The sequence below is a fragment of the Hyaena hyaena genome, unplaced genomic scaffold, assembly GCF_003009895.1.
Source record: "Hyaena hyaena isolate Hyena2069 unplaced genomic scaffold, ASM300989v1 scaffold_312, whole genome shotgun sequence".
NCBI classification, from domain to species: Eukaryota; Metazoa; Chordata; class Mammalia; order Carnivora; family Hyaenidae; genus Hyaena; species Hyaena hyaena.
In genome coordinates, this window is record NW_024080943.1 from 202,845 (window position 1) to 274,933 (window position 72,089).

Consider the following 72,089-nt stretch of genomic DNA (forward strand, 5'->3'; position numbering starts at 1 on the left):
ATTACCTAGTGCTAAATCTGGTCTACTCCATATGACACCCAAGCAATTCCCCGATTTAAATACTTGCTTCAGGAGTTTCTTATCAAGACAGAAAGAAGGAAAACCCATTTTCAGGATGAAAAGGGAACGTGAACAGTTTCAGCTTCCATTTTTCTCTAGTTCTGCCCTGGTTCACAGATTAATTTCAGGCACCAGGATCTGTGGCCAGATAGCAGAGAATAGTACAGAAGTGACTTCCCTGACTCACAGAAGCCAGCAAGAATCACTCTCTCCACAATCGTCCATTTTACAATGTGTCTAATTATAACTGAATAAATTACTTCTGCCATTCTGCAGAAATACTTAAAATAAATAGCTCTCATTCCTTGAATTAAAATCATAGTCTTTTGTTCACTGTTTTCTGTTTCATAAAGCAACAGAGCCTGTTGATTAAAGATCATTTATAGGACTTCATTTTCCATCTATTTTATGATATCACTTTAAAATACCCCCAAATATTCAGCTGCAAGGAGGGATAAGAACTACTGGAAATTGGCTCTTTGAGACTTTTTGATGAGAAATGAAGTTGTGGATGTAACTCTCAACGAATGAACATATATTAGAAAAGCCTATTTTAATAACTGCTTGGTTCCTCTCCCTGAATTTTTTTTCTCTACCCAACTTCCTATATTTTTCTTGAGATTACAACATAATCCCCACTGACACACTAAATATTACCTCTCTATAGTGAATGGATGACACTGAGACAATAAATCACTTTGAGCTAACACAATATGCCAAGCAGCCCCAGCTAAGCCAAATATTTGACGAAAGACATACAAACTGAAATTTAGCAAGGCAGGAACACTCTGGGAATTATGTCCTGAATATCAACCTTCTCTAGTACCTCTACAATGAAAAAATTAGATGTACGAGGAGGCCACATGTGAATGCATAAGACGATTTTGTGACCAGAGCAGCCACAGTTAGCCAATCCTGGGAGACACCTTGAAAGAGATTCTGGGTAGGCCACCCTCCAAACTTGGTGGATGTCATGTCAAAATAAAGACTCTTCAGTTCTGGACCAAAAACAAACAAACAAGACCCGTTGTTTTCCTGCACGATGCAGAAATAAGCATGACGCAGGGCGCCTGGGTGGCTCAGTCAGTTAAGCATCCAACTTCGGCTCAAGTCATGATCTCACAGTTCGTGGGTTCAAGCCCCACATCAGGCTCTTTGCTGACAGCTCAGAGCCTGGAGCCTGCTTCAGATTCTGTGTCCCCCTCTCTCTCTGCCCCGTCCCTGTTTATGCTCTGTCTCTCTCTATCCCAAAAATAAATACAACATTAAAAATAAATAAGCATGACGTCAATGAAAAGGAGTGGCCAGTGGCCAATTTGGCATGACACTAATAAAGCTGACATATCAGGGGCCCTCACTTGCACACGTCCCTTTCAAGACTCTGTACCTGATTTTGAATTTAATGTGTCATATTCTTTTCTTAAAGCACTCCCCTAAATTGTGTATACCTTCACAAAACCTCCTGGACCCGCCCCTGTTGACCCTGCTTCACAAGTGATTCTAAGCAGGCCTTCAGAGACGCCCTCTGCTGGCAGTAGGAATAGATTGCGTTCACAGGTCATCTGAAGTCCCCAAACAGGAAAGAGAACAACCTTGGCCAGTGACCAAGAGCCTCACAGAGCCACCCAGCAGAACCTCTCTGATGCCAATCTCACTGTCCTTTGTCTTCCACCAGAAACAGCAGTAATAATTCATCCCAGTTTTACTTGAGCTAAGCACACTCAGCCCCAGGTCATCTCTCTGGAAGCCTCTCCTTCAGGACCCACTGAAAGGGCACCAGCTCTGAGAAACCTTTTCTGGTGCCCTTCCCCCCAGATCAAGCTGCCTACATCCTCCCCTGTGCTCACCAGCTAGGGGTTCAGTAACTGCCCCGGGCCCCAATTCTGCCTCCTCCACTTATCAGAAAGCCTCCATGCCTCAGTTTCCCCACCAGTGAAATGAGAGACAACATCTACACCCCTCATCGAGCAGACACGAAGACCATCCTTGTTACAAAAGAAATAAGTGCCAGCCACCATCGTCACTGTCATTCGACGCATCTCTCAGTCAGAAATCCCTCAGCAGTTCACTCTCCCCCGAGAGACCGAGGACTTCTCAACAGCAGAGACGGGAGCTCGCGCACAGAGCTCGGCGCTACATAAATGTTTGTTGAACACGCAAAGGAATTAAGTGATATTTATATTCTGACCAACGGAGGTAGGATTCAATAATGCCTCCCACAGGCTCTTGTTTGCTAACATTTTAAGTCTATATAGGAGAATTTGATGAAAAGTAGAAGGCAGGAGGAACAGGAAGCAAAGCAACTCCGATGTTACTCTGCCTGCTTATAAGTCCTCCTCCACCGTACACCTGCAGATCCCACAGCTGCTAGCTGTCTACACAACACTCCTCTAAGACAGGCACCCTCCCTCTACCTCTGTCAGTGGACAGACCTCCCAGGGGCCTTGAGATGATGAATGGAGGCGCTGGTCAAAGCCAAAGGCAGACCCCACAACTTAGCACCCTCATTGTTGGCAATAAGCACACACACCATCTGGCCCATCTAGATCCTTCCCATGGGATTAGATAACGTGAGTAACTCTGGAGCCCTAGACAATTTAAACTTGCAAAAGATCTCCACCTGTGGTCGTTGCTGAGCAGGTGTGATAAAAAATCCGTGGGTGCCTCCTAAACACAGATTGCTGGCATCACACCCCAGGCTGGGAGGTGTGGTCTGCCTCCGTATTCGAACTCGTCTCCAGTCCCACCCTCACAGCTGACCCTCACTCTCAACTCTAGGGAACTCACAGTTTGAGAACGTGCCTCATTTGTTCCCACCCCGCTGCCCCCACACATTCGTCACCCCCGCCCGGAGCACATTCTCACCAACCCTCCAGCCCAACTCTGGGACAAGAGATATCCAATGCAATAATTTCTACTTCTTCCAAACCCCTCACCACCCCTGTGAGGCCTTCTGGGAACCTCTTCAGAGGCCTCTAGTTCGTCACGTGGCCTTTAGCACTTTCCTTCCCACGTCACATTTGTGCATGTGTCACCTAGCAGACCAGATCATATCTCCATGGAACAGGAACTAGATATTTCATCTCCACAACCCCAGCATCCAGCAGAGCAACTGATGCACACAGCAGGTGCTCTTTAGTTGTCTGGTGAATGAATGGGTCACTGAACAATGTCCCCTGAGACTTAAATTATGTTCTACATAACCCCTGAATTTCTTAAAAGAACATGCATTTCTGACCAGTGGATCATTGCTCATTATCCCCAAAACCAGTCTTTTGGGTTTGAGTGTGTGTGTGTGTGTTTTGTTTTGTTTTGTTTTTGCAGTAGAAATATAGAATATGCAGGTTGTTTTTTTCAGGAAAAAAATTACCCATAGTGGAACCACTCTGGAGGCTCAGGTGCAGTGGTGGTACTGTCTGCTACCATTTTTATAAGCAAAAAAATAATAAGACAGCAGAAATAAAGCGGGACGGGATGATGCATCTCACTTTCACCTTTGAGACTGCAAATCCTCAGTACCTTCTGCTCAAGAAAGCCTGAGGGAGAGGGTGCCTGGGTGGCTCAGTCAGTTGAGCATCGGACTTCAGCTCACATCATGATCTCACAGTTCATTGGGTTCAAGCCCCGCATTGGGTTCTGTGCTGTTTGGAGCCTGGAGCCTGCTTCAGATTCTGTGTCTCCCTCTCTCTCTGCCCCTCCCCTGCTTGCGTGCTCTCTCTCTCTCAAAAATAAAATAAACATTAAAAAATTTTTAAAAAGAAAAAATAAAGTGCCTGAGGTAGGTCAGGGATGTTTTTTAAAATGTCTGTGTGATATTCTTACTTCTGGAAGACAAATTAACGCTGCAGAGTAACTGGGAGAGAGGGAAAAGAAATCTTGATTCATGTTCACTTGCAATGCAGTTTGCTTTAATTGTTTTCCCATGTAATTACATATATTACTGATGTAATTACAAATAATACACATATTTGATTTGTGCAATTATAGAATAGTATATAATTTTTAAATGTGGTATGTTTCTTTCTCCCCAAGATCCCTTTGTAAAGGAAACAATTTATCATTTCTAAAAATAAACCCCTGTGCATTACAGTTTAATAAAGTAAAAATTAGTAAATATTTGCCTTTCTTTTTGCATTTCAGCAAAATAAACCTCGTCGTGAAAATTCAAATTTATAAAGGCTCATTCTATGCCCTGAAAAACTGCTTCCGCTAGGCTAATTCTACCCATTGGAGAAAAGCCAGCCAAACATTATCATAAAGAAAAGTACTTAGAGAACACCTGCTACATACAAGGGCATGGTTCAAGGAGGTATTAGTGATGGCCTAAGGGAGAAGGAAATAACCTCTCCCAGAAACGGAGAAGCACCCCTATACTGGAGTAGAAGAGAGAGACAAGAAAGCTGGGCTCCATCCCACACCACCTGTACATCCCTGAGCAAGTGACTGAAACTCACACAGCTTCCATACAGTGGAGGAAACACCACCTCACTCACCATGAGCATTAAGTGAAATAATGTATGTGAAAGGCCCAGTATGTGCCTCAAGTGGTAGGTAGTTCTTGCTATGACAGCATAAATCATAACCCTCACTTACTGCTTTGTATTTTGATTTGCAAAATCACAACTCCTGTGACGTGCTGCACAGCACCTGGGTCTCTTGGCCTCACATTCTTGGAAGTCAAATGACAACAACCCAGACTCCTTCCAAGGAGGCGAATTGTGAAGCATTCAGAGGAGGAATGTGAACGCCCCGGAGATAGATATGCAGGGAGGAGGAGATGTGGAGAGGAACACGCAATCCCCAGTTGTAAAGACCAGCAGGGAATTCTAATCCTACTAGTGACCCACATTTAGGTTCTATTGGATCCACACAATAGAATATCTTTTTTTTTTTAAGTGGCCAATGTTTAATATCAGGAGATTTCCAAAAATCTTGGGGATTTGGATATTCTCTTGAAAATGAAAAGCACGGGCAAGACTGAGCCCAAGATGCTTCACAGCAACAGCTGGCTAGAGCCAAAGAGTGTTACTGTGTCCAGGTGGTCACACTCTAGAAGCTGTCCTCCACTATGTTCATTATTTTCATAAACTAAGGCACCCCCAGACACAAAAATTTGGAAACTCAAATAGATCTCCGGACACCACAGAAATGTCCAGCGAAGGACTGTAGTCTACATGCCCAAGCAATGTTCTGCCATCTCTGCCGGAGATCCCTATTTGTGGAGTCAGCATTGCCCTCTTCCCAGAAGCCATAATCACAGCTGTTGTCATGACATCTGCTCTCCAAGGATCTTCCAACACCTGAAACTCACTCAGCCCCAGGGAAGGAAGAACACTAGAAGAAAATTATTACAGAATATGTACAATGGAATGTTCAGTCTTCCAAGAGACAAAGGCTGGTGTGGTCTGCCTCCATGTTTAATCTCACGTGTGAGAAGGGGATGGACAGACCATAGTTGGTTTGAGGTGCTCCAAAGATTCTCCACCTAGATATTCAAGAATATGTCTCAGGGAGCCTGGGTGGCTCAGTCAGTTAAACATCAGACTTTGGCTCAGGTCATGATCTCACTGTTCAGGCCCCCTGTTGGGCTCTGTACTGACAGTTCAGAGCCTGGAGCCTGCTTCGGATTCTGTGTCTCCCTCTTTCTCTGACCCTCCCCCACTCACACTCTGTCTCTCTCTCTCTCTCTCTCAAAAATAAATAAACATAATTTTAAAGAGAGAAGAAAAAAAGAATATGTCTCTAGCCTTGGTGCCTCAATAGAGTAAAAGACGGTACAGCTTCACGGCACAGGGACAGAAAGCTTCTAGCAAGGAAAGTTAATTAAGAACTGCAAGAAAGCACACTGCTGATGAGAAAACTGAGTCTCAGAGAGTTTCAGTAACTCTGAAATCTGAGAACTAAATCCAGGAACTCAAGGCTCCAGATCTGCATAAACAGGCCACCCGCACATACTCATGCTTTGCTAATTACTTATAGATACACTCCATTCAACCCATAGATGCATCAAAACTAAGAAATCAAGAACCAGGAGACTAGTGATAGCAAGAGATGGAACTCCCCACTTACCTGAAGATATAGCAGGAGAACACCCTCAGCAAACTCACCTGACGGAGCCAGCTACATTTCGGAGTCAGCAGCACTTTGAAAGACTTGATCCTTCCTTTTACAGTGACATCTGGATGAGGCTTTAAATATTTCACTCTGGATTCAGTCCTCATCATGGAAACAATGGTTTCATCAAATAAGGGAAACAGCTCAGGAAAATCCTCTGTCTCGTGTTCAAGTTTAACCAAAGGCCCAAAGACTAACAAAATAAATTCACATTTTAAGAGTAATCAAAAAAAAATAAATAAATAAAAATAAAAAGGTTGGAAGGAAATTTGCCATAATGCTACAGTGGCTGACCCTACGGAGTAGGATCACAGAGAGACACCATTTTTACTTCTGTCCTTTTTTCTCTTTGTTTTCTTCAATGGCCTTGTCTTGCCAGTTTTAAAATATCTGTAACTACGCAAGAAAAATAAAACCTGTGAATTAATCCTACTCAAGTCTGAGAGCCAAGTTAGGCATCTGATCCTGATGTGGGACCCACAGATCTCCCAGTGTAGCTGACTTATACTTTTGTCTTTTCTGTCCTCTGCTAGACTAGGCAAGGTCCCCTCAAAGCCTGCCATCCCTACAACATCCCCCGACCTAAGCAGCAAGGTCCACAGCACATAATAGATACCTAATAAATATCTGTTAAGTGAACAAATTCATAGTGTCATATTTTCCTTCACCCACTTTCTTTGCATCTGTCAATTTAGAGGATATTACTCAGGTGAATGATACTTCCTGGAAGAGACCATACAATTAATTACCCTTGTAACCTCAAAAATCATATCTGAAGTCAAATCTGCGCAAGTGACAAGTAGGGGCCATAAAAAATGGCACTCTCTTCAGCCTCTTAATTACATACTATATATCAAACTTCTCCTAAGCTCTGAAAATGTCCTATTTAACATTCTGCACTTGACATTCAATTCCAAGCCCTGAAGTGGAGATTGTATTACTTAAATATTTCCCTGGTTTTTTAGTAACTTGTTCCCCATTTTTAGCCTTCAACCAGGTTTTATTTACTCCCTCTTTCCCTCTTACACACTGTTTTGTACTAGCCAAGAGAAGTTAAGGGAAGGTTCATCATTGTTTAAACCCAGAGACTTCAATGTCCTAAAGCTAAGGGACACTTAACCAGTGGCAAACACATGAATACTTTCAAGGTATATGGAGAAGTCAGTTGCCATCAAATATATAAAGAGGGAAGAAACACTACTGCAAAGGCATGTTGAAGACACACACAGAATCATCCCATTCCTCCCCGTGAAGCCAAGGATCTTAAGTTTGGAGACCAATGTGTATGGCATGACTGAAATGTTAGAAAGTACATGAGTGTGTTTGCACATAGATCGTCTGTATGCCCATGGGGAAAAGTCAGAAAGGATATACAACTAAAGAAAATAATAATTAGCCCTGCATGTGCTGAAGCAGAAAAGCCTATGTGCTAAGAAGATAGAAACTTTCACTGCTTATGTTACATAATTCAGATCAAGTGGTAGAATTATGGATGGATTGTATTTTTGTGTTTAAAGTCTTTTCTTCCCCCAAGTAAAAATGTACGCAAGTGTGCATGTCTATGAAGATTAGTTCTCAGCCTTCAGGTGAAAACACAATGTCAAAAACAAAAACATATAAACAAAAATGCATTGAGAAGCAACAGCAGAATCAAATGGCCTGAAATTCACCCTTGGGGCATCTAAATGAAGGCTCATTGGCCCAGATATGATCACATGCCCACTTATTCATCAATTGCTGTGCGCAAGGAAGTGCATGAGATAATTGGTTCAAGAACCCAGGCCTAAGCCAACCACTATGACCAGGGAAAGTTGGATTATCCCTGACTGGATAAAACCAGCCCACAGATCAGCACAGCGGGTGAGGTTGTTGAGAGTGAGAACCTCTCCTAAGGAAAGAGAATAAAAATCTAGGTACAATTAGGTGTGCCTGGGTGGCTCAGTCAGTTAAGCCTCTGACTCTTGATCTTGGCTCAGGTCACGATCTCATGGTTTGTGGGATCCAGCCCCACTTCGGGCTCTGTGCCGACAGCCTGCTTGGGATTCTCTCTCTCCCTCTCTCTCTCTTTGCCTCTCCCCTGCACATGCTCACTCTCTCTTCCTCAAAAAAATAAACTTTTTTTTTAATCTAGGTAAAATTAGGGGAAAAAGAGAGAATTAATGCTGGCTAGACATCAAGACAAAGGGTTCCTGCTATGTATCCATATCCTGCATTACGGATCGTAGGATGGGGCCCTAGGTTGTTCCTTTCCATCAGCATCTGCTCAGTCATTAAGTAATGTCAAATTCCTTCCTCATCAATTATCACTGTGTATGTGTATGCGAGCACGCACACAAGCACACACAATTTACAAGCCTTAATCTGAACTATTCCAGACTCTCCTTACTTATTTTTTTCAAAGAGAACACAGGGGTTTTTTTTAGGTTTTTTTTAATGTTTTATTTATTTCTGAGAGAGAGAGAGCATGAGCAGGGGTGGGTCAGAGAGAGAGGGAGATACAGAATCTGAAACAGGCTCCAGGCTCTGAGCTAGCTGTCAGCACACAGCCCGATGCGGGGCTTGAACCCACGAACCATCAGATCATGACCTGAGCTGAAACAGGACACTCAATCGACTGAGCCACCCAGGTGCCCCGACTCTTCTCACTTATAAACCTGATTCTGGGCTTGTCCTCTTCAAATCATCCTTTCATCAACCATGAGAGTAATTATTTTAAGAAGCAAATTTAATTATGTCACTCTCCTACTTGGAACCTGTCAGTAGCTTCCCAGTGTCCCTAGAACTCCTTGGTGTCGCCCCACAGTAGGGCCCTGGACCAGCTGGCTGTGCCTGCATCTCCAGCCTCTTTTCCCACCAAATCCACTTCATGCCCCCTCAGCAGCCTCACCCCCATGCTGCCTCAGAATTCTGTATCTTGGCTTAGTTCACTCACTATTCCTACTTCAAGACCCAGTTCCCCTAACCCAACCCATCCCTTTGAGGGTGCAAAGTAAGCCTTTCAGAAAGAGGTAGTTTGTGGAGAAACCTCTGGAGACGGCTCTCTCCCTCCTCTCAGGAAAAAGAATGACAGCAAGTTTCTTACAGGTGAGAAGATACCCACCTTCTCCATCCTTGGGTCTTTGGATGAAGGAGAAACCAAACTGTTAAAGCCATTAATAGTCTCCTACAGGAGAGTTATTCCCCAAAACTGTTGAACGCCCTTTAAAAATGTCAATCAATGTCTTACTCTTCAGAAATGTAGCAGCCAAGACCGTCAGCCCAAGACTCTTGCACAATGTGAAGAGGGGCAAATCACTTGGCCATGGCAGTGGATGCAGTAGGTATGGAGGATGCTGGCTACACTTGGAATACAGCAGTTGCACTTGCTGATGGATTAGACACTGGGTATAAGGGAAGGAGAGGACTCAAGTTTAAGACTCAAGACATTCAGCCTAAGAAACTGCAAGTGTGGTACTTCCATCAACTGATGTTGGGAAGGCTGAGAGTGGTTTGGAAAATCAGGGGTTCAATGCTGGCCAAAGTAGAAGACACAGAATCTGAAGCAGGCTCCCGGCTCCAAGCTGTCAGCACAGAGCCCGACGCGGGGCTTGAACTCACGAACTGTGAGATCATGACCTGAGCCGAAGTCGGATGCTTAACCGACTGAGCCACTCAGGCACCCCAATGCTGGCCAAGTTGGGTGTGAGATGCTTGTTAGACATACAACTGTAAATGTCACATAGCTGGATATCACAGTCAGGAGTTCTGGAGAGACTTCTGTACTCAAGATACAAATTTGGGAGTCGTTGTCTTGGAAGAGGCCTTTAAAACCATGTTTATCATCAAAGAACAGCTTGCTTTTAGTCCAATTCAAGACAGGATGAATTTTATGGTAATGTTTTTTCTCCCCCTCCCATCCTATCCATGCTCCTAGTAGAACTTACGACCCCAGAACATACAGCCAGACCCCAATACAGGATCCAAGCAGTCACAGCAGCAAGATGCGCCCAGGGGGATGAGCACCTCCAGAAACAATTCCATCCCTTGACAGTCCAAGTGTTACCAAGGAAAACTTGCCTAAACACAAGCAGTTAATCAGGGAGAGCACTGGACAGGGAGTCAGAAAACCTAGAAGAGAAATCCTGACTCTGTTAAAGATAGGACTCTTTAGCTGTGTGACCTTAGACAAGTCAATCAACATCTCTGAACCTGACTTCCTTCACATGTGAGACAGTAATACTACCTACTTCATAGGTTTATTAGTGCACATTGAGTGACAAAATCCATCTAAATAGTTTAGCACAGCACCTGGGATATAGGAACTACTCAGTAAATATCAGCAATCATTATTATGTTGTTACTGTTCTTAGTAGTAGTATTTGACTTAGTCTGTGCTCCCCCAGAGGCAGTTCTTGAGGCCAGGATTAGGAAACAGGAAAGTGATCCTAGGAAACACTAGTTAAGAAGAAGGAATGTGAGAAATGGATGGAAAGAAAAGAAGCCAACACATGGGGGCACCTGGGCGGCTCAGTCAGTTGATCATACAACTTTGCCTCAGGTCATGATCTCACGGTTTGTGAGTTCAACCCCCATATCGGACTTGCTGTTGTCAGCCCAGAGCCTGCTTTGATCCTCTGTCCCCTCTCTGCCCCTCCCCTGCTTGCACTCACCTCAAAAATAAACATTAAAAAAAAAAAAAAGCCAACACACAGTGTGTCATCAAGCAAGTGACCACTGTGGGGTAATTGGGACCTAACCCCGTGAGGGCGCTCTGGGATCCAGTGTAGGACACATGACTACAGTTAACCCACCTGAGGGTGAGGGACTGAGTACAAGGGACTTATACTTCAACTCCTGTAGGTCCCTCGTCCCTGGGGCAGGGCTGCTTGTGGGTTGTGGCATCAATGTCTGGCTCTGGCTGGGCGCACCATGGTGATAAGGCCCAAAGGATGCAGGGGGAACACACACTGGCATCCACGACAATATTATCACCAACATGGCTTTGCCTCCTGCCACTAATACTCCCAACTTCTCTGAGCCTCAGTTTTTCATCTATGAAAGGGGAGCTTGGGGGGAGGTAGATAATACCTGCCTCTCAGAGTTGGCTTGAGGATTTTATAAAGTAACGTTTGTAAAAGCCCCTAGCACTCAGTTTCCTCTCTCCTTCTTCTTCCCACCATCACACCCTTTGCACACACAGGGGAAAGCCCGCTTCCTTGCAGGCCACTCAGGCCCATTCAGAAGGCACTTGCGGTTTTATGGCACTGTTCTCAGACTGCAGAGCATTCTTTCCCCATAATGTGCTCTCCGACATCGATAATGATCTAAATATTCCTTTCTGGAGGGAGGAGGTGGAGGTGCTCTGAGAGCAAGAACAGCAATTCACAACCCCAAGGTATGTTTCACTTCTGCCGCCACTGCGATGGCACCCACCACATCTGCGCCGCCTATCGCCAAGGCAAATTGGTGAAGACAGAGTTGTTGGCACCCAGTTACATTCAGCACCTTCTCATGCACACCTCAGGGCTGCTGACAGAAACACAGGCGCGCTGACCCAAAGGAGCCGACCCATCCTGCCCACCCCTCCCCCGCAAAAAAAGGTCAATCTTGCAAGGGCCCCCGCAGGAAGCAGGCCTGCCCAGTGCAACCCGCCAGCCCATACAGTGAAGCCGGCCTCGGGCCCAGGAGACAAGTGCTCATGTGTGAGTAAGAAACCACCAGAATACCAACGAGCAGTGAGGGCTCCGTGCCAGGAAACCCCCACAACAGCCATTTGTTTGGTGTTCTGGGAAAACTGAATGCCAACAGAGGCCTCACGGAGGCATCCAACGGCCAGAATAAATTTGAAAGAAGTTGACCACACTTGAGGCTGACCGGGTTTGGTTACTGACACACTAATAAGTCTGATTAATTAAAAATTATTCTCTAATTAGAGTTAGCAACAGCCCCAAAGAGTGGCACCTTGTCGCACCTAATGAGGGGCTCACCAACATGGATAAGGCAATTTAGTGGATGAAAAATAAAATTAGGTGGTTTCTGTAGATGAGGGCTGCATTAAGGACCTTGAGTGTGGCATCTGATTGATTGCTCATACACCCCCTGAAATAGGCGTCAACATCCCCGTTTCACAGATCATAGAACTGAAACTCAAAGGGTTCACCGTTAATTGGATCATGATGATAAAGCCAGTCACTAGGAATGCTGAAGATAAGCCCATGCTTATCTATGCATCAATTCTGCCTCTCAAGAATAATTTTCTTAAAAAATCTATAGTGTTTTCATGTGCAGAATTTAATGAAGTACAAAATTTATTTACTATTTTTAGAAGACGTTGCTCACCTCTGGAGTAGGAGGAGAGGTAATACCCGGGAATAGGCATGAGGGGACTTTAAGACTCTGGTCCTGTTCTACTTCCCGGCCTCACTGGTGGTTTCATGGGAGCATCATCTTGTGATGACGGTTCCTCAAGGCGGACACTTGGTGACTGGTAAATTTTCTCTACATATATTATACTAATGCAGGGACCAGAAAATCATGGTCTGCAGACCAGCTGCCTATTTTGTAAATAAAATTTTATTGGAACTCAGCCATATACGTTCGTTTACCCAGTGACCCTTTGTAGAATAAGTTTGACGATCCCTGTGTATACTATACACAAAAAAACTGAGCCAGACTTGGGCACATGGTAGATCTATCTTTCCGGTGGTTTTCTAAGTCAATTGTGTAAATGAGTTTGCAGACTTTAAGAACATAAATGACAAGGAAAAGGCTTAATGTTACCGTGACATATCCATTAAAGAATTTAAAAGTTAGATTATAAAAACACATGCAATCCAATGGGAAATAAGGAAGGTAGAACAAATGAAAAATCAAGACCAAAGGGAAAGCCAGGTATTACAGAAGTCATCCACTGTGACATCTGACATAACGATGAAGGTTGGGCTGCAAATCTGATGGAGTTTCCCGGACACCCAAGCAAAAACGGCAACAAATGCAACACAAATGTACCAAATGTCAGAAAACCGAACTGGGATGTCAAATGTCCCCTGCACAGTCCAGAAAATGTCTAAACCTCTGCACGCAAATGAAAGCTGGCTCTTCCTGATTTAAAAAAAAAAAAAAAAAAAAGGCACCTTTACCCCATTTTTCATGCAAAGAGACAACTCATTTTTTGCTCTGATGGGCAAAGAAGCCCTCAGGAGCCTAATTTTCGCCAACTGCCATGTGGCATTGCCCGTTCCCATCTGGGCTGGCTGGCACCGAGCTCGATGAACAGAGCAGCGGGCCCCAGGAGGGTCCTCTGATCATGGCTCCATCACAATGACCTACTTGGGACTAGAACAACATTTTAGAGTATAACTGTGTTTTATGAGTCATAAATATTGCACAGATGTTCCTTATTTACATAGACTCAGTAGATTATTATTGCGACATTACCATGCTAATATGGTGATTCCTGCATTCAAAACTAGAGGGCAGGAAGCAGGGAGATGTAATTAAACAAGTATGGTGCACATTTTGGGGGGCTGCTAAATAAAGCAAAACAAAAATACATACTGAAACCGCTACCTCTTACTCAATTTTATTCCATACCTGCCACCTTGATGGCAAGCATTAGACTATTCACAGAATATCATTTGTCGGATCAAGAGGGCCATAAACTGAATAATAACAATAGTAACAGGTAGCACTGAATGTGTGCTTACTATGTGTTTATATATGTATTAACACATTTAAATCTCAGAACAAACCTATGAGGTGCATTTCATAGTTATGCCCTTTTAACGGATGACAAAACTGAGGCAGAAGTAGACTGAATAACTTCCCAGGGTCAGAAATATGATGGCAAAGGCAGTATCTGGCTCCAAAGCCCTTGTTCCATTAACCACGCGAAATGCAAGAACTGTATCCGCTTTCTCCAGAAGCAAAGGCTATTCTGTGCTGTCCTACCCTGAGTCACTGAAGCACACGACTGGCAATGCCCAAAGCGATCTCAGTGATCCCTGGCAAATAGAACACTGCCTCCCTGCAGACAGAGGTCTCCACGGTCCTTGACTCTGGAGGCAGCGAGGAGTCGAGCCTTCAGATCAGGTCTGAAGCTGCCTCTTCCATCTCTACTCTCTCTTCTCCCCCCCTTCTCCCTCCCCTCCCCTCCCACACACCAGCCTGGACTCTGTGTTTCCAATCACACCACAGGGCTCGGCTTTTCACAATGACCTGCTGAGCATTTGTTCAGCCAAGGCAGCTCTCCCAGGCCCTCCCCTGGCTCACAACTCCACAGCCAAGCATCACTGCCTGCCAGAAACCATCCCTGGCTCCAGCCAAGTGAGCTGTCCCCCAGGCTGCCCCTTGTAGCAGTGTCTTACGTCTACTGCCTCCGTATGGTGACTGCCAGCATGCCCATCTGTTTCCCCAAGCCAGACAGTGAGCATCTTGAGGACAGGAGTGGTCCTTCCTGCCTCTCCTGCCGGGGTAGCTCCAGTGGCTGACCCAGAGAGGGAAATCGGCAAACCCTGGTGGACCAGAAGAACTGGGAAGGGAAAGAACAGAGACCTACTCTTTGACAGCCATAAGGATGCCCTGCCCCGAAGTGCAGCCATGCCTACTAAGATCTGCCATGAAACGGCAGCCTTCACTTCTTAGCAGCCCTTGAGTCTCCAAAACAAACATCTATGGTCAACACTAAGGTGGACACACTGCTCCCTTTTCGACATTCTACCCCACAACACAAAGCACACTCACCCTTGAGTGCACCTAAGTGTTTGCATAGTCCATGCTGTGCCCGAGGTGAAGAACAGGCTGTGTGCGTCTGGTAGTGATAGTCAGTTTTACACATTATGTGGACACTTCTGTGGCTCCTGCACTGGACTGGTGCCCTCTGGGGAAAAGCTGTCCAAGGACGTCCACCCATTTCACCTGTATGTCCTTGAGTATGTACAGAAAGGACGGGGAGAGAATGAGGGATAAACATATCCATTCCTTTGCTTCTCTTTCAGAAAAGGTGCTCCTAAAAATTAGTTGCAAATGGAAACTTTGAAATTTGAATGATGCCAATCCTTATGTGCTATGAGAGGGGAATAGAGGAGGGTGTCTGTGGGGAGAGAGTTTTAAAAAATTATGAAATCTTAATTACGGTATAAATGTTTCATTTCCTCACTCCTTGAGTGTCATATAATGTACTCTTGACTATTCAGGTTTGTTTAAAATGTTAAAAAATAAATTACAAACAATAAATTTAATTTTGTGATATCTTACATTCCAATTATCTGGGTTTACTGAAAACGATGATTTGTACGAAGGAAAAAATGAGTTCGCTATTGAGATGAAGGGTGTATTTAAAGAGGAGGGAGCCAGACATTCAGCACCGGTTTCCATTTATTCATTCAGTCTGTCAACAAACACTTACAGAATACCCAGTATGTACCAGGCACTTTTCAAGTAGTGAGCAAGACAGAACTGCCCCCTCCGAGAGCCTACATTCAAGTGGGAGGAACAAAATAATAAGCAAAAAAATAAATGAATACTTTGAGTAGTTGATGCTATGAAATACATTATCAACATACTTGGGCTAATATGGACAGAAAATGAAGGAGTGATATTTGAGCAGAGGTTATAAAGAAGCAGCATACCAAGCAGAGGGAACAGCAAGAGCAAAGGCTCTGAGGTAGGCACAGGTTTTGACTCTTCAAGAAAAGAAAAGAAGGCCAATGTGGCTAGTACAGGAGTCTGCAAACCTTTTCCATGAAGGGCCAAACAGCTGTCACTTTATGAGCCTTTGCAGGGCATGCAGTTTCTGTTGCATCACCATCGTGTGAAATCGGCAAGGCTATGTCTCCAAATAACTTCTTTTATGGGCACTGAATTTTGAATTTCATGGAATCTTTTAATTACTTATCAGTCATTTTAAAAATGTATAAAACATTCTTAGTTCACAGGCCACACAAACAGGCAGCAGGCCACATCTGGCCCGTGGGATGAAGTCTGTTAACTCTAACAGAAGCCAGATTTTATAGGCAAAAAACAATAGTTGGGGTTGGGCGTTTTATTTATTCTAACTGCAAATGAACCAATCTGAAAGAGAGGAGAGACGCGGCCTGATTTATGTTCTTGAAAAACTACGTTGGCAGTTGTATGGCGATTCTGATGGTGTCATCAACTTCCTTGAAAAATGTGTCAATAGGGAGCTGAACGCTGTCCTCTTGATTAAGGAGTCTGGAGCAAACCATCTTCCTATCCAAAGCTCGGTGGATCTGTTGATTCCTATTTGAACCACGGAAGTTTTTTTTTTTCTTTAATGTTGATTCTCATAATAATAAAGATTTCCCCATTTTCCTCCATCACTAAACATGGCCTCAGAGACATCATGTTTGAGGATACATTTCCAGCAGGTCATGCATGTTCTTTCATTTTATTTCCTTTCACGACTGAAATCATCTGACCAGTAACAAATGGAAGCTAAATAGTCAATACTGTCTGTACATCTAACAGGCTCCATCTTTGCCTCAAATGTATTACTGTAAGTACTAACATTTTCCCATTTCCATTTTCCACTCATTTTTACAATGCAAGAGAAAACTGGAAAAAAATTCAATCACAGCTGTGCAGACAAAGGTGGTAGGAAAGAAAAACTGGCCTCACGGTTTGGCAGATATCAGAGTACAATGGCTTCCACTGATTTCACAAAGTCCAAATTCAACACTTGGGGCATAACAAATAAAGGCAAAAAGTACAGCTTTCCCCCCTCAGTACTAATGTATATTAAAGGAAAGGCTGTCAAGGGACTTGGACCTTTTAGACTTTGTTGTTTTTCTCTGACTGCCCTTCCCAAATCCTGACTTCCAATATCCCCTCTGGAACCTCACCTGACCTTCATGTTGGCTCGTAGACTGTACGTGGTGTCTTGACATTCAGCTTAGCCCAGCAGCCCAGCTACAGCTAACCCTATCCCCACAGAGAGGAAGTGCCGCCATGTTGGTCAGCCCCAACAAAGATTTCACTCTTGACGCCCTCTGTCCTCTTAAAAATCTAAAAGTTCTCAACTCTTGTGAGCATGAACAAGACTCAGGATTGCTTCTAAATCCTGGTTCTTCATCTGCCTACTTATCAGGGTTGAGGGTAAAAGGAATTCATGTATTTCAAGCCCTCTGAAAGATACCAGATAAGTCAATCAAGGTAAAAAAAAAAAAAAAAAAAAGTAACCAGATCAGATCCAATCAGAATTTTCCAACCACTTCTTTCAGTTTCTTAGATTTCAATCCCTCCCATGCTCACAGAAGCAAAGCCTTTTATAGCAAGGCTCTGAAGAATACAGAAAAAAAGTGGGTTTGAGATGTGGGTGTGTGGCAGACAGACTCAAAGATGGCCACCAGTGACCCTCCCCTCCTGATATTCATGTCCTTATGCAATCAATCCCTCCCCATGCGCATGGGCTGGACTAGCGGCTAGCTTCTAACCAGCAGAATATGGTAAAGAGGGCAAGATGTCATTTCTGTGATAAGGCTATATAAGCTTGTGGCATCTCTCTCACTGGTAGACTCTCTCCTTGCTGAGGAGATGAGGCAAGGCACTGTGTTGGAGAGGCCTATTGTAGCAAGGAACTAACAGTGGTCTCTGGCCAACAGCCCACAAGGAACTAAGGCCCTCAACTCTGGCAGCCTCCAAGAAACTGAATGCTCCCAATAACTATGTAAACTTAGAAACAGAGCCTTCCCCAGTCAAGCCTACAGTTGAGACCACAGCCATGGCTGACATCTGGATTGCAGTCTCATGAGAGACCCCAAACCAGAGGACCCAGCTCAGCTGCGCCCAGACTCCTGACCCACAAAAACCATGAGATAATCGACGTTTTCAGTGGTTCAAGTGTTTTTAGTAAGTGTTGTTCTAGTGGCTAACTTTGTGGTAATTTTCTACATAACAATAATTAACTAACAGGGTCTACTTCAATTCGAACTTCATCCTAATCTGGAATTCACATGCTGTCAGCTCTCCACATACCTCCAGCTGCATTATGCTAAGCTTTCACAAATTTAAAAGAGTAAATTAGACATTGATTTCTTTCAAAGAACCATTATATTAAACCAATCTTGATCCCTTTCCTCCAACAAAGGGATGTCATTTGCCAAATCTTCCTCTTTGAAGCAAGTGACAAAGAAGAAAATCAAACCCTGGCATGGCCACCTCTGGGTCTAGGAGGAAGGGATCACAGCACTTGGCCTGGCCTGTCTCATACCAGGAATGCAGTTAGATACTTCGGGGCCACAGGGCCGTCCCAAACCATCTGGATACAACTGGCAGCATGAGGAAGCCAGAGGTAGAATATCCTTTAGTTGCTATTGTCTCATTATTTGTAATCAAAATCGCTATTCTACAGCAATTTTTTCCATGCAAGTATAAATTTCTCTTGGCAAGTAAGTTATTTTTAACAAAGAGCCTTAGGCTGTAAACTTGCTGTTCAAGTCAGGTCAAGCAAAATCAAAGGAGCCAGAGGAAGGAGAGACGCACATTTCTCCAAGGAGACGTCACTGCCCTGTCCCACAACTGTCCTCAGAATGCTACTCCAGGCCCTCTTCCCTCTCCGTTTTTTAACTTTATACATGTCGTCCTTGCCACGCCTCACCTTCCACTATGCCATCATTCAAGCTGCTCCTAAGAAAACTTGTCATTATGATGACAGAGTTTCCCATTTACCTAAGGTTTGCTCTTACTGTTCCAAATACGTAAATCCAGGGTTTATTAGACCAAACACATCATGATAAATACCAAAACAGACACCTGAGCAGCTGGGTCTGCAGAGCCCGTACAAACGTCACACAAGTTTCCCTTCCCATTTACATGATACAATGGGGCCATGGTATGCACCCCAGGTTCAAATTTTGAAAAGCAAGTTTGGGGCCTTGCCCCAGCCTTTAATATCTGTGTGACCCTGGGTTGGCCCTTCAATGTATCTAAGATTCAGCCTCCTATGTACAAAAAAGTGACAGTACTTATTAAGAGCAAGGAATGAAATGGAATGACATGTTTAAACACAATGTGTAAAGCATTATGAAAATAGAATCATAGGGATTAAAGAAAACAAGTTAGCCTTTTCTTTATAACTCAAGATTACCCCTTAAAAAATCATTTATTAAATTTGGAACCCACACCTGTTTTTTCTCCTGACATCATAATTGTCACGGCTGCCACTACACTTTCAGCAAAGCAACAAGGTGGGGCCTTGGAGGCCTGCAGGGGAATGTAGTATCCCCTGCCCACATGCCCAGTAGCTCCAGCTGCTGAGTTTGCTGCTTTTTTAGTCCTCTTCCCTCTTCTCTAGCAATCAGGCCATGGCCCCTTTTATTTACCACCACTGCAAGCATGCGTCCCTGGAATAGCCAATCTCCTTCTTTCTAAACCCTCTGGAATTGAAAATCAAATACAAACTTGCTAGATTTGTACATAAAATAAGAGTTGCGGCCTCTAGAGGAGAGTCTGGGGGCTCTCCCTAGGAGAAAGGACAAGAACTTTGTGTGGGTTTAACATTTACTTGGTGGCCAGGAGGCTCTTTGGCTTCTTTTCAGGATCTTCACAACACAAGAGAAGGTGAGCCTTCTAAACAGTAAGATTCAGGAGAAGAAAGGAATTTTCAGACAACATCTGGTATATGGTTACCATGCACTGTTTCTATATCAGACTTCATTTGATGCCTACATACATCTATAGACGTGTACCTGCATGAGTAATATTCAACAGTAACAAAACCATGGACATATTTGATATGCAGAAGAAATTCTCCCCTAAGAATAATAATAGTGTTCACACTATTGATTTACTACTTTACATATACTATTTCACATGATACTCACAACGGTCTAATGGGATAGGCACAATCACCCCATATTTCCTGATAAATCTTAGGTTCAGAGAAGTTAACTAATGTGCCCAAGTATATAGTAGCTAGTACACAGGAAAACTTGGGATCCCAGGCAGTCTGACCCCATTGCCAGTCCAGTTGGGAATGAAACTATCTCCGAGGATTATTAGGGATTCGAGTCACATTATCAGCTTTTCCCAATGATAAGCAGTAAACTCTAAAATCCACCCATCAAATTGAGACTTCTAATGATTCATATATAAATTACAAATTCTCAGAAACCACTTGCCAGGTATTTTATATGCATCAGGTCAAATCATCACAACCCCCTTGTCAAGCTGGTTGAGTTATTTCCCATCTACATATGGGGAATCTAGGCTCAGAAAGGTACAATAATTTGTCCAAGGACATACAGCCAGTAAGAGGCAAGAGCCAGGATTTCAATTCAGGTCTCTCTGACTTCTATACCTAATCTCTTCCCAACATGTTGAGTGAGCCAAGATAAAATATATTTCAATGCAAAGTATTCACATGTGATGTAATCAACCTTTGCAATTCAGTAGATACCTGTGAATCTTGCAGATTTAGCTCTGAAATTGAGACAATATTGGCCTAGAAGTGAACACAACGGGGTTAAAATCCAAGTGTGGGTAGTAAGTGGCTGCACAACTTTGGATACGTCACATAGCCTCACTCACACTGCATTTCTTTGCAGTGATCCAATTTCATAAAGACTTTACAAAGATTAAAAGGGATAATATGTGACATATTGCATGTGCCATGGTCCTCGACACAGAGGGTGCTATAAGTTACTTTTTCCTTAATTCATCAATTATATTTTCCTTTAAAATCATAGAGGTACTGGTTCGATTTCAGACTGACAGATTTAAGATAAACCAGTCATTATGGTATAATAGAGAACACAGAATCTCCAAATCAAGAGTAAAAATGCTGGAAGTGATCTTAGAAATCACTTAATATCCATTCATTCACCAACACTGAGTACCAACTAGATGCAGGTATTATGCGGAGCACAGGAGATCAGTGGTGAACAAAACAAAATCTGGAGTTTAAATTCTGTAAAAAAAAGTCAGAAAACAAACACCAAAATAAACAAAAAAAAATACCTTTTAAGAGACTCAAGTACTATGAATGGAAAGAGCAAAGCTCCCTCCCATTTGGTTTATATGGAAAGTGACCTCCAACCAGAGAGAGGACTTAACTGGCCAAAGACCAAGTGAGAGATTCATGGTGCATCTTTGCTCTCTTGACCAGTGGTTCTCAAGTTTTCACATGCATCAGAATCAACTGGAGGGCTTGTTAGAACACAGATAGCTAAGCCTCAACCCCTAAGTTTATGATTCAGTAGGTCTGGGATGGGTCTTAAGATGTGGCATTTATAGGGGTGCCTGGGTGGCTCAGTCGGTTGGGCAGCCGACTTCGGCTCAGGTCATGATCTCACGGTTCGTGGGTTCAAGCCCCGTGTCGGGCTCTGTGCTGACAGCTAGCTCAGAGCCTGGAGCCTGTTTCAGATTCTGTGTCTCCCTCTCTCTCTCTCTCTCTCTCTCTGACCCTTCCCTCCTCACACTGTCTCTCTCTCTCTCAGAAATTTAAAAAAAAAAAAAAAAAAAAAGATGTGGCATTTATAAAAAATTCCCAGATGATAATGATGCTAGTCCAGGGACCACACTTTGAGAGCTATTGCCAGTAAGGAGTATAGCTATACAAGAAAGCAGCAAGGTAGAAAGGAAGGAGGTTAAATACCCTAACCCTTTTCTCTCTCCCATACAACTTCCTCCCAGTGCTCCCCATCTGCTAAACTCAATCAGAAACTAGAGGGCAAAGGAGTCAAGGTCATGCAGCCTCCTGGAACTCAGAGAAGTACAAAGGACTCCATTAATGCAATTCCCTCTCCTTCCCCCTTTCCAAATTAAAGGGTACTAATGGCCTCTTGCTTTTCTGAGTCTCTAGATGTCTTAGCACCCCTTGTGGGGTCCCTTAACTCCAACCCTACCCCATATATAGGCCCTTCGTTAAAGTCTCTTGACATATTGGGAGTTGAATTCTGTTTTCTGTCAAGATCCAGAGGGACACACACCACCAGACCCCTAGACAGCTCCTTCAGTGATGATCAGTTCAGAAACTGACAAAAGCTATTCTATATTTTCCTACACCAACATCTATAAAATGCAGGTCAAATATGAGATCATCTTTTTTGCTACATAAATATGAATTGTATATGCAACTTGCAGGAATCTGCACAGCAAATTCAATGAGATCAGTCTGAACCAAGTCTAGGGTAGGCATTAGAGTAATTAATTTCATCCTGGTTTGCCTGGCACACTCTTAGTTTTAGCACTGTAGGGCCCATATCCTGGGAAACACCTCCACCGTGGGCAAACCAGGACAACTGGTCACCCTAGTCATATACTCTTATACTCCTGTGAACTCCAGCAATATTGCTCCAGCAATAGCACCACCACCAAAAATGGCTAACATTTATTGAGCACTTTCATTGAGCTTGGCCCCATGCTAAGCTCTTTACATACATCAGCTCATTGACTTCTTAGAACCACCCTACAAGCAAGTTACTGTTATTAGCCTCATTTCACAGATGATAAAATTGAGACTCAGAGGGCTCAAATAACTTGTTCAAAGTCATACAGCTTATAAGTAGCACAGCACTGACGGGCACGCACGCAGCCCTGATATCAAGCCTGCACTTTTAACTAGTATGGTTTCCTTCATGACAGAGCAGATGGGTCCACCTATACCAGACCTGATTCCATGAGAAAGAAAACCAAAACCTACCAGAAGGTCATATTAAGGACCACGCTCAGAAAATGCAGTTACAAGAGCAGAAATGGAGAGGGGATTTACACATTCTTTATTATAAGGCACACAACAAAAAAAGTCATTGGGGAGGTATTTGGAGCTTTTGGAAAATTTCGCAGGCCTGGACTCTGAAATGACATGACCACAAATACGACTGTGGCCAAGCCCTTGCACCTCCATGACACCAATTCCCTTATCTGATATATGCAATTGTTATGTCTGCTTCATGGGGTCACAGTATCGACTTAATGAAGCTTTACAATCCTCTGAAAGGAATTCTCGTTGGAAATTTTGAAGAAAGGCTTTCCACCCAGGAATTTCAAGTAAGACCTAAATGTTTCCCCGAAGTGTGAATTCAACACAGAACCTGGCACAAAGTAAACCAGACAGAGAACAGAAAGTTGTGGCTAAATACATTGATTCCAGCCCCAAATTACTTGGGTTCAAGTCATGGCTCTACCACTCACTAGCTGTATGACCTTGCTACATAACCACTTTGTTCCTCATTTTTGATGACAATTGTTCCCATATCATAGGATTGTTATGAAGATTCTACAAGTGACAAAAGTAAAGCCTTTGAAAAATGTCTGGCTTGCTGTAAGTATTTAAGGAATACAATAATATTAGTGTTTGCTATTGGGTAGACATTTCCTCTCCTGCACTGATTCCCCTAGTGTTCAGTTTCAATCCTTCCTGCTCTGCAGACATACCCCAGTGCACCTATGATTTTCATAACTTTAGAATCTGTTTCCTTATTATTATTCCCCTATCATCCATCATATCACCAAATTACTTGTCATCTCCTTGCATTTTTCTGCTTTCCATTCCAACATGTGCCAAATGCTTCTCTCCTCTGTATACTCTTCAGGATTTAGAAATCTTCATCCCCAGGGAGTTAAAATTCCTTCTGTCTTATTCTAAATCAACCTGCTCTAATGGAGGTGCTATTTGAAATGAACAATCCTGGCAACAGATTCTGTTTATTTCATCTCCTAGACCTGGGGATCCCACACTTTTCCTTTTGAATAAACTATGGATGGTGTTAAATAATAAAACTAATTAATCAGCAAAGGGTAGATTTTTATAATATGTAACCTTTAGCAAAGATCTCAAGTGCTTTGGTGGTCAGGGGAAAAAAATCAAAATCCTAAAGTCAGACACTAGAACTCAAGCCCTTAAGAAATACAGACATCACCTGGTCATTTCACAGATGGGAAAACTACGCCCAAGGTTCACAGCACCTCTAAACACTGAAAAGATTGTGCAACATTATTCCTCTGTATCAAATGTGCCTTCTGTGGCCCCAAGCAAACCCATGGACAGAGGCTGTCCCATGGAAGAATCTCTGTTATTTCTCCATGTAAGTGCCAGGAGAGAGAAGGGGTGATAAAAGGGGAAGGATTCTGATACTTAACAAGGCCCCTCCATCAGGGCCTCAATCACTCATGCTCAAATGTTTCCCTGTATCTGGGACACAACTCTCTACTTCTTTCCCTCCAACCAGATTCCCCACAGGAATCCTAATTACAGACTTTTAAAGAAAGCATTCCATTAAAATAAGTGTTCCATATAGAAAATAATACCTAAATTTGTTTTGAAAGAGTGATTGAAGGAAGCAATACATATGTTTAAAATCTTTATCATCTGTACTTTACTGACAAATCTTAAATTCCAAGGGTATCACTTTTTTTCTAATGTTTATTTATTTTGAGAAAGAGAGCGAGTGTGAGCTGGGGAGGGACAGAGGGAGAGGGAGAGAGAGAATCCCAAGCAGTCTCCACAGTCAGTGCAGAGCCCGATGTGTGGCTCGATCCCACAAACCATGAGATCATGACCTAAGCCAAAACCAAGAGTCAGATGCTTAACCAACTGAGCCACCTGGGCCCCCCTGAGAGTATCACTTTTGAAAGAGAAAATTTAAATGCAGAAATATTACAAACAGAAGTGTAATTAACACCTATGTCCTTCTCTATCAAGAATTACCAACTAATTTTAACAAATTTTCATAGAGTGTGTTCCCCTTTCCAAATGAAATAGAAAATTAAAGTTAAATGCCCTTCATCTGCCATCCCAGCTCCTTTTTTCCCCATTTCTCTTCCACAGAGTAGAGCCTTCCATGTTGCATTTTATACTAAAATAAGCATACACAGATTCTTAATATTTGTTACATTTATGAAATCAGCTCTTTTTCTTCCAACAAAAGAGGATGTAGCCTTCTAGATGCTGAGTTTGCTTCATGAACCAGAGGAGCCTAATAATATTTGCAAATATTTTTTAATAGATACTCATATTTTTAGCACAAGATCTTCCAAGGTGCTGATCAAAAAGGACACTGGCACAGCAAAAACTGGGATGCTTCTGTGTATAAATGGGATTCTACCAGTGTTAAAGATGTCACTAGGGGGGGCGCCTGGGTGGCTTAGTCGGTTGGGCGTCCGACTTTCGTNTAAAATGTTTATTTATTTAATATGAGAGAGAGCATGCATGCACACATGGAGGAGGGGCAGAGATAGAGAGAGAGTGTGAATCCAAAGCAGGCTCCACACTATCAGTGCAAAGCCTGATGCGGAGCTTGATTTCACAAACCATGAGATCATAACCTGAGCCAAAATCAAGAACTGAGCAGCCATTGGGGCGCCTGGGTGGCTTAGTCGGCTAAGCGTCCGACTTTCGCTTAGGTCATGATCTCGCAGTTCATGGGTTCGAGCCCCGCGTCGGGCTCTGTGCTGACTGCCAGCTCAGAGCCTGGAGCCTGTTTCAGAGTCTGTGTCTCCCTCTCTCTCTGACCTTCCCCTGCTCATGCTGTCTCTCTCTCTCTCTCCTAGAAATAAATAAAAATATTAAAAAAAAAAAAAAAAGATGTCACTAGCAACTATGCACCCCATTAGGGACCTACGAAGCCAGAAAAGGTCAGGCCAAGATATACTACATCTGCTTCCCCTCTGTATAGACAACTCACTTTCATGATATCCTGTATCTTTGCCTAAATAAATCAGAACATTTGGAAGTTCAGGACCACATACAAGGTCTCTGCCAAATAATCTATAATGCATTTGGGACTGCGCCATCGGGGTCAGAAGAAGGACAGGGACGAAGATCTCCCCATCATGACCAGATTTACTCAGAGATCAGAATGTCAAAATACGAAACAAGAAGTAAAACATGTCTGAAACATAAGAATTTTTGTGGAAGAGCTCAGTCAAGTGGGATTCATCCACTGTTCCTCTGCCTCCAAACCATTTGAACCTGACATAGAAAAGATGGCTCAAGGCATTATTCCTGGAATCTTCTAGATGATCCAAAATCCTTCTGGGACTAACGATTTCCTCCCCAAAAGAAGGAAACATCTGAAGTTTGAGCCAAAACCTGTGGATCACAATTAGACATGTAAAAAGGTAACATGGCATCAGGTAGGTACCAAGGAGGTCTAGAGCTCCAGGTAGAGCAGGTAGTCAGCAATTTTCTAGGGACAAATGATAGCCGCTGAGGATTTGGAGGTGAAGGAAATGAGAAGGCAACTGAGAAATGCTTCAGTACCTGCTAAACCAATTCTCAGGTAAAACCAGTAACAATACACTTTTGCACACAGTGAACTTAAATGTATGCTAACTGTGCTATATGTGAGAAGAGGTTAAAATAAAAAAAGGTAAGAAAACTGACTTCATCAACCTTCACTTAAAAAGTGACCGATAAGGAGAGTAGTCCTAGGTTAAACTAAGGAGAGTAGTCCTAGGTTAAACTAAAACTCAGCTTTAAAATACACGTACAAGTGTCGCATCTTGGGAGCTATGACATTTGTTCAGGTTCACTGTATTCCTCCACCAAAAATGATGTCAGAGGGCCAGGGTCCAGAAATGATGTTCTACTTGGAGCACACATCCTCAGTGCAGCAGACTTAAAAGACTTACTTTAGATGGGAAATTTGCATTGATAAGCATAGCCCCCCAAAAAGTTTTTTTTTTAATTTCAGTAATAATTAATTTTATTTAACCAAATGTATCCAAAATATTGTAATTTCAACATGTACATATAAAATTAGCTACTTTACTTTTTTTTTTTTTACAAATAGTTTATTGTCAAATTAGTTTCCACATAACACCCAGTGCTCATCCCCACAAGTGTCCTCCTCCATGCCCATCCCTCCTCCCCCCCACATCCATCAGTCCTCAGTTTTTGTCAGCATTCAAGAGTCTCTCATGGTTTGCCTCTCTCCCTTCCCCCCCCCCATTTCCGCCCTTCTTCTCCCCCTTGGTCCTCCGTCAAGTTCCTCCTAATGCTCCTATACGTGCAAACACATGATATTTGTCCTTCTCTGCCTGACTTATTTCGCTCAGCATAACACCCTCAAGGTCCAACCATGTTGCTACACATGGCCAGATTTCATTGTTTCTCATTGCCATGGAGTATTCCATGGTATAGATAAACCACATCTTCTTGATCCATTCATCTGTTGATGGACACTTAGGCTCTTTCCATGTTTTAGCTATTGTGGAGAGTGCTGCTATGAACATTGGGGTACATGTGCTCCTATGCATCAGCATTTCTGTATCCCTCCCCCAAAAAGTTTTTTGAACTTGTGTTTGAAGCAATGGCTGTATGGTACCTGGGCGCGGCTAAGTGCTTGCATGTTTGAGCTGAGCATCACAGAAGTTGAAACTGCTAAGTATCCTCTTTCTCAGAGGCTGCACAGTTCCTCTGTAAAACTAATTTAAATGGCCTCAAGATAATACAACCCAAGTATGAGAAAGCTGGCCTCTGCTTTGTTCCAGACAATTCTGCTTAGAGGAAGATAACGATCCAGAACCAGCCAGGATAAGGGCAAGAGGCTGGCAATGCTCCCAGCTTCTGAACATAACTGATCAGTCATCCTACCCCACCCCGCCCTGCCCTATCCCTGGTTTGATACAAGTTAGAATCTTAGTTTCAATCTTGGTTTCTGAAGTTTCTGAGCCAAAAACCACTCCTGCCACCCCAATACACACATTTCTGATACCAAAAGGTGAAAAATACAAATCCAAAAGGCAAAGAGATGGTATATGGACAGCAGTCAGCACAGGAAGGATTCACTGAACAACAGAAGGTCCGGATCTGGAAGCAGGAGAGGGTGGACGTAGAAACGGTCATGAAATCCACGCTGGCACAGTGGAGTGGCACAAGATCCTTGACCCAGTCCTGCAAGTACAGCTGTGCAGGTCCCACATCAACACGTGCAGCAGCCCTGACCTAGACACCCAGGCAAAGTACGCCCCCACCTCCTCCACCTGGCACCCGACTTTGTACAGCCCGCGTCAGTAGGAATGAAGGTGGCAGTTAGTATCTGAGATCCTACTCAAAAATCAAGCCCGTGAAAGTGGAAGAGAAACATACATCTTCCCAAAGGAAACGGAGGACAAATTCAAGGTGCCTTGGCTTCCTCCTTCCCCAGGGCCACCTCGTGGAAACAGGTCCAAGCGGGCAGGGGATTGAGACCATCATAAATTAGTGACACTCCCGCCTAAATACAAATAATGCCTCAGCAAACACAATGGAGACCTTGGCTCCTCCACCAAGCGAAGAGGTAACATGCGAAATCAGGTAAATTCATAGAGCAGGTCCCCACCGGCAAGTCCAACATCCGGTCTGCCCATTTTGATTTTTGACAAAACCATTCTTCACTAGAAGATTCCATGGTTCCAAACCACTACTACCCTGAAAAAAAAATACTGTGACTGGAGGGGGGGGAGGGGGACACCTGGGTGGCTCAGTAGGTTGAGTGTCTGACTTCAGCTCGGGTTGTGATCTCACCATTCGTGAGTTAGCTCTACGTCGGGCTCTGTGCTGACAGCTCAGAACCTGGAAGCTACTTCAGATTCTGTGTCTCCCTCTCTCTCTGAACCTCCCCGCCTTGCTCATGTGCTCACACTCGCTCGCTCTCTCTCAAAAATAAACATTAAAAAAATTTTTTGATACTGTGACTGAATTTCTTCTCAAGTGACCATGCTATTACAACAGCAATCAAAACTTAGTACAGGTGGACATGTTTTGATCCATATAATATCTGTATATTTACATTAAATCTTTAGGTCACTGTAACTTACTAAATTCTTGATGGTTCCCTGCTCATGCGCTCTCTCTCTCTCTCGTTCTCAAAAATAAACAAAGATTAAAAAATTAAAAAAAAATAAATTCTCAATGTTAGTTTATTGTGACAATAAAAAACCCTCTGGAAATGGGTCAAAAAAGTCTAAAATAAGTACCAATTTTTTAAGTTTATTTATTTTGAAAGAGTGAGAGTGTGTGCACACAAGTGGTAAGGGGCAGAGACAGAGGGAGGGTGAGAACCCTAAGCAGGCTCCATGCTGTTACTGCAGAGCCCCACAGAGGGCTCAGTCTCATGAACCACGAGATCATGACCTGAGCCTAAATCAAGTTTTGGACACTTAACCAACTGAGCCACCCAGGCACCCCTCAAAGGCCTTTTTTTTTTTTTAATTTTTTAATGTTTATTTTGAGAGAGAGTGAGAGACCGAGCATGAGCAGGGGAGGGGCAGAGAGAGAGGGAGACACAGAATCTGAAGTAGGCTCTAGGCTCTGAGCCATCAGCACAGAGCCTGATGCAGGGCTCGAACCCACGAACTGCGAGATCATGACCTGAGCTGAAGTCGGACGCTTAACCGACTGAGCCACCCAGGCGCCCTCAAAGGCCTTTAAAGAGCAAAGGCTTGACATCAAACTGACACCAATGCCTCGAATAATAAAAAGAATGAAAAGATTTGAACATAGTTATATTTTTATTTTTTCAAAGATATAAGGTTTCCCACACCTGTCTATTTTTTGAGGTTCATGTAGTAGACAGCTCCCAAAACAGCTCCCAATGGCCCCCACTTCCTTCAAGCCCATATGAGATCCACCCCCTTACAAGAAGGAGAGACCTTGTGACTTACATCTGACACACAGAGGATGGCAAAAGTGATGGATGTCAGTTCCAAAACTGGGTTATAAAACCTGGCTTCCATCTTGCTCACACTCTCCCGTCCTCTCAATTGCTCAGTGATGGAGCCGGCCACCATGTCACGATGGGGGGAGACCCACATGGCGAGGAAGCCAGAGCAGCCCCTAGCCAATAGTTCCTAAGGGACTGAGCCCCTCACTCCATCAGCCCCTGAGGCACTGAACTCTCCCACAACCATGCTAAGTGAGGCCTGAAGCAGAGCCTTCTCCATTCCAGCTGAGCGGACTGCAGCCCCAGACAACAACCTGTTTGCAGCCTGCTGGCAGATCCAAAGAACCCAGAGAATTCCAGAGAACCCAGCTAAGCCACACCCAGATTCCTGACTCCAAGAAATGGTGGGGAAATAAAGCCACCAAGTTCAGGGATATAACTTGTTACCCAGTAATAGATAACTAACATGGTTCCCTTAGGGTGAGACCTAAACAAATGGGATTTGTTTCTTTTTTTTTTCTTTTCACAAAGTTGGTACCCAAGAAACACTGACAGGTGAGTTCATCCGGACCCAGGCACTCAGGGGCCAGTTCCAAGATGCTTAAGAAAAAAAGAAGCTGTGACATCAGCTTCTAGGCTACACTCTAAGCACACAGCATAACGACGACAGAATTATTTTTAATTAGATTAATAGGTCCTCATGCTCAAATCGACCTTTAGAAAATCAAAGAGATAAGTGATCATAAATGCATGCAGTTTAAAATATCTTTCTCCTTCTGGGGCGCCTGGGTGGCTTAGTCGGTTAAGCGTCCGACTTTCGCTTAGGTCATGACCTCGCGGTTCGTGGGTTCGAGTCCCGCGTCGGGCTCTGTGCTGACTGCCAACTCAGAGCCTGGAGCCTGTTTCAGAGTCTGTGACTCCCTCTCTCTCTGACCCTGCCCTGCTCACGCTGTCTCTCTCTCTCTCTCTCCTAGAAATAAATTTAAAAAAAAATTAAAAAAAAAAATATCTTTCTCCTTCTATCCCTAACATTACCACCAATCCCTGTTTTATTCTGTTCTCTTCCAGTGTTCAAATAAAACACCACAATGTGCATCTCAGGTTCTGATTATCTCCACAAAAAGGAACTAATAAATAAATAAAAAGGAATAAATAAATAACTGACTGCATGTTTAGGACAAAAACACTTAGAGATGAGCCTGGTCCTCACTGTCACAGAAAAATAAGGACGCTCTCAAAGACATCTAAAAGTATGGAGAAAGAACTGGTTCAAAGGGGCTCTTTGGACCAACCTGGGACCATTTGAGCAGCAGAACCAAAAGTCATAATTACAGTCAATTAGAGCAAGTCCGAACCATCCAAGGGCACTCATTCCTGATGATCAAACATTAAGCTCTCTTTCAAAAGTTCTCCCACTGACATGAATCCATTAATTCATGCTTGGTTCCAAAGAGACAAAGACATGACCCTTAAAGAATGCATACGTAACCACCCACCATGAGTTTTGGGAGGACCAAGAGAAATGGTTTTGTGATCTCATAATCAGTTTCAGAACCACTGGGATAAAAGGGGAGTAACACAAAGTCAAGGTGATCTGAGAGGAAACATGGTCTTTAGGGTCCTGGGAAGCTGAAGCTGGGAATGTGAATGACAAAGCAATGTCCTCCCCTGGAAGAGGACCAGCTAAGTAAGGCTGAGCGAACTTTGAAGTTAGTAAACATCTTTTCAAGAGCAGCATATGGGCTGCCAGTGTGCACTTCTCCTGGGGTGTTGAGGGAGGCCCCCTATAAAGGCAGGGGGTAAAAACACAGGTATGGAGAGCTCTTTTCTCATTCCTAGCGGCGGTTCACCCTGTTAGGAAGCTAAAGGTCCAAAAACATGTTGTATCTGCTCCTGATACAAGAGCATCTACTCTTCTGTTCAATTTCTACCTCCTTGGCTTAATGAGAAAGAAAAAAAATGAATGGTCTGTCCTCTCCCCCCCACCAATCCATACCCTGCCAAAATACTCCACGTACAAACTATTCACGTCTTTAATTTTAATAAAATTAGCACTCAAAAAAAAGAAAAAGCTGTTTCCATATTCACTACTCAACAGTGAACAAAGCCACCTAACTGCTCAGATCCTGTCAAAACTTCATGGTCTAAAACTTTTTCATTTTCGCCAAATTGAAGACAGGGAAGACACGTTAGCTCATTGATTTAATTCAGTCTAAAAAGGAGAAAAGAGGAGGAAAAAAACCAAAAATAATGTCTTGCAAATAACTCATACAAAAAACTATTTGTGGATTAGTAACTGGCAAGGGATAAGTGACAGCAATGCCATTTATTGGGTGTTTGTTTTGTGCCAGGCACCTAGCTTGACAATTTACAGGAGTTATCTCTGGCTCTTCGAGGCACTGGTGTGCCCAGTTTACAGATGCAGAAATAAAGTGGAACCTGCTTGGGATTCTCTCTCTCTCTCTCTCTCTCTCTTTCTGCCTCTTCCCCACCCCTCCTCAAAAAAGAAGAAAAACCAAAAAGAACCAAAAAGGAATATTCAAAAAAGGCAAATCTATAGAGACAGAAAACAGGTGAGTAGTTCCCTGGAGCTGGCGGTGGGAGCAGGGGTTTATAGCAAGTGGGCACAAGAGAATATTTTAGAGTGATGGAAAGATTTGAAAACTGGAAGGAGGTGGTGGTTTGTAACTCTATAAATCCTGGCTCCCTGCTTTTGATATGAACTGATAACAACGGCTCTGTCAGCACAGAGCCCAACACAGGACTCAGTCTCACAAACCACGAGATCATGACCTGAACCGAAATCAAGAGTCAGACACTTAACCAACTGAGCCACACAGCCAGCCCTAGATTTGCCTTTTCTGAATATTTCATGTAGTATATACTCTTTTGCGCCTGGCTACTTTTGCCTAGCATGTTTTGAGATTCATCAGTGTGGTAACATATATCAGTATTCCTATCTATTCCTTTTAATTGTTAGTAGTATTCCATTCGATGGATTCCCGGTTGATGGACATTTGGACTGTTCCCAGTTTGGGGTCTTCTATGAAGGACACTGCTGTGGACATTCATGTATGTACCTTTGTGTGGACGTATGTTTCTGTTTCTGTTGAGTATATTCCTAGAAGTGGACTTGCTGGATCCTACAGTATACATACGTGTATGTTAAACTTTCTAAAGAAACTGCCAAACTGACATCACCATTTTTTTATTCCCTCCAGAATCAACTAAAAATTTGAGATTGAATATTTGAGAAACTGGAAAGACTTCAGATCTGTGTTCCACTCATGCACCGGTGGCTGTATGTGTGTCAAACATTTTTCAGCAGCCTGACTCTGATGTGAAAAAAATTAAGTCTGTAACACTGTGGACTTGGATTCATTAGTCACCTTCAGGTTCTTAGTTACCCACCAGTCTGGCAGTGGACCTGGTAAGGCTTCTGAGCAGCTCTTCCCTGTGTAGACAACAGGGTAGGCCAAGAGAAATAACACTGACATTTTGGGATAAAACCGGCCAAATGATCCCCATTCCTCAATGGCTCCTCACCCTTTCACTAGTCTTCCTTTGTGACATGTGAATGTCCATTTTTCACAGTTGACTTCTAGAAGGTTACTTGGGATCTATGCCTGGCATACTCCCTGGGTCCCTCTGCATCATCTTTAGAATCTGCCACTCTTACCAATAATAAATAAGTGGAATTATCATCTTTATTTCCCCACCATTCAGGCAAATAAGAGCATCCAGCAAGACCACATCAAATGCAAAATCCCAGGACTCCAGCTTGTCCCCCTGGCCAACTGAACATAGCACTAGCAACCACCGCTGCATCTGGTTGTTATTAATCTAGTAGGAGGGGGACTGGGGGTGAGAAAGACCAAGCCATGGTTTTCTTCCTCTCCAAACCAACTTGAATCCATTTTATAAAATTTCATGAGACACTCTGGTTTCTAATATCTACATGGTACTGCCTCCCAGCCCCAATTCCGTAATGTGCTTGCAAATGCTATTACACTTGTCCAACATGGTTTGTTTTCAATAATCTCATAGCTTTTTTATTTATTGGAATGCCACGGACCTCTATATGTTTACTTATTCTTTGCTTCTTTATCAAGAGCACAAAACATCTCCCACCCTCCCTGCTCCAGAGCTCCATGTACTTGATTTCTAAATTAGGTAAAACAAGGAAATGGAGCAGAGGACAGAGCCCTGAGGCAAGGAAGAGTGTATGATGGAGGGGGTAGGAAGGGAGAAAAGATATTCCCAAATACTCTCCTGTTACAATGTGTAGCCATCTGGGTTTTTATCAGTTCTCACTTAGAACTAAATGTTTAAAACTAAACATTCCCTATGTGAACTCCCGAATGGCCAAATGTATCGTGTCAGCCGTTTTGTACTAAATCACTTTCTAAAAGCAGTTGCAGGGAATCAAGTCCCTCACATCCCCTCCCCCCCAAAAAAAAAAGAACTAAAAATCATCACCAAAACCCAGCCACCTAATTTTCCATTCATAACTGAGCTTAACATCAATGCCCCCTTGACCTGTGTCCACACACCAATGCCAACGCCAAGGCAAGTAATAGACAAGGCTTTCCTTTAGGCTAAAGTACTACTGTGCACCAGCCTACTACTCATTCCGCATACATCATCTTGTTTAGTCTTCACAAAATCCAATGAGGCAGCTACAGTTATCCTTACTTTACAGATGAGAACCCGGGCATCAGAGAAGTAAATGACTTTCCCAGGCTGGCATAGCTAGAAAGAGACAGAGTGGGATTCAAACCGATGACTTCACACACCAAAGCTCTTACTCATTTCTCTAAGTCAGGCTGCCTCCCTGAGTTAAACTCCCCAGGCCCCAACATAGTTGCCTTCTCTTCATCATCATCAATAAATATTTATGAAGGACCCACCACCGACACACCACTGCTCTTGTTTCCACAGCAACATGCTGTCAGAGAGTCATGGGAGTATCCCGTGCTTAAAGGAACAATGCTGTAATGTCCTGTGATCATGGCTCTGAAAGGTGACAGTTACACGACTGCAGCAGACTCCAGACTCCGTCTCCACTGGCAGCCAGGAGCCTGCAAGTGCTGTGCGAGGGATAAGCAAGAAGAAACTGAAGGGAGGAGAAAGGGACTGGGTTTTTACCCAAGAAAATAGTCTGCTTTCATCGTGAATGTGTTTGTGATTGTTGCTGAATCAGAATCCAGGCCAGGTTTGCACATTAATTGTTCTTTTATTAGGAAAGAAATCAAGCGATCCAGGAGAGAAAATAAAATTTGACTGTACTCCTAACAGTTCCCCAGAGATAACTGGCGATGATTATCGAGTTAAATGGCTACATCGCTAACAATTGCAATCTCAAGTCAGTCCCCTGTACGATCCATTTTCGCTCTCCATGTACAGATGCTGAAATCCTCTAGTAAATGGACTAATTATCCCCTTATCTGTTTTAGTTGTTTCTCTCTTGCCCCACCCAAATCATGTTTTGCCTCACTCTCAGGGAGCTGATTTCAAATGTTTTGGGGTGTGTTTTTGTTTTTGTTTTTGTTTACTACCATCCCTTACAAACATTATCCTGGCTCATGAAACACATCTTAGAGTAGGAAGAAAGAAAGTGCCTTTTGATGACAAGCTCTCGCCACTGACTTTTGGACACCATGACCAACATGTTACAGCAAAAAATATTATCCCAACCGTGTATTAGATGCAAGCTTACAAATTCAAAGTGCTTTTAAGACTGGGCACTTTCAGACTGAAAGAATTTGAAGAGCACACCACTGAGTTTTAAAATGCATTCTTTACCCAAACTTGCCAAAAGTTTTAAGTAAGATACTTTAAAGCAAATCAAGATATTGTCATATTTGTACTAGATTTGGATTCCAACAATTTCAGCATTTAGAAATAAAGAGGATAAGTCCATTTTTTTAAAAAAGACAGCATTTGCAGCATCCCCACATCTACAAATGTAGATGTTCATGAAGAAACCTGAGGGAAAAAATCGAATGTAAATGGTCTAAGGCGTTTTCATTAAACCAAAAAGGAGAGAAAAGGTATCTACAGAAAATCCCCATTTTTACAACTAAATGAGGCTTTCTCCCACACAAGCTAATCCCACTCGTTTAAGGAGCCTCTAGAACGAACGCAATCACTTGCTAAATATATGCCGTAGTACTAGATTTGCAGAAGTCACCAGGCTCAAGTAGAACCAAAAGAAACATACGGTGCCTTAACAGTAGATTTCTTCCCAAACCGTACTCTTGCGTTGCTTTTCTTTGCCGAATGTTCCAAAGAGCAAACAAAGAAAAGGTGCCGGCTCCTCACACTTCTCTAAATGTTTTAACAAAAGGCTGCTGAATAAACACATTACTCATTTAAAATTTGAAAAGAAGTTCTATTCCGGAGATGAAAGCAACTAGATTTGCATTTTAACAGTTGTGGGCGAGCGCCACCTGGCGGGGGACACCGGAGCCGGCGTGCTTTCTCGTTGGACCGCTTCCCCAGGCCGGTACGGCTTCACCGCACGCTTCCCAAGACCGGCTGGAAACCCGCGGCGGGATATTTTCGGTACTGATTTTTGCCGTGGGAACGTGAGTGCTGTTAATGCGTGGCAGGCCCGCCGGGCCCTGGAGGAAAGTGAAAATCTAAACCACGAAACACGCCCGGGTCCCCAGGACTGCCCCCAGCACCTTCCTTTTCTCCCTCCCTTAGCACACCTAATGCAGACCCAAAGCAGGAGAACCAGAGTTGCACACCATCTTTAGCACGGTGCCGTGCCTGTCCCCTCTTCTCTCACCGGCTAATCCTGCAACACACACCTCAAAGCAGCGCCCTCGTCACCGAACTTCCCAGCCACGGAAACAGGCTGCCCCTTCGCGGAAGTCCCATATGGAGTTCCCATTTTGCTGTGGCGAGAGAGACTCTAGTGCCTGTCCAATGGAGCGTCGCTCCGGCGCTTCCTAACCTCAAAGGCAACCTGTTTAAGGAGGTTACACTCCACCGCGTCTTGTGTCTTGTTTCTTTTCCTCTTTCCTTCTTCAAAATAATATACGGGCACCGCTGTTACTCAGCAATTCGAAACTAATCTTTTCCTACATCTCACTTGTTTATCTCAGCCTGTGCGTGCGATCTCAGCAACCTCCGGCTCCGTGTGGCCGCACCAAATCCAATCGGTGCTAAAAACAGACAAACTTCAAGGTGATTTTGAACTTGGAAGCATACCTGACCAGTCCCTCCCTTCTCTCCCTCCACCTACCGCCCCATCTTTAGCGACTTGGGGCTGGAAGTTGCATGCGGTGGGGGTTTGGTGATGGTTAAGACCCGGGAATGGTGGTGGTCCCCTACGCATGCCAACCTACCATTAGGGGCACACCAGGCCCCCCCCCAACATGAGAACGACCTCTGCTCACTTCCTTCCTACGGTCAAACCCAAAAATGAGTCCCCCACCCCCAAACTTTTCAGAAGCCAACAGGCTCAAAGGTCGAAGCCACTCCGGTTGAACGGCCTTAACTGCGGCGCCCATTTACTCTGGCTGAAAACCACGGGCTCGGGAGGAGGTAGTGCTGCCTCAGTCGTTAACAGCAACACCCGCACGGTGCCTTCAGCGGCTCACTTAAGCATCAGCTCAGGGGCGCGGCGTGTTTAGAGCAAGTCTGGAGCTGGCCGGCTCTCCCTGGAGAAAAGAAAAGCCACCGCCCCAGCAGCCTCGGCCTGCAGGCGACCCGTCCTCCCCACGAAAGGCGCGCGCTGCACCCCCCCTCCCGCATAAGCTGCAGGGAGCGAACGCTCCACCCCGGGCATCGACGCCGCTTCTCGTCCCGCCGCCCCAAACACTCCAGCGACAGATTCCGACAAGTGGGAGGCAGCAAGTGGAGACGTTCGCAACAACCACGAAAGTTACTCCAGCCCGGGGGCCCGCAGGAAAGTCAGGCGGGGAACTTCGCCAAACGCGGGCTGCCCGGGGGGGACGCGCGGGCCGGGGCGCGCAGGGACGCGGTCGCCCGCGCCGGCGACGGGGACCCGGCTGCGGCCCCCGGGACGCGCCCCCCGCCAACCCGCACAACTTTCTCCCCTGAGAGCCCCGCAGCGGCCGGGGAGCGAGCGGGGCCCGGCGGGCGTACTCACCTGCGGCGCTCTGTGCCCCGGCGCCGGGCAGCGGCGGCAGCTGCAGCCGCAGGAGCAGGCTGAGGACGACCGCGGCGAGGCTCGCCATCCGGGCGGCGGCGGGCGGCTCAGCCCCTTCCCGCGGGGGCCGGGGCCGGGGCCGGGACTCGGGCGGGCGCGGGGCGGCCCCGCATCGCCGGCGCGGCCGCTCGCAGGGGCTCCGCGACGCTCCCGGAGCCGGCGCCGCTGCGCTCGGAGCCGACGCGCGGCGCGAACTGAGGCGGGCGGCTGGGCGGGGGCGGGACGCGGGGGGCGGGGGGCGGCGTCCCCCGAGTCCTAACGCCGCCGCCGCCGCCGCCGCCGTCGCCGCCCGCCCGCCCGGCGCTCCGCCCGGGCCGCGCACACACCCTCGCGCGCACGCCCGCGCCCCGCACACGCCAGCCGCCGGCACCCGCCGGCTCCCCCGCGCACCCTCGCGGGGGCTGGTGGGCTCCCGGCGGCCGGCTCAGTCGCGTGCCCACGCGCAGCGCCCCCCGCGCGCCCCCCCGCGCCCCCAGGCGCGCCAGGGTCCTCGCCTCCTCGCCCCGCGCTGCGCGGCGCAGCCAAGCATCGTCTGCCCGGTTGGGGCGCAGGTACCGGGGGCGGTGGGGGGAGGCGGGAGAGAGCGAGCAGCAGCCGTGTGAACTCGGAGTGGGAGAACAGGTGAGTGGGGGGCGGGTGGCAGAGGAGGCAGGGAGGGAGCAGCCATCTCAACTCCGGATGGGGAGGGGGGTGCAGGTGAATGAGGGAGGGGTCATCTGCCCTAAGCTGGGGCGGGCATCTGCTGGCGAGGGGCTCCGGCACGCCCTGAGGGGAGAATTTCCTCTTAAGAGTCGACACCCTCACCCCACACACACACACGCACACGCTCCTCTGGGCGCAGCCCACGTCCTCAGCCGCCCAGGCACCCTTCTTATTCACCCACATCTCTCCCTGTCCCCACCCCCACGCGGGAAGGGGCGAAGACGGGGGCCGGAGGCATCCCTCTCTCGCCCACTGCCTTCCCCGCTTCCAGTTCTCGGGAGACAGAACCGTGTGGCTTTTTCCTTTTTCTTCCTGGTCTGAACAAAGACCTGGTTGGAAATGAAAGCCTAAAACCATAGATCAGAGTCCTAGCTGTCCCTTGCAGCTCACAGGCTGGCACCCTCTGCTCTCCTGGAAGCCAGGATTCATGGAGCAGACCTGGAACCACTCGGGTCCCGGCGGGGGGGGACGGGGACTGGACTGTAAAAGCTGGGGACAGGGACACCTAAGCAGTGCCCCAAGAATTCACTTTGTAACCCTGGCCCAAGCCTCCTTTCCGTCTCAGCACAGCCTTCCCCTCACCCCCTCCTTGCTGGGATTCTAAGGATTGGACTGGACAGATTGGGGCAGATATATAAAAGTCCTGCATGGCTAGGGGTTCCGAAAATGGGACACCTCAGGGTCTGGATTGAGTTGCTGTGGCAGAGAACACGGGGCCTCAGTCTCTCACACTCCCGGTTCCCACACCAGTGCCCAACCTTGGCACCAGGCTGCACCTCACAGGATGAACCCTCCGTGCTTTCCCAGCTGCCCTCCGCACCTGGAAACTGTCCCCTCTGTTCCTTCAGGAGTGCGTACTCTCACCTGATGCCAGACAGGGCTCTGCACACTATGCTTCTGCGGCTGCTGTTCCATCTGCCTGGAAGGCCCTTACCTGCATCATCTCCCTAGTAAACTTACACTGGTTCTTAAGGCTTCTCTGTGAAACTTTGGCTGAGAGCCCAGTGCTGACTGGAAAAAAGGGGCTGCTTTCCCTGTCTGCCTCCCATCAGCCTGGGATCTGGGGAAACGTGGCCACGTGCTCACCCTTGGCTCAGGGCTGAGCTCAGTGTCTGTACTGAAGAAAGCCGACTGGGGCCTGGGGTGAGCTTCGTGACAGCTGGAAATTGTGGGGTGACACTGCCCTGTAGCTCCTTTCACTTCCACTCAAGAAGGTGGCCTCCTGTCCTCAGGATGACTTTGCCTTTAAACCCCATGGGACCGCTGGGCCTCAGTTTCCCTGTCTACAATGGCTTCCCTTTCAGCTCTGTTGGGGGCCAGAAGCAGTTAGACATTTTAGCTGCAAATCTCTTAATCCTAACACAGTTTTAGGGGAAGCTTCAGCCATGGGGGACTCTTTCAACAAGAGAACTGGCTGCCTGATGTGTGCCAAGAATGGTCTGTGCACTCATGAAGTCAACAGTCTGGTGGGGAAAACTGGACAGAGAAAAGCGGTAAAGGGCCCAGAGATGCAGAGACAGCCACCCATCTCCCCAGCCCCCACCCTGCCCCCAGCGATGATCAGCCCCCCAGTGGGGAGCAGAGAATCAGGGCACCATATCTTGGGTCATGGTGTCTTACTTACCTATGGAGAAAGCCTATAGTTATAGTAATATAACTGCTGTTTCATCCCCATTTTACACACCAAGAAACTGAGGCTCAAACAGAGCAAAGACCCTGTGTAGGGAGGCAGTTGAGGAGTGGCTACCCCACTGGAGCCTTTTATCTTCTTGCCATGGCACACGGCACCACTAACCATTTAAAGTTAAAATTCAGAAATTCAGGGGCTCCCGGCTGATTCAGCCAGTGGAGTATACAACTCTTGATATTGGGGTTGTGGGTTTAAGCAGCACCCTGGCTGCAGAGATTACTTTAAAAAATAAAATCATGGGGTGCCTGGATGGCTCAGTCAGTTAAGCTTCCAACTTCGGCTCAGGTTATGATCTCACAGTTCGTGGGTTCAAGCCCTGCATAGGGCTCTGTGCTGACAGCTCGGACCCTAAAGCCTGTTTCAGATTCTGTGTCTCCCTCTCTCTGCCCCTCTCTCTGACTCTCAGTCTCTCAAAAAATAATAAATCTTTAAAAAAATTTTTTAGGGGCGCCTGGGTGGCTCAGTCAGTTAAGCGTCCGACTTTGGCTCAGGTCGTGATCTCACAGTTTGTGGGTTCGAGCCCTGCGTCGGACTCTGTGCTGACAGCTAGCTCAGAGCCTGGAGCTTGTTTCAAATTCTGTGTCTCCCTCTCTCTCTCTGACCCTCCCCTGCTCACGTTGTCTGTCTCTCTAAGAAAAAGAAAATTTTTTAATTAATTATTACTTTATTTATTATTAATTAATAAATAATTAATCTTTTAATTTGTATAATCTTAATTCTAAAATAAAATTTAGTAATTCAATCTTACCACATTGAATGTAGCACTAACCACATTTTAAGAGCTCAATAGCCACCCGTGGCTAGTGGCTGCCATATTACACAGTACGGATATAAACATTTCCGTCACTGTAGAAAATTCTAGTGGACAGTGCTACTCAGACTGCAGCCCCATGAGCCTAATCTGACCCATGTTTATTTTTATAAATAAAGTTTTATTGGGCACAGCCATGCTTATTCATTTATATACTGCCTATTGCTGGTTTTTGCAAAAGTTCTATTAGACACTGCTGTACTATAGCACACTACCACTAGTGGGCCAAGTGTGGCCCTGATTGTGTTTTTATAAAGTTTTATTGGAACACAATCTTACATATTTGTTTACATATTGCTCATGACTGTTCTGTGAACTACAGAGGCAGAGTTTAGTAATTGTGACAAAGATCATCTGGCCCATATCTGAAAATATTTACTGTCCCTGCCCTTTACAGAAGAAGTTTGCCAGCCCCTTCTCTAGATGTGGTCTCACAGCCCAAATCATTAGTCTAGAGCTGGTTCTCAAAGTGTGCTCTTTGGACCTATAGTATCAGCATCACCTGCCTGGAAATGTGTTAGAAACAGTCTCAAGCCCTCCCTTGGACCTACTGAATCAGAAATGTTGGCAGTGGGGCCCAGAAATCTGTTTCAACCAGCCACCCGGGTGAGTCGGATGCACGTTCAAGTTGAAAACCACCAACCTGAAACACCCATGGTGGATGTGCCCAGGAGTGGCCGGCACCGTAGAGGTACTGATGGGTTCCCATGGGAACGGAGCATCTAGAAAGATGTCAGAAGAGTGATAGCCTTTGTGCAGCAAGGCCTTTGACCTCCCCTCAGCAAGGCCATGAGGGCCAGGAGAGGACCTCTCACCAGCTTCCCCCCCCCCCACACCGCCATGCAGATGCTCAGGCCCCACTGCCTGGCGGCCCACCCTCCCACGGAGTTGTCAGCACATTTGGCACTGTCTCCACACATAAATTCATGGGCCAGCTGTCTCTTTTAATCTGGTTGCAAGATGAAACCATTAATAGATGTCAGACACATTGGCAATGATCTCTTCATTAATAATTTCCTCCTTTCTGAGGAAAAAAAAATTAGTAACAAGCAACCATCAATAATTCAAAAATACAAGTTAACCTTTCTATTAGCAGAGTGGCTTTGCACACACCGTGGACTCTTTAAGAGCCAGTAGTTCTGGCTCGAATGGTGTTTTATGGCACGACTATTAACATGCATTAATGCTGTCCGTCAAGACAAACAAATATAAATAACCCAAATGCAACTCAGAAACCATAGGTCGTTTTCAAGTGTAACCTCATGATCCAACCATTTTGTTCTGTGAAAACATTCATTGTCCAATAATATCGCTGCGTCCAAAAGCAGTACTTCACAAAGAAATCGTTCTCAGTGCGAGGCCCTTACACTGAACCAGCACAACTCTCAGAGTTGGCTTCTCTCTCTGGGAACACACAGGAAGACCCGGGACACACTTGCAGGTGTGTTGTTGGTGTGCTCTAGGTAAGCGTCTCCATTCCTCACAGGCTTCTTATATGATTTCCAGTCCCCCCGCCATCTGGTTCCTCTTCTCGGATATGCTGTATTTTGGTAACACCCCTTTTCTGGGTGAGGCCTTGCACCTGCCCACATTCCCCATGCCTCCATTCACCACCCAGGTGACCATGAACTAGTCAGTCTCTCTCTCCATCTGTGAAATTGGGCTGATCATTCCCACCTCACTGAGCTGAGTGAGAATTACATGAGTTAATGGATATGAAAGCATCTAGAATAGAACCTGGCCCACTCAACAGATCATTTCTTTTCCTTTCTTTTCTACCTCCAAGTCTTGGATTAACATACCACCCCAGCCTTGATTCCAGGCCAACTATTATAGACACCTGGTCGGCAACACAACACGGAGAGCCAGCTGCTTCATCCTTGGGCCAAAACACCAGCACACGGTGCAGACTATTGGCAAGTAGACTTCAGTGCTTGAGATGCCCTGGATTAAACTGAGGACCACATCTCTCTTTGCCTAAGTGGGATCTGCCAAAGAGCTTTTTCTTTTAATTAAGAAAAAATACATGACAAAACAAAACTAAGTGATGTGTGCCAGGTACCCACCATGGATATTTTGTCTCTAACCTGTGCCCAGCCTCATGCTGAGCAGTGGGGTGCCAAAATACAGTGACTCCATCCATAGAGCCCCCAGTCAGCCCATGTGGGGAGGTCACACCAGCCCACTAGGGACAGGGTAGTTAGTGTCAAGGTTTGAATAACGGACATCAGTTGTGACTGAGATATGGCCCCAGCCTTGACCTCTTCCATTCAGCAAAGTGGTTCTCTGATACCCAGGGAAACGCCGCTGTGCCCTGGAGTTGCACATGAGCACTGAGCTCCCCACACTCTTTCCAAGTCCCTGACTCCAGACTCAGGTTCAAGAGGATCCAGGTAGGGGTGGACTCGCCAGTCCACGGTGGGGTGAACCTGTTTCTCTTCTGCATCTGCCCTGCAGCAGGCTTGGCTCAAACTTCAGCCAACCCCTCTCTGCCTCCAGTCTCATCCCTCCGACCCGACCTCACACACAGCAACCAGAGCCTTTGTTCAAGAAGACCGTCACTCCAGAGTCTTGCCCCTCACCAACCTGACACCCTTCGCGAATGCTGCATTGCCCTCGGAATAAAGTCCAGAATCCTTCACGTGGCCAACAAGACCTTCCACTGGCTGGGCCCAGCCTGCCTTTCTTGGCCCATCCTGTCTTTAATTCTCCCGAAGCTCGCCCCACACAGTCCTCACCAGGTAGGGAAGGAAAGAAGGGCATTGCAGGTGGCAGGAGCTGCTCAGAGATGTGAAAGAGGTTGCACGTTCAGAGATGTTGGGAGGGGACCAAAGGGCTGGGGTCTGGGGAGCAAAGGCTCCCTCTGTCCCAACCACAGGACACACAGCCTTTGCTCCAGCCACCCTGGCTCCGCTTGGGGCTTTTGCCTGTATAGCCCCCTCTCTCCGGAATGCCAGATTCCAAATCCTTGCCCTTCCTTAGCCTATCTAGGCCTCCAAATCCTCACTGCTGAGCTCTGGGCAGGCCTGTAGCGGGCAGGGAAGAACCCGTCAGTTCTCTTTCCACAGCACCATTGATAGAGCTGCCCTCCCCATGATAGTGGCAGCATCTGAGGCTTCCAGGACTGTCTTACACAGCCCCTTACCCTCAAAGCCAAGCCCTAGAATGCATACAGCAAGCACTCAAAAGATGTTGGTGGAGGCTAGGGCCAAATTTGCCTGCCAGGGCCAAAGAGGAGTTGAGGAGGGGTGAGTGTCAGACAGGAGGCTCACTGCCCCATCTAGGAAGTCAACTCCTCAGAAAAGAGGCAGAGCAAGGCTCACAGGTGCTCGGGGTGACGTATGTCAGGGTGACATTTCCCAACCATCCCCGACCCCCAAGACCACTAGGAACTCTTGTTAGTAACTCCAAATACTCACGCCCCCCTGGACTGATGAACCCAAAACTTGAGGGAAGAGCTTGGAAATCTCATTTTCTCAGACTGCGCACAGGGGAGTCTCATGGAAGTCCTAACACGGCAACTCTGACCAGACCAACACAGAAATGACAGGCCCTCACTGTGTCAGGCTGCCAGAAGCGCCTGTCCCCTGCAGAGACGAGCCCGAAGAGAAGCTCTGGAGGCGGCTCTGGCCTGTCTGCTCACAGTGCCGAGCCTCCTCCAGGTGGGGCCCAAGTCCCAGGAACAAGAGACGCTGGCCCTCTGAGAACAAAATATGACACTGAGCGTTTTCAAACAGAAACGATACAGAAAGAATGTCTCATTTGTTAAAGAAATCTTTAAAACTTCCTTCGGACCTCAGGTGTACACACTCGAGAATCCTTGATTTCTTTTTTAAATTTTTTATGTTTATTTATTTTTGAGAGAGAGAGAGAGCATGAGCGAGGGAGAGGCAGAGAGGGAGACACAGAATTGCAAGCAGGCTCCAGGCTCTTAACTGTCAGCACAGAGCCTGACACGAACCCACGAACCATGAGATCATGAGCTGAGCTAATGTGGGACGCTTAACCTACTGAGCCACCCAGGCTCCCCAGTAATCCTTGATTCTTAATGAACTTTAATGTTTCCTTGCATCGCCCTCCTTTAGTATTGTTATTTATTTGCTCATGTTTATTATTTTTTATGATTATATGGACTTGGTCTTTTATTCTCACTGACTTGTTATTTTATTATTGTATTTTGAGAAGTAACATGGACCTCCCAACCACCTTAAAAACAAGGCCCTGGATGGTACAGAACTCAGCCCACTACAGCCCCGCCTTTGGATGCTGCACCAACCACAGATTGCCATGAAGGCCTTGGGGAGGAGACTCCCGTAGGGCAGCAGGCTGGCTTTCTGCTGCTGAGGTTCTCACCCCTTCTCCATATTAGAATCACCTGCAGCCCCACCTTCAGCCATTGAGTTATCTGAGTAGGAGCCAGGCAACAGCCTTTTTTAAAGCTCCCCAGTATATCCACTAAAAACCACTGCAAGGACTCCTCACGAAGGAGGTGGACTTGAGTGGGGGCTACACAGAGCTCTACCCCTTTATACTCTCATACACCCTTATAAAGATGCCCCACCCCTTAGTCCATCTCAGGGAATCGCTGCACATAAGGAGCGGTGATCCTGAGTGAGTGGTAGACAGTACATTTCTCAGCATGGGTGCATGGGACACACCCGCTCCAGAGCCACTCAGGGTAGCTGTTCATTCATTTTGCATGAAACTGAATCAGAATCCTTACAGACTGGAGCTGAGGGGGTTGATTTTTTTTTTTTTTTTAATTTGCACACCAGGTGATTCTCAGGCACATTAAGTTTGTGAATGGCTAATGCAGTGTTAGGAACGAGGAAGTTGGAAACCTCCAGATACAGCCTTGAGCCTACTGAGGTCAGATCTGCATCTTGCCCATTTTTGTGTTTCTGACACCTATAAGGGTTTAAAGGATGACTACTGAGATTGGAACAGGTATACGCATTATATTTTGGGCACCACTCTTTCTTACAAATGACATATCTAGCTCACACCAACTTACATGAAAAGAGGATCCAGTGGCTTATTTAGCTGAGCAATTCATAAGCACCTTCAGGCAAACCTGCATCAAGGTATTCAGTTGCCTCTCTCTCTCTCTATCTCCATCTCTCAATTGTGCTTCTTTCAGTGGGTAGTAAGGGAAATTGGGCAGTGACCGCTCCATATATAGGTCTTATGGCTTAGAGCCTTCTGTAGCATCCCTGCCAAACTCTAGTGAAGACACTTTAGCTGATGTAGGTCGCATCCATTTCCTGAAATAATCGATTTGGCCAGGAAAGTGGTGGGGAGGGCAATACTATAATTGGCCACCCTCAATCATTTGTCCACCCCTCCATAGGGGGTAGTCTCTATAACTGACAGTCCCATGAAGACCAAATGAAGTGGGGACGAAGTGTTTTCTCTAAAGGATCTTGGGCAGTCAGGTAACCTCTATACACCTCACTTATAAATCACAATGCTCATAAACTCCTTTACTAAGTGATCCACAGACCTAACTCCTTACCCAGGGTCTGCTCTCCACTTAACCTGCCCCTGCACTCCGACACTCCAGTCCATTACCCACAAAGGCCCTGTGATTTTTATACAACCTGTCCTTCCAATGTGCTAAGGCATAAGTGTTATCCTCAAAACATTTTCAACCAGCCAGCTGCTCCATAGCCAATCCAATGGAATAAATAGTCGTTCTCTCAGCTTCAAATGGCAACTATTGAAGAAATATTTTACTCCACAACATAGAAAGAGATTTCACCCAAAACGAGAGCCACAAACTTCAGCCCCCAGAATCTCCTTCACCGCCCCTGGAACCGAGCTGGGTAACGGCAGAAGGCTCCGAGCGCGCCGAGATCGTTCATTGGCGTGACAGGCCAGACTGCACACGTTTATTCAAGCCATTCTCCCGTCAAATAAAACGTTGATAAATCATTATTTCTACAAGCTAAAAAAAATGCTAATAACTCAAGGCAGAATGAGATTGAGTTTGTTGAAATGAACGTGAAGAATGGATGGGGACAATCTTGGAATGTAAAACCACAGAACATACCACCTGGGAACACAGAGATCATTTGTCTTATCTGGAAGCCTGTCTCCAGGGTGGCAAATTTAGGGATTGGTTTGAGGACAGAGTATGCCCTGTGCTCTGCGGAGGGGGCTGAAGGGCAGGGGGGCAGAGGTGCTCCTTTACCCAAATATACCATTCATCTCTGTCTGCCACCATAGCTTCAAGATTGATAATCTTAGGGATTTTCCACTTTGGTTATCCTTCTGCCTTTCCAAAATGTTTGAACTTGCACTGACTGCGAGCCAGGCCCACAGCTAAAAGCCCTGTGTGCATGATCCACCCCACAGTTCTCATTATTTCCAGTGTACAGGTGAGGAAACTGAGGCATGAGGAAGTCTGGTGGTTCAGGATGGATTCTGGCTTTAGGTTTGGCTTTCCTCTCCACCTGTCCTGAGCCTTTTAAAATCGCTGTAATTGTGTCTCTCAACTGTGGACCAAGAATGCTAGTCCAACCATCTCTAAACCCTTTTCATTTTACAGACATTTCAGTAGAGCTTTGCTAGTAAACAAAAATAAATGCATTCTATTTACCCAGAAGCCAGAGACCCTGCAATAACTTCCCAGCTAGGTTCTCCCCAGAGCAGAAGAATGTGCCATTATAGTTTGGGTTGATTTTGTTTTTTGAAGGCTTTGCTTTTTGAATTTTTCAGGCCTTACCTACCCCAGGAGGAACTGACCTGTGATAACAGAGACAATGTAACCTGAAAAAGTCCCCAGATTAACAAAGGTAGATACTCCCCAGTGCTCGTTGGGGTCAGAGCCTCTGCTTTGATAGACTAGACCTCTGTCTAATTCTTGTTTCCCGCAAGAAGAATATTAAGGGCCCATGAATGTTTTAAAACACAAATGTATGGAATTTTGTGACCTCTCAATAATCAGATTTCTCCCTCGAATAGGATTCCAAAAAAAAATCAGGAATTGACAAGTGTTAAATACTTCCTTACTGCTAGTAATGCCGCCCCCACTCCTTCCCCCTTTTTTTCCTCCTGAAACTCCTCTAACATGAATTTATTTTCTATTTGAAAGCCAATCTCACTGGTTATTAGATATTCTCCCTGCTGTCACCATCAGTAAATTATTAAACAGCTGACCAAGCTTTGTTTTAAAATGATTCTCTTGTGAAGCTCAGTGATATATTTGCCATGAATACTGAATGGTGCCGCGGTCTCTAAGGACACGTGAATGATTCCTATTTACTACCTTTAGCGAAACGTGTGTGCAATTAGCAGCAAGAACTTGACTTGAATCACAGTTACTGGAGATGCCTGTAGCTCATATACATGGAGCTCTCTTCAATCACTATACTCTGACTAGGAGAAGCAGATGACGCTTCTAGGCTGTGTCACAAAACAGCACCTAGACCTCCCCTTTGTCATTTCTCACCTCCTTGCTTGTCCTGTCACCCCTGAGCCTTGACATACCTGTAGGGATCTCTTCCTTATTTAAAGAAGCAGCTGGTTAAAAACTAAAACTAAAAATAAAAAATAACGAAGCAGCTGTTTTTGACTGGATTTCCACATAAGGAAAATAAACCAGGTGGGGATAAAATTACGTAACCTGTTTGTGTCTCCATTTCCTCATCTACAAAACGGAGATCATAACTCCTACTTCATGGATTCTATAATTAGTAAACCAAGCACTAAGCATAGTGCCAGGCGTCTAGTAAGTGCTCAGGAGCCCGTAGCTGCTTTTTTGCCTGTTAACTCCTGAGTGAGTCCGGACTCTCTAGGTTGTAACAGAGACAAGTCTCAAATTCACTTAAGCCAAAGAGGACATGCGCTGGCTTATCTAACCAAACAGTGGTTGATCAGGAACCAGGAAAACAAACTCCTTCGAGTATTTACAACAGAGGGAATTTAATTTAGGAAATTGGCGGTACGCCTGGGTGGCTCAGTCGGTTAAGCATCCGACTTCGGCTCAGGTCATGATCTCACGGTTCGTGGGTTTGAGCCCGGTGTCGGGCTCTGTGCTGACAGTCAGCTCAGAGCCTGGAGCCTGTCTTCAGATTCTGTATCTCCCTCTTTCTCTCTGACCCTCCCCTGCTCACGCTGTCTGTCTGTCTCTCTGTCTGTCTCTCTCTCTCTCAGAAATAAATAAAACATTTAAAAAATAATTTAGGAAATTGGCTACAGAAGTGATGAGGGAACTGGGAACCCAAAAACGGATAGGAAGGGAACTCAGAAATACACAAGAGCAAGAAGCTACTCCCTGCCTTAAGACAGAGGGACCAAGGTACTGGAAGCCTCAGAGTATGGTGACGATGGAAGCTAGAACCCTGGACGATGTGTCCCAGGGAAGCTGAAGCCAAGGCGCATCCTTGTCCACTTCTAAAGAAATCACCCAAGCAGGGAAAGAGAAGGAGAAATCCCCTTGAGTCGCCTTTTCTTCTGCCCTTCAGCATCCCACCAGCGCCTCCCTCTGGCCAAGCCCAGCCAGAGGCCAGCAGAAGCAGGAGCCTAGGAAATCCCAACCTCCCCACTGTCTGACTCCAGAGCATGTGTTCTTAACCATGATAAAATAATGCCTCTCTTGTACAACCCCACGAATACCACCCCCACTTGAGTACACCTGCATTAGCATTCCCTCCCCAGGTGCTGTAACTGGCCCTATTCTTGGTCATGAGGTAGTTAAGGGGCCCTGGTTGGGCAGCTGGTCCCTCTACTGACTGTGCTTGCTGGGAATGTCCACCAGGTTTCTGTAAAGCACTCTGCATCTAGATGAAGTTGTTCAGCCTTGGGCATCCTGGATCCGGGTTTCAAAACACCCATTGGGAGGTATGACAAGAAGTGGTGGGCCTCCAGGGACAGAACATTGCATCTTAGGGCTCAGGTACCACCTGGGTCGGGAAGGACAAGGTAGTAGCTTGAGAAAAACAAGCACTGTCATTCACTGTGCTGCCACAAGCGTTTATTTATTGGAAAGTGGATGTTGAATTTGGAAGCCAGGCTCAGCAAGGCCTGAGTGCAGAATCTAGTTTGGAGAAGCCGATCCAATATTTTAACTAATGATCATATTTTACAGCAGGCTCTGAAGGCAAAGAATGAGATATGCTGTATCCTGTTAGGAAATCTACAAATGAAAGGGGATTTTTGTGGAGATTGTGGAGTCAAGAGTTGGTGCTATTCATCTTCAAAGAGACTGGTTCATATAACAACCACTCTTTCTGCAACTTCTGAATCTCAAAGCCTCAAGTGAAAGTACTTCCTATCTCTTGGCAAAGTATTCCTGTCTGAGGGATCAGACTCTTGATAAGGCAGTAATTACCGGAGCGAAATTTCACAGATACAAAGGCATTTTTTAATAATTTTAATTATTCAGAAGCCTGATTAATTATCTAGCCTAAGGATTGGAGGCCAGAGAAGGATAAAACTGTGTGGATGTGGTTACCCATGACGGGGGAGGGGAAAATTCAGAAAATTCCTTCAATGAGAAAGCTGCTCTCTGTGACTATATAGTTAGATTTTTGAGCCCTGCCGTGCTCATAGAGGAGAGACAACTGGACTGGCCATTAAGGTACCTGTGTTTTAGGTCCGCTCCCACCACTGACCCACTGCATCCTCAAGCTAATTCCCTTCCCCTTATCAGAACTCTGTAAAATTAGTGCGGGAAAAGATAAAGAAGGATACTATACCTAGTCCCTGGGCCTCTGTTAAGTGCTGACATTCTATAATAATATAAGACCTTTTTTAAGTATAGACACCATTGGAAGTTTTCCTGAGACCATGAAAGTTAAGGGAAATTTTATGAGCATGGAAGGGCTTTGATCATGTTTGAAGTTGAGTAAACAGACACCTGTGTGAGGAACATTAGAGTCAGGAGAGATTGGCAGTGGGGCAACATAAGACATGTCAAAGAGATGCATGTGTCCCTAAATATGTCTGCCTTTGGTGGAAAAAAAAAAAAACAATTCATTGTTTATTGAGCATATTACAGATACCCATGCCCCTTTGTGTTACTGCCTTCAAAAAGTTTGCTAGGGCAAGGATGTCTTGCTTAGATGGTAGCCCACTGATGGGTCTATTTGGATGATGACCTCAAAACATTCTAGAAGCAGACATTATCCACTTTTGTTGACATGGTAAGTCATGTCCTGAGCCTCTGTTTAAGCTCTCTCTGTAGACACAATGGTGAGACTATCTCCTCAAACATGTGCCTTAATGGCTTTCCTCACCTCCAACATAGCTCCCAACACTCATGCCTCGCTTTTGAATAGGTTTTAATGTTGGAAATCCCATAATGTTTCCCATATGAGAAGTTTTCAATCAACTTTGGGACAGTTGACAGAAAGTTTTCCATTTTTTCTCTTGACAGTTCTTCTAACAACCCATAGAGAGTTCCTTCTTGGCTGTTTCCTAGAGCATGGTACAGTAGTTAAGAGCATGAACCCTGGAGCTAGATTATCTGGTTTGAATCTTTTCTCTGCTGCTCCCTGGCTGCATGACCTTGGGAAAGTTATGTAACTTCTCTGTGCTTCAGTTTCCCTGTATGAAAGTAAATTTATTGTTATAAAGATTAGTATGTAGATGTGATAACAATGATATATAGATAAAAGTTATGTAACATTATACACTTTTCTTCAATTCTATAGGATTCAGTTACCTCATGTCTAAAATGGGACAATAAATTTTATGTATTTATTCAACAGATATTTACTGAGGTCTTATTAAGTGCCAATCACTGTGTGGGAGCTTAGAATACCACACTAAATATAACAAAGTCCCTGGCCCCTAAGAGTTTGCATTTTTGTGGGTGGAGACGGCAGTCGGGACAACCAAATAAATGTGTGATATGGAAAAAAATATATAAAGCAGATAAATGTAGTGGTATGCATGCTTTTTAAGATACACTGGTCAGGGAAGAACTTTCACAGGTGATGACATTGGAGCAGTAATCTGAGTCAATGGAACAAGCGATCTGAAGGTAGAAAGTGGATTGAATTCATAGGGAAGAGCAGGTATCAAGGGCCTGAGGCAGAACCAGGCATGACATAATGCAAGGAACCTCCATGAGTCCACTGCAGCTGGAGAAGAGCAGGGGAATACAAAGTGGTAGATGGAATCTCCAAGGAGAGACTCAGGGGGTAGAGCACACAGAGTCTCATAGACCAGGTCAGAACATGCAGAGTATCCTGAAAGTGCTTGGAAGCCATCAGAGTCATTCGAGGGACGGGTGGTGACAAGGCTTGACACATGCACAGATTACCATCCTGCAAGGCAGAATGTGAGGCACTGTGGAGAGGCACAAAGTGTCCAAGAAGTTGGAGGAAAGGGGTTATTTCTGACTCAGGAGAGCAAGATAATCTGCAAGGGGCCGAGGAGAAGTTAAGTGGGAGGAAGCCAATATTTCAAATGAAGGTGCATCTGCAAACATGATACTTATGGGATCAATCTGTTGATTCATTCATTCATTCACTTCTCATGGTCTTCAATTCCTGTTAAGCCACTAAGACCCAGGGCGCATTTGTGTTTCTGCAGCACAGCACAGCTGGGTTGTGACCTCCAGGACTGAAGGAGGTGCTGATCATGTGCCAGCAACTCTAATGGATTGACAGGTATTTGTCACGATATGATGATGTTCCCCCTGATTGAGACAGCTCCATCCATAAACCCATTTCACATTTACACAGTCATCTTTGAGAAAACCTGTAATGCATTCAGCCACTGCTGTAGTACCAAGCTCCTAATCATGGTTCACTGTCCCAAAGGAAAAAAATGAAAAACAAAAAGAAAATCCATCCTGAGATAAGAAGCCATCCCAAAGAACAGCCATCCAGCTTCAGTGCTAATCAGGCTCTTTGAGGAGTGCTTACTTTGTGCCAGGGACTTTGCTAAGTGTTTCACAATAATTAACTCATTTAATCTTCAAAATGGTCTGTCACCCTGCACATACCCCTTCACCCTGACTTCTTCTGCACACACTGACTTCATCTGCCAGCACGTGCATGGCTTTGCCTGAGGGTTTTCTCTTCCTGACAGAGCCCCCTTCACAGCTGGCGTGGCAAGCCAGAACCATCAGGGAATTAACGCCTCCTCCCTGCATGTGAACACACACACATGTGCATGCACATATGTGCGCTCTCACACAAGAGAGGCCCTTCATGAATTATAGGTGGGAGTTGGTGGGTGAATACCCCAGCTCCTTCACTCTCTGGTGCATGTTTTCCACTGAGGTGGCTGTTTCAGAGACTCCCAGGACTCCCCAGCAGGATTAAATCCTGGTTTCCCACAGTGGTAGCTTGCTCAGTAACTCACTATATATTAGCGAATCTATTTTCCCATCTTCCTTTACCCTTCACCTACCTTTACCTCCCAATTAACTTCTTGCTCTTAAATCCATGTCTCAAGGTCTACTCCTGAGGGATAAAGATTAAGATACTGCCTTGGGAGGGAGGGAGGGAGGTACCATGTTATCATCCTCATTTAGCTACTAGGAAAACTGAAACAGAGAGGTTAAGTAACTTGCCCAAGGTCACAGAGCTGGTAAGCAGCAGATTGTGGCTCAAACCCAGCCACTGGGCTCCAAAATCTGTGCAATTAACCCAGACACTCTGCTGCCTCTGGCTGGGAGAATAGCCCAAACCACTGAGCACCAGCCTCATTTACTCGATTTTGTAAGACACACAGGTTGGTGAGCTACCTGGATTCATCTCTAACCTCTTCAGAGATCCAGCATGTAATTCAGAAGTGTGTTTGAGAAGGCATTTGATGTGATTTTCAACGCAGTGGCAGCCACATGGTGATCCATCAGGCAGCTCTCTTTGACAGAGAATTGATCTCCCAGGTCAGGAAGCAAACCTCAATTTATGTAGGATGCACTTGGAATGCGCCCTCTTAGTAGCACACGGAAGATAAAGCAGAGTCAATGACAGTTCTTGTCAATGAGTTTGTTATGGCAAGAGGCTCTTTGGGCTGAGTACCACTGCTGACACTACAGATGTATGCTTTTTTTTTTTTTTTTTTTTTGAGTGATAAACACATTGCCAGTGTCTTTTAGCCCTGCTTGTCAATTTCTTGATATTTCCAAGTCCTCTTTTGATCCAAGCATCTTCATCCAATAGCACAAAAGCAAAATGAGTACTTACTTGGTTCCCAGGCCATCAACCATCCTTTTTCCTTCAAACTAGATCTCTCTGATTTTTCAATTTTGTTTCACGTCTGGATGAGTAATTTCAGAACCAGGAGGTTGGTGAAGTCTGAGCTTCCTCACTCAGGATTTTTTGCCTTTGCACAAAAAGAAAAGCCCATTGTAGCAAATTGTCTGTGTGATTCATTTGTTGCAGGCGCTGATGAAAAAAATTTTTTCCTTAAAGATATTTCAAAGATTCTGGACCATTATGATAGAAAATAACCCCCAGAAAGTGAGACGGGAAAGATGCAAACAATTTAATATTAGATTTATTTTGTCACTAGAAAGCTTATCCCTTTTGCTTTTTGGGTGAAATTTGAGATACAGAGGATGAAAAATGGAAGAATGGAAGATCTGATCAAAACTGCCTCTGCTGGCCTAAAGATTAATGTTTTCAAAACACAAATTTATTTTTCTTATGGCAAGGTTTTCTTTATTCATGCCTTTAAAAAATTAAAAATCATGTGGCTGCTTTCTTCCTACTTCTCATGCTCAACCAACAGATAGAACTAAGTTTTAAAAAAAGAAAGTGGGGAGGGAAGGAGGAAAGGAGTAAAATGGGTGACAGGGAGGGAGGGAAGAAGACAGGGAAGAAAAATTGTTATGTGTAGGACATTCTTTTGATACCAAACTGTAACTACCTCATTGGTCATCTACAATGAAAATGCAATGGATGTTATTCAATGCCTCACTTAACTCCATATGGGTGAATTCAATCTTTTAATGTGTTCATTCCAGAGTATGCCTGTGGTATCCTTTCTATCATCTCAGATATACAATGGTGGTGACTTTAGTCAAGAAATAGAGTCTCTTAGGAGAAAGTGGGTGATGGGCATTGAGGACGGCACTTGTTGGGATGAGCACTGGGTGTTGTAGGAAAGCCAATGTGACAATAAATTATATTTAAAAAAAAAAGAAATGGGAGTCTCTTAGTTTGCTTCATTCAACATATATACCTTGAGGCTCTTCCTCAGGAAGACACCTACTAGACTCTAAGATGCTAGGTTACACTATGTAACAACAACCCCCAAACCTCAGAGACTTGAAACAATTCAAGTTTATATCTTGCTTATGATACCTATCTGTTGCAGAAATACTAGGACCTCTGGCCAACGGGGTCCTCGCTCAGGGGCCCAGGCTGAGAGAGGTTCTATCTCTGTCCTTCAGTGGTTGCCAAAGCAGGAAGAATGGATATGGACAGTCCTACACTGGCTCTTAAGGATCCCACCCAGAAGGGACACAAGTCACGCTGCTCACATTTCATTGGCCAAAACAAAGTCACATGGCCATGCTTAGTTCAAGGGGGTACAAAAACATAGCCCTACTATGCGCCCACAAGAGAGGGCAACCCCAAATACTTGGTGAACATCTAACGTCAACCATACATACAACTCTTTTTTTGGTCAGCATTTTAATTTTTTTAAGTTTTCATTTAAATTCCAGTTAGTTAACATACAGTGTAACATACAACTCTTGATATGGCAGAACTCATTGTCTTTGAAGATGCCAATAACAAAAAAAAATTTTTTTTTTTTGCTGTTCCCTAGGAGAGGAACAAACTAAATGTCACAGGTTCCAAGAAGATTGGGAAGCTGGGCCTTCAAAAATGAGCAGAATTTTTACTGGTAGAGACGAAAAATCGGGCTTTTCGGTGGAAAGTAAAGCAGAGCAAAGGTGAGAGGGCCAGAACATGCGAGTTATGTTACGAAAGAGTAAGTAGTTTCTTTTGCTATAAGTAGTCTGTACATTTAGAAATTCATAAGATCTAAGAAAAGGGGCATGTCAGCCCCTGGGAAAATGGCACACCAGGCTAGAAAGGATGAACTTCTTTAAGAAGATTGGGCTATCACTCACTCACTCACTCACTCACTCATTCATTCAACATCCCTGGGTAATGATCATACTAGGCTCTGGTGTGCTGGCAAGATAATGAGAATGGAAAAAAGGGCATGACTTCAGAAAAGAGTTTGAAAAGAGACTTGAAAGAACTGAGTCTGTTTATGAAGGGTAGGAATGGAAGCCAAAGGTGACCCTGGATGTAGGGAACATGCTGGATCCAAGCATCCAGAGAGCACAGGAAGAATGGAAGTGGAGAGGATGTGGCTAACGGACCACAGGATGAGCTAGGTTCGAGTTATGCTGGATTTGAGGTCTGGATTTGCGGTTGCAAAGAGCCATGTAGGGGTACGCCCATTCAGCCACATTTCACCTCAGTCATGAGACATGTGGGAGCCCTCTAGTGGACACTCTTGGGGCTCAGCCTAATTCTCTCACCCCATTACCTTGTCTTTGGGACTCTGCATTGGGGTTCTGTGGGGGATGATCCTCTGGCCTTTGCCTCTGATAGCCCACATCTGTGACCCTCTGGAAGACTGGTCACAGGCACCTGGAACACTTAGCACATGAACACACACACAGAGATGTGGTGTGAGGACCCTGGAGTAGACCTCAGTAAGTGATGGCTGGTACAGGAAATGACAAGCCCGGCTTTCAGAACAACTATCGAGGTGTGACTTCTGCTCCAGAATTCCCTATGGAATCATGAAGACGCTCTCCTCCAAGGACTTTTGCCTGAAATCACATCTTGGGTCCTTCCTTGGCTCTCGTTCCCTGCCCCCTTACTGATTTCTCCTGGGAGCAGTTCCTTAATAAATCACTTGCAAAGAAAGACCTGTCTCAGGGTCTGCCTTTGGGGAGCCCCGCCTACATCCAGCACCTGTAATGTACTAAGCCCTTTAAATAGGACACAGCCTGGGTTTTCAAGGAGCTCACCATCTGATGGGGAGGCAGGTGCCTGCATTGATGATTTCAGTGCAGTGTTTGATGGTGCTGAAGACAGATGCTGGGGGTTCAAGGGATGGCATGAAAATGAAGTCAAGAAAGCCTTCATAGCAGAGGTGACCCTTAGACTGGATCTTAAAGGAAGAATAGAATTCTGCTAAGAGAAAAGTAGGGAAGGGCAGTATAAGCAGAGGAAATACTAAACCAAGGGATGGGGAAATGGGGGGTAGGGAAACTTCAAGTGGTCTTCTATCATTGAGGCATAAAGCACAGAAAAGACAGTGGTGGGCAGAGACCACAGATGAACCAGAGACCCTGGGAGCCATCTCAGGCATAGGATTGAAGCAGGAAGAATAGGTCTGATCATTGAGGAAGAGGTCATGGGGGGAGAATGCATGGCCTTTAAACTGTACTGCTAGCCCACAGCGCTCTCCCAGGGACAGCTCTCATGAAGTCTGGCTCTCCATCCCAGATGCACTCAATAGCACCCATGAACCTCCTCTCATCAGCTGATAACTGTGACCTCCAACATAGGCTCCCAGGGACAAGTAAGGAATAAACAGAAACTGAACTGTCCAGCACTTGTCTGGGAAACTTTTTTTTTTTTTTTTTTTTTAGTTTGGGCTTTCCCAGAAGCAGATTCAGACAAGGATTTGAGCAGCTGGAATTTATTTGGGAGGTGCAGAAAATGCCAGTAGAGGCATGGGGAAATGAGACAGAAAAGGCACAGCAGCCGACACAAGGCGTGTTATCAAGCACATTACCACTGTGAGCAACCGGAGCCAAATTTCACAGGAGCTCTAGGAAATGATGTGGGACACACATCTGGGTTTTCCTACCGCAGAGACAAGGTAGCTGGGATATTTGTACCCCAGTTCCCATTAATCTTGGCCAGGGGGCTCCTCCTAAGGAGTGTGGATAACAAAGTGCCAGCCGGCAACAAAAAGCAGGTGCAGAAAGTTGGAAGTCAGGCCACTGTGTCCTGAAGTAGTAAGGGCAAGGGATTTGAGCAAGACACCACAGTGAGCATTATACTTTGTGCTTCTCATTCCCTTCCTCAGCTATACAGGAGACACACCTCTGGGGTTCTGATTTCCCTCTTTCTCCTCTGCATGAAGGTTAGAAACAGATTCAGAAAGGGAATCACCAGTCAAAAGGCGGACTATATCAATCCAGAAACCATTCAAGCGTCATTGTCCCTAACCTATTCCGGGCAGGCGTATCTGCCAATTGGCACAGATTCATTTCCTCACTCCATAAAGCAAGTGAGCAAAAGAGAAAACTAGCTCATAATAACCCTTCTACAAAGTCGAAGCATAATTTGACTTTGGAATTATAAAGAATCTCCCAGTCTTTTCGCCGGAAAATGATCGTATAAAGTTGCTTTTAACACACCACCTTTTTCTAAAGCAGAGATGTGCCCATATTCGAATACCACAGCCATAAGGGAATCAGAGACTCTCTTTTTAAGTCCAGTGGTTTGCAAACTGCTCTGAGACCTAAGGGCTCTGCAGGGGTGTCTGAGGTGGTGAGGAACTGGGGAGGAAGAGTTTTTTTCTGTTCCAAGTCCCTGTCCTAGTTTGGGTCCCCCTCCTCTGATGCTGACCCCGAGGCAAGGATCCAAGTTCAAGTTTTCTATTTGAGAAGCAATCCCAGGAATCACCAGCAGGGGGGGTAAGGACGTGATAAAGAGAAAGGAAAGCAGCCAATACAAGGTGTTAGCAATTGCAGTTGCCAATGTGGGCACCTAGGGCTTGTGCCTCCTGGGAGCTCTGGGAGCCCGTCCAGATCACTCGCCCACCCGAGGAATGAGGGAGCTGGGGTATTTATACCCCAGTATAAACAGTCATTGGTTGAATTTGGTTTAGGTGGGGGGTGGGGGAGTGTTAATTTGCTAGTACTTCCAGCTTGCCAGCGAGGTGGCAAAATGGACTCTGGCAGCCAGAGAAAGCCCTTGGGGGTGCGAAGCATTTGCTGGCAGTTGGAACTCAGTGGAATGAGATGAAATCGGGAGGGCGAGGGAACATGAAGGAGGCACCAGTAGCATGGGATCCAGCCACCCACTCTTACTCCTCTAAAAAGAAAGGCTTAAATCTCACCAACATATGTGGGTATTAGGTTGTAAGTGCGATATAGAAATGAGCTAACACAAAAACGTTTTAAAACCTTTGGTCTAATGCAACGCGTGTATTTTACAAACAAGGACACAGAGGCCCAGGAAAGGGAGTGTGTGGCTCCCCATCACAGAGTGGGGACTGGACTGGAGGGCTCCTGAGCCGCAGGCCTCGCCTCTTAACACACTCGTTTCTGCCAAAGCCCATTGTTGCTGCAATTTCATTTTCCCAATTCCATTTCTTCACATTATCCCCGTTCTCCACGAACGCCCCTGTGACCTCAGCTGACTGTTTCTCAGCACCAACCTCTCTGAGATCTCTGCTAGTCGGATAGAATGCCATTCCCTTTCCGTCTTTATCCAGGTCCTTTGACAACACCTTTTGTACATTTGCAAACAGTGACCAAAAGTATGAGAACCTGAGAACTAATGTTGGCACAACCACTTTGGAATTAAATGTAAATACCCTGTTCACCTGGATGACATGCTGGGCTGATAAAACCACCTCTGCAAATACAATATCAAGGGGTCTGTTTCTAATACAGCTGCCTGTTGTCTTTCATGTTTGAAGATCATTCAAAAGCCTTTGGGCTGCTTTATGCATTAACACGTGGATGTCTTAATTTATAAAAAGACCCATTTTGCATCTGGTTAATCTCCGCAACCTCAGTCCCTGGACCTCTTTCTAGCACATGATAAGTGCTCATAAACGTTTGCAAAATGAATGAAGAATAAAAAGCACGGGCTTCAGACTCTGTGCCTCGCCCTCAAACTGAAATTGAAAGACCAGCTGTGGGAGTTCTCCTGTGTGCTCTGGATTGCAGTGATATGCTACTAAACATCAATCACGGCTTCCTTGCCAAAGATTTCTCTAGAAGGGGACTGACTAAAAATAATAAATAGGGTCATTCATTTATTAAACAAATATTTATTCAGTGCCACCTATATGTTGGGCACTGAGATGGAAGAAAGAGAAACAGAGGGCCTGGGGGGAAGGGAGCAGGAAGGACTCTTCCTTTGTGAAGAGTGCAGTTCAAATAGATATTGATCAAATAGTCACGCAAATTAAAGGTAAATTTCCAACTGTGATAAGTGACTAAGGTGGTTTTAAAAATAATGTCCACAGATCCTGGCATGCTTCTCAAGAGGTAGAGCTTAATTCCCCTTCTTTTGAGTGTAGGCCGGAATCTATGACTCACTCCTAGAGAATGGAAGTGATGAGATGTCATTTCCAAGATTATGTTCTGAAAAGACTGGAGTCCTCCTCTTAGGTACACTCTCTTCTCCCTCCTCTCCTCTCCCCTCCCCTCCTCTCTCTCTCTCTCCTCACTTGCTCTGGGGAAAGCCACCTGCCCTGCTGTGAGAATACTTAGGCAGCCAAGGAGGAAGCACCCATCTGGTGAGGAATTGAAGCCTTCCAAGCAACCATGTGAGTGATCTTTGAAGTAGATTCTCCATCTCCATTCTAGCCTTCAGACGACTGCAGCTCTGGCCAACAACCTGACCATAACTCAGGAGACCTCCTAAGCCCCTTAGCCCACCAGCTAAGCTCCTCCCATATGCCCGACTCACAGAAACTATGAGATATGTTTGTAGTTTTAAGCTGCTAAATTTGGAGAAATGTATTACATAGTAATAGGTAACTAATATGAAAGAGATGTATAAGATGTACAAATTGTAAAATAGTATCAACCTATCTGGGAATTCAGGAAGAGCTTTTCTAAAAAGTGATTCAGTAATAGAGGAGGAAAAAGGCTTGGAAGAATAACCCAGGGAAAGGCAGTGCCATGTGCAATGTCCCTGAGGCAGGAAAGGACATAAGTTGGAAAGGCTGGAAGAGACCAGAGTTAACTATAGCATGGAGATCAAATGCAAGAGTGATTTGTAATGAAACTGACAGGGTGGAGGGGTCCCATCCATGGACAGCCTTGAGACATTTGTCAAAGACTTTTGTCTTTATAAGGAAAGCAGTAGGAAACCTTTGAATGGTTTTACACAGGGAGATGACGTGATCAGACCTGTGTTTCTTTCATGTCCTTTCAACTATTATTTCTTATCATGACATTCAGCTGACAACTTCCTCTCCCTGGACATGTTTTGATTTCCACATAGACTTTCTTGCAAATAATGGAAATTACATAGGCTTAAAAAAAACTACTCATAATTTGCAGTGCTAACTTCATGCTAACCCTCATCCCATCCCAGTGGCTGCCAGTCACTGGCAGTCAGCTTTGAGAGGGTGAGACAGAGGTCTGGGAAACACAGGATGAAACAGGAGCCCCCTTCAAAGTCATTTCCAAAAATCACACGCCATTGTTAGTGTGTAGGTACACTTGTGATTTTTTTTCAAGGCAGGTCTAAAGTTTTTGTTGTGTTCTCAAGGGGATCAGGGTTCCCTAGAAAAGAGCCTGAGACAAGGATTCAGAATCAGGTGACTTACTGAGCAAGGGTTCTTGGGGAAAACTTCTAAGGCAAAGACAGGCACAAGAGTCCAGCAAGAATGTGACCTCAGGCCTGATCTACAGGGGGACTCAGGAGCATTAACTGGACCACGGAATCATCACCATTCAAGGGCAAGGGGCAAGCCTTTTGGACCCCCATATCAGTCACTGGTTGTAGATTGCTCCCATCAATCAAGGACAGTTTTCTGGAAAAGAGGTACAGTTGCCAGGAAAAAAATGAAATATTTTTATTTGCTAAATATGGCAACTTTGAGCAGGGGGCAGCTGCGAGCTATTAGCAGCCAACACTCCCAGCAGCTGGGAGATGGGTGAGTAAAGGGATTTGGGCAGGGCGCCAAAACAGTGTCTACCACAATCTGTGACCCTGAAAAGGTTCAGAAACTCTCCATCTGTAGGATGGAAATGGCTGGGTGGTCAGTAATGTCCTGGAAAGCCAGGATAAATCCTCACGCTTAGAAGCTAGGACAGGGCCTCTGGGAAACCAGGGCAGAGCTGCCTCTAGTTGGGCTTCAACAACCAACCGCCTCAAGTTTCCCAAGGAATGTAACCCAGACCCGAAACTTGTAACTTATTGGAGCTCAGAAAGGAGCTGTGGGGCCAAAATTAACCAAAGCATCTTTAATTAAAGTTGTACAACCCCTACTCCCACTCCCAGAGGGACCTCTGGAAATTCGGATGACCAGGTCCCCCATGTTACCGTGAGTGTGGGTTGAGGCATACCATGGTGGTTAAAAGCAAGGACCTAGATCTAGATTCTCTAGGTTCAAATCATAGTACTTTCACTTACCAACTGTGTGACTTCAGGCAAACTTTGTGACCTCTCTGAAACTCAGCTTCTTGGTGAAACGGGGTGAAAATAATAGCATATACTTACAGGGTCCATATCAGGATATGATCAACTCAGTTAATGCATATAAAGTGCTTAAAACTGTGCCTGCCTCAGAGTCAGCATCAACAAATGTTAGTTGATTCTAACATTTAGCTGTCAAAAAGAGAGGTGAGGGACTTTTGATCCGAAGCTTTCCAAATCAGCTTCCCCCACAGTTCCGAAAACAGTCTTCACGCGGCACACATTCTCCATGCACCAGCATTTGGTTCACTGCCTGCTGCTTGGCCGTGAGCTTCTTAGGGCCAGATGTGTGTCATTTTCATCTTTGCACAGTGCTGCGGCCACATTGTTGGTTCTGATAAATATTTGATCAGTGGAGGCTGCCACTGCCAGAAGTTTCACAAAGGAGCCTGGCTAGCACTTGGGCCCTAACCAGACTCTTCACTCCACCCACACTACAGCCCATGGCAGATGGGACCGCATGTGTGAAAGTCCTGACGAGTCCCTCTCTGAGCCTCAGTTTTCCCAACTGTGTGCTGTGAGCTGGGTCTAGAGAAAATCTCAAGCCACCGTGCTCAGGTCCTCCCTCCATGCCAGGCACTAAACAGATAATTTCCTACGCATTCCCTCCTTTTTATTTAATTAATCAAATTATTTATTTTTAAATTTATTTATTTGAGTTCATAGCAGCACTCTCAACAATAGCTAAAACATGGAAAGAGCCTAAGTGTCCATCAATGGACGAATGGATCAAGAAGATGTGGTTTATCTATACCATGGAATACTACATGGCAATGAGAAACAATGAAATCTGGCCATGTGTAGCAACATGGATGGACCTTGAGGGTCTTGTGCTTAGCAAAATAAGTTAGGCAGAGAAGGACAAATATCACATTTTTGCACGTATAGGAGGATTAGGAGGAACTTAACGGAGGACCATGGGGGAGAAGAAGGGGGGAAATGGTGGGGAAAGGGAGAGAGGCAAACCATGAGAGACTCTTGAATGCTGAGAAACAAACTGAGGACTGAAGGAGGGGGGGGGGGGGGGGGGATTGGCAAGGAGGGGGGCACTTGTGGGGATGAGCACTGGGTGTTATATGGAAACCAATTTGACAATAAACTATTTGTAAAATAAAAAAAAATTCAATACTAAAAAAAAAATTATTTATTTGAGACAGAGAGAGAAAGCATGAGTATATGTGCAAGCTGGGGGTGGGGGACAGGTAGGGCAGAGAGAGGGAGACAGAGAATCCCAAGCAGGTTCTGTGCTGTCAGCATGGAGCCCACACGGGGGTTGATCTCCCCAACGGTAAAATCATGACCTGAGCTGAAATCAAGAGTCGAATGCTCACCGACTGAGCCACCCACGCACCCTGGCACTGCTTCCTTGAATCACCTCTATAGCTGCTATGATCTGAGCATTTGCATCTCCCAAAAATTCATACACTGAAATCCTAACCTGCTATGTGACAGAATTAGGAGGTGGAGACTTTGAGAGGTATCCAAGTCATGAAGGTGGAGCCTTCCTGAATGTGATCAGTGCCCTTAGAAAAGAGGCACCACAGAGCTCCCTTGCCCCTTCAACCATATGAGGACACAGAGAAAAGTCAGAAGTCTGCAACCCAAAGAGGGTCCCTACCAGAACCTGACCGTGCCAGCACCATGATGATCCTGGGCACCCAGCTTCTAAAACTATGAGACATTAGTGTCTGTTGTTTATTAAGCCAAGCAGTCTGTGGTACTTTGTTGTAGCAGCCAAAATAGACTAAGACAACAGTGCTAGACTCTTAATTATCCTCAATGTACAGAGGAAGAAACTGAGGTTTCCTCTCATTGGCTGAGACATTAACTCCCTGGCACTTCTAAATGCCCCATGCTGGGGCTAAACATCCTTGTGTAGCTAGAGAAGCCGTTGGGCAGAGAGAATCACAGGCGCTTGAAGGAGGAGGCCATGGGCATTCTGGAACCTCCCAGAAAACCTGCAGGTGACATGAGGATCAAGAGAGCAGCAGAAGGGTCCCAGCTCATCTGCTTCATGCCACGTCTTCCATGGACCAGCCCAAGGAGGCAGGCACCATTCTTGTGCCCACTTATAGTTGAGACTCAACAAAATTAATGATATACTCAAGGTCACAGAGCTGATAAGCTGGAGCTGAATCCAGGCAGCCGGCTTCAGAGCCCACAGGCTAGGGCATGACGCAGCACTGTCTCCTTGCCTGTGGACCCCTCAGCCAGTGCTCTTTTGACTCTACTTAGGAGGAAACAGCCACTTCTGAATCCACGGCTTTCCAGCCTCCATTAGCTGCAGGTCCTGTGTATTTTTCCACATACCACTCAGGCCACCAGCCTACAGTGTGGAGTGATGAACGACGCTGGGCCTTTGCTCACCCTAGAAAGGAAAGATAACAAAGTTGGGAAGTGACCTTTGTGCCAGCCAATGCCCAAGTCCGTTCTGCTTTGAAGAAGACCTCTTAAAGTTGTTAGGGGAGGAAAAGTCTCTTCCAGGTCACAAGGTGCCCTGTGTGTCATATTTCAGACTAGAGAGTAGGGCTAGCCCAGTTGCTCTCCAGAAGGGGTGGGGGAAATCAGGCTCCCCCATCCCAGAACAGCACAGCCATCTTAAATCTAGCAATCTCCTGGACGTTCTCAACCATGCATCTTCCCAACGTCACCTTGCTCTGGAAAGTGTCAGCTACAACACGTGGACACTTTTTATTTTTCTTACCTCTTCTCACATCTATAGCATCACAAGGCACTTTCAGAGGTAGGCAGGGAAGGGGTCATATCCACATGTTTCAGGTAAGGACACTGAGGCTCCACGCATTTTCTTGTTTTTCTCAAGAACACAAAGCTAATGAGCAAAGAAGAACTGACTTGAGTATAATTCTTCTGGTTCTAAATCCAATGCCATTTCCGTAGCACTCAATATACATGCCCAGATGAGGAGTGACAGTTAATGGCAGATACACACATCTAAGCGTGGCATTAGGAGCCCTAAGACCAGATTGGAATCTCTGTTTCTTCACCTGTTAGTGGAACTCACAGGCTAACCAAGCATATCCTCCATGTTTAATAATCTTCAAGATACCAGCAGAGTCAACATCCCCACCTCCAGAAATTCCTTCCTCAATTCTATCACATTTCCTGTTTCCTCCCCAGCACTCAACACAGCTGTATTTATCCTTTTATTTGGGATGTTTATTGTCTGCCTCTTCTTCTAGAGAATGTAAGCTCCATAGGGCAGGTGCGCATCAATCTTGTTAAGCCCCACAACTACCAGAGATGCAGCAGTAGGGGAAGCTAGAGAGATTCAGAGCATGAAAGGGACTCCAGCCACCCTTTCTGGAGGATCGACAGGGAAAACAAGAGAAGGAATGCCCTAGCTTCTAGGAGCAAAGACCAATCCTTAGCCGACAGCTAGTAAGGAAATAGGGATCTAACTCCTACAACTGCCAGGAACTGAATTCTGTAACAACCTGAATGAGCTTGGACTTGGTTGTATCCTCAGAGCCTCCAGAAAGAACCACATCCTGCCAACATCTTGATTTTGGCCTTGTTAAACTTTAGGCAGATAACCCAGCTGAGTCATGCTGTATTTGACTGACCTACAGAACTGTGAGATAATATATGTGTGTTCTTTTATGCTGCTAAATTTGTTGTAATTTATTACAGCAGCTGTAGAAATTAATGCAGGCAATGGTTCTAAGCTCCTGGTACATACTAGCAGCACAGTAATTGTTTGGATGGATGGATGAATATAAGGGAATACACTTTTGAAGCTGAACTTAGTTTTTTTAATTTCTCCTGTTTTGCTTCTTGTATTAGTCAGCTTTTGCCACATAACAAATAGCTACAAGTATCAGGCAAATAGCAATAGGCATTTTTCTCTCTTGTTCACTCATTTGCAGTGTCAGCTGGAGCCAGCTGATTTAGTCAGCATTCAGCCAAGCTTAGCTCCAAGCTTGAATTGAATCCCAATCCATTTTATGTTTCCTATCCTGTTTGGGCCAGCATCTTCCTGCAGCACATTCTTTTCAGATGAAAGGGAGGAGCACATGAAGGCAAGATCACCTGGGTAAGCACATCTCAAGCCTCAGCTTATATCACATCTACTAACATCCCAATCGCCAAAGCAAAGAGCATAGCCAAGCCAAATCATCAATGACCTGTGTGCCTCCCAGAGAGGCATCTGGGATATGAGTATTTGTTGAACAATGATCACACTTCTGAAGGATATGATACAACACTGTTGGTCCACAGGGGGAAGAATATAAAGGGGGTAATAACAGTAGAAATAAGCATGTTTCCCTAGTAATATTTGCTATAGCTATAGAATAATTTGGGAGGTACAATTATAGTATGGAACAACAGTTTGAATGCCTTTTTCTAGCACTTACTAGCTCTGTGACACTGGTCAACTAGCTTCATCTCCCTGAGCTTCTGTTTTCTTGTAGGTAAAATGGAAATAATCATGGTACTTGCCTCTCAGGGCTGTGTGGAGACAAATGAAACAATGGAGATAAAGTCCCCTGTCACATAGTCAGCATTCCAAAATATATCCATTCCTCACCTCTCTTCCAGTGAGGTGGAAGTACATGCTTACCACAGTAATGGGAACATACTGGACAGGTATGCCCTGAGATGATATGCTTATGGGGACAGATCCAACCAGGCAATAATTGAGGGTGATCTGTGATGTGTGTGTATGTGTGTGTGTGTGTGTGTGTGTGTGTGTGACATGCTGCACTCAAACCCATTCCCACTCCTGCCCTATAGGCTCTAGACAAGGATTAAAAGGGATGCTGAAGAATCCAAAGAAACATGTTATAAGCCTTGATTACAAAGGACAAGGGTGATAAGCAGGGCTGCAGAGAAACTCCCAGAATCCTGCAAGCAGGAGTCTTCAGCACAAAGCAAGCCTGATTGACAAGGCCCAACAAAACCCATCAGGAAAGTCCATCCTTGAATCTAACAGCACCCAGGCCTAGCTCTGATTGCAACAGCCCATAGCCTGTCCTTGGAAATGGATGTTAAATGGTGCCTTATTGTTTAAGAGCACTTTCCATTATGGGCATAAAAACCCCCATTCTTTTCCCGGGTTGTATATAAACATCTCAAAATAGGATTATTTTTAAAAGACCTTGGGACACAATACTTCTGTTTGAGAGAGCAGTGGATGCCCACTCAGGCAGGGGCGGGCTGAGCTCCTGCTTGCACTTGCACTTGGCAGTCATTCCAGGCAGAGAAGAGAACTTGCTCAGAAGTCCATCCTGCCTGGAAGCCCAGTGACTCAGCTTCAAAGTCACGTGCCATTTGAGGGTGACATGGCCAGTCATGTGATTAGTGATTGGGGGACCCATGGCCACTTTGCCCACAATGATGACTCACATCTGCAGGAAGTCATGTGTTACCAAAGCCCTGATTACAGACTGTAGGCCTATTGAATCCCCATACACTTGAGTTTGTTGTTAGAGCTCTTCAGTTGAGAAAACTTAGTCCCTAAAGTGTTAAATCCCTTAACCACCGTTCCACAACAGTAGAGGGGAAACTCAAAGCCAGGTTCTCTGTCTTGGAATCTCGCACTCCCTGTTCTTCTTGCCCCAGAGACTCCCGCAGTGGGAAGTGGTGCTCTGAGCACTAGACTCAGACAAAGCATTACCAGCCCAGAGCAGGACTTCAGGAAGTTCCTTCCTCTCTCCCTCTCTCTGACCCTCCTTCATCTCTTTGTGTGTTTTCTTAGTTTGGTCAGCGCCAAGAAACAGACCTGAGTCAAGGATTTGAGTGCAAGTAGTACATTTGGGAAAGGGAAATACCAGTAGGAAAGCAAGGAAAAGAAATAGCGTATTAGTTATCTATTTTGGTGTGCCAAGCTGCCCCCAAATTTAGCAGCTTAAAATTAATAAACACTCATTATCTTACAGTTTCTGGGGCTCAGAAATCCAGGCACAGTACAGTTGGGTGCCTCTGACTTAAGGTATCTCATGAGGTTGCAGTCAAGCTATCAGCCAGGGATATGGTCTCTTTGAAAGGCTCAACTGGGGAAGCACCCACTTCTGAGCCTTGCATGGTTGTTGGCAGGATTCAGTTCCTCCCTGGCTACTGGCTGGAGGTTTCCCTCAGTTCTTTGCCATGTAGACCCCTCCACAGGGCAGCTCACAACATGACAGCTGGCTCCCCTCACAATGAGTAAGAGAGCAAGAGAGGATATTCCCAAGCTGGAAGCCATACTACTTTGTATAGCCTAATCTTGGAAGCAATGTTCATCACTTCTGCCATATATAAGTTGAGTCCTACTCGAGGACTCAGGAAGGGCGTTACACAAGGCTGTGAGCACCAGGAGGTGGAGATCACCAGGAGCATTTTAGCCAATGAATGATGTTTATTCTCCAGGGCTTTGTCCCACCTGAAGGCCTCTCTGGCTTCAGAGGATGCCCTCAGGAGAAGAGTTGCAGACACTGGAGTGTGTGGTTGGGATATTCCTATAATTGTTCCCCCAGCTCCCTCCCTCTGCACGCACTGAGAATTGGCTACCTCTTTTACCCAAAGGCCAGAACTACCATCTGGCAGCTTGCCCACGCTGCTCCCCTCTCTAGGGATATAAGCCTTGCTTTCCCTTTTTGTGATAGACAACCAATAAAGGGCTCATTATCAATCACCTGCCATGTGGATTTAAGCTCCACTTAAAACCAGTATAAGAATACATGTGTCAGTCATCCCATGTGAGAGGAGAAGGGGCTAGGGTATTTACCAATTACCATCATTTCCCAATTATCATTAGTCATTGATTCTGGTTGTTAGCCAAGCCCAACCAAACCCAACCTAAACCAGCCAAAATCATTCCTCTGAGTTCCAATAAACACTCCCTCCCCTTGGTCCTTCAGGCCTGGGGTAAAAAGGGATCCCCACTGTTGCTACTTCGCCAGTGAAATTATCTCTTGCTGGTTTCCTGAAACTCTGCCCCACACCTTGCAAACAGTTCCTTTATTAAACTTACCTTTGTAGAAGATTGAGAAGAGAGCATCTCCTAAGATCTCTGACACATCTCCCAGAGTCACTCAGTTCAGAGAGCAAAGATTCTTCAAAGATTTAATTTTTGCTATTTCTGCCCTTTGTCTTCACTCCATACCCTCTGAATTATAAGATCTGGTTCTCTCAGCTCATCCCTAATGCTCCCTTCACAATTATAAAGAGCTAGCTCTGTTTTTCACACTGCCTTCCCTATACTTCCCAAATTCTGAATCTTAATCCCCTTTCTGCACAGTTTAGTATGTTTTCATTTGTAATTTTTAGAAAGACAGAGTCACTATAATACCTTTATTGTTTAAGGAGATGGCCTGGCACCAATTTGGCCTACCTTCTTAGAGAATTAAGCTACACATGCATTCACGTCTGAATGAACTGTGCAAAAAAGGAAAATAAAGTTAAGATATGGTCACCCACTTGGGTCAAAGTTCAGAAGCCAAGTGGTTACTTGGCAACCAGTGCTCTGGGAAGGGAACCTGACAAAGCAAACAATTTTAATTTTTTGTGTTTCTTGAATTTCAACTAATTATCTACTAGTGCATGGAAACAGCCTCATAATCAAGTAACCATGGTCCCAAATAGAAGGTATATTAAAAATATTAAGTAGCAAATATGGCATGGGCAAGAGTATCAGAACAGACCCCAGGAGGTTTGCTATACCAGGGAAACCAGCTGAATATAAACCCTGGGTCTGGATCACATGTGTCCTACAGTCCCCCAGAGCTCCCCATGAGCTCTCTTGCTGCTGGACAATCTCTGTTCTCTGCGGGAAGGCAATCTGTTAGCATCTTTGTGAAGACTTCATGAGCTATGGGGAATTGTTTTTATACAACTGAGGAGTAATCTCTTGTTCCCTTCTTAGTTATAAGTAAATTCAGATTATTTAGTCCAACATGATTTACTCTGCAGGTATACTGTCACAGCACTAAGGTTAATAATTCATTAGCAAATCTGTCTGAAATTACTTCCTTGTATTTGCTACAATTCTAATGTGATTGCAGGGCCCTCTGCCCCTTCCCCTCCTTTTCCCCTCTCTAGCCCATTGCATCACTTGAAAAATTTCTGTGTGAATGAGATTTTGGATCTCTAGCCCAGGGAAAAAGGCATGGGTTGATTCTCAGAGGCTGGTCCAGCCTTCACAGAGCTAAAAATGATACCACACTTTGCCAATCGTAATGTAGATAGTAAAGTGATCTGTGCTCTCACAATCTATTTTGAAAGGTGAGGTATAATTTGTATTCTATTTAGCAAACTTTTACATGGCACGTATTATGTGCCAGGCATTATTCCAAATCCATTTCAAATCCTAACTAATTCAATCTTCATGACGCCCTCATGAGGCAGAATCTTTTATTATCCCCATTGTGTAGATGGAGCACTGAGGCACAGACAACTTGAGTAACTGGCTCAGGGCCACACAGCTAGTATGAGGAAGAGAATTTTAATGTAGCCTGATTCTAGAACCTGTGCTTTCCTAACCACTACATTATCCTCTTAAATGTGATGTTTTAAGCATTCAAGTGATTGTGTGTGGTCACTTACTTACAAGTGAGGTAGTGTCTAATTTATGGATGTGGGAAGCACCAACATTGAATGAAAATCTACAATACACCAGGCTTTCTTCTGAGAGTGCCTTTATGTCATCTTATTACCTCTCATTAGCATTAGGAGGCACACACTGGAATCTCCAGTTTACAAGTGATTTAATTGAGGCTAAAAGCATGATCCAGAATGGGAAACCTAGTGCCACGACTGGCATATGGTAGTAACTCAAAAAATATTAATCTAATTCATTAATTTATATATAAACATAGACTCAGAGTCACAGCTGCTTTGCAATAGAGTCTCTTTGCAGGTCTCTCTGACTTTCCCCTGAAAACTGACCAGGATATCCCAAAGTAGGATAACTAGAAAGGTATGAAAAATACCTTATTTTTTATAAAAGTATAAATATTAACATAAGTATAAATATATTAAACTATATATGTAAATATTAATTAACAGTAACATGGGTATTAACTGATTTCTAACTATTGAGTATAAATAAGATATTCACTTTTTAACATTGCTTCATCTAACCTTAATTTTTCATTTTTCTTTAAAGATATTATGAAACTTTCTATCCTTATTTGTTGCTTATTTTAATCCACATGGGATTTATTTTGGTATATGATATGAATTACATTTTTATAAATAAAACATACATTATATACATATATACAGATATATATATAAAGATATATATGTATAATAAAAATAGTTTCTCCAAATGGCTGGCTAATTGTCTCACCATCATTGGCTGAATAATCCATTACTTCCCTCACTTTTCTCTTAAACTACTTTTTAGCTTTTAATTTGAAATAATTTTAAACTTTCAGAAAATTTACAAAAATAGAATTGAGAGTTCCCATATGCCCTTCACTGAGTTTCCCCTAATGTTAGGAATTTACATCTCCAGAGTGTAATTATTGAAACCAAAACATTAACGGTAACACAATGATATTAAATACTCTTTGGTTCTTATTTTATTTTCACCAGC

The 72,089-nt window shown here is 45.0% G+C and overlaps 1 long non-coding RNA gene across 3 annotated transcripts; it reads left to right on the top strand.

Moving 5' to 3' along the window:
- The first annotated feature begins 31,361 nt into the window (after nucleotides 1-31,361).
- Nucleotides 31,362-35,238, top strand: LOC120242640. 3 transcript variants are annotated; one of them, XR_005531120.1, is made up of 4 exons: nucleotides 31,362-31,468; nucleotides 32,740-32,831; nucleotides 32,981-33,189; nucleotides 34,701-35,238. It is a non-coding gene; the product is annotated as an uncharacterized LOC120242640 (long non-coding RNA). The 3 variants fall into 3 exon arrangements; XR_005531122.1 differs by having other exon boundaries at nucleotides 31,362-31,446; nucleotides 32,743-32,831; XR_005531121.1 differs by lacking the exon at nucleotides 31,362-31,468 and adding an exon at nucleotides 31,509-31,570.
- The last annotated feature ends 36,851 nt before the right edge of the window (nucleotides 35,239-72,089 follow it).